Here is a 72,089-nt window from a genome sequence, read left to right as displayed (position 1 = left end):
GGGTTGGGCCCATCTGAAGTATAGTTATAGTATAAGTTGAAGTTGGTTTATTTGTTGTGCATTGACAGTATTATATGCATTAAACTTAATTTCTTGTGAATTTGTTTTTAATAGATTTTAATAAAAGGCTGCTATGGCCATTTGACTCCAAATAAAATGTGCTGTCTGGTCATTTTGGAGGGGGAATTGATCAAGTGTTTAATGTTTTATAGATAATCTGAGCCTCTATACTCTGCAGGTCCCTCAGTCAAGGGGAAAAAACTAATTTAATATCTCCTGTGGATTTTTCTTTCTTATCACCTTGTTAATTGTTGTAACTATTATAAGCAATTTAACTGAACTACACATTAAAATTAAATAATTTTCAGGTTCACGATAATTGAAAATGGCATGAAGTCTCCTGAAAGTAAAAAGTACAAATTAATTAAATGCTTTTGAGATCAACAAGTTTAGTGATTTATTTTTCAAGTGAAATATCTTTATTAAAATATTTTTATTCTATTAGGTATAACACGGTGCACTCTATGTTAAAATATGCAGATGACACCACGCTAGTGGGAAAAATAAAGGACAGTGATGATTCTGTATATCGCCAGGATCTTGAAAATATAGTTGGATAGTGCAAAGAGAATAACTTAAATAAATGAAGCAAAAACAAAGGGAATTATTACTGATTTCAGAAAAGTACGATAGGTTAACTATGATCCAGTGCTGATTAATGGGATGGAGGTTAAGAGGGTAGAGGAATTCTGCTTCCTGGGAACAATATATAGGAAGGACCTGGTATATATCCCATCTGGTGGGCAAGGCTTATCAGAGACTGTACATTTTGAGAAAGCTATGGAGGGCATAGTACTACCAGGTTGCGAAAAAGGTTGTGGAATTGTTTTTTTTTTCCTTGATCTGTGCAGCTCTTGAATGCTAGAGGTCTTGGGGAATGAATGCATTGGGAGTTATAGTATGTATTTATTGCAGTATGCTCCTTTTGGTTAAGTGTTTTTATGCTAGACGTGGAATTTCTTTTTTAATGTGAGTGAGCTACAACTCTGTTTTATTTTATGATTGTTATTGTAAAATGACAATAAATGTTCTGGTTCTGTTAAAAAAAAAAACTATGTGTGCTCACAAGGCAAAATTCTCAAATATATTGATAGGAAAATTGTGTTATGAAATTTAGCCCCTTTATTGCAGCTTTTGTTTTCAATCTAAATTTATTGAAATATATACAACAATAGATAGTATACATATGCCAAAGACAATCAGAAAAACATACTACAATATAAAAATGTATATAGTGTATGGTATATAACATATAGATACATATCAACACCCCACGAGAACCCTTACTTATGTGTGGCATGAACATATAAATGTTATTGGGTATAGTATATGGGTGCAATAACCTGTCTTTAATAAGGAACAGAATGATACACCAGACTGCTCAGGTTGTTGGGCCCCTAATAGGAATACAGTAGCCATATCATATTCTCATAATACCAACAAGATATAAAGCACATCACACGGAAAGGGTGGGAAAAGAAAAAAGAAAAAAACCCACCAGGAATAGGCACTCAGACCTCCCTCATCTCAACTCCAAACCATGTACAGGTCTTACGATAAACTCTCAAGAATATTTTGCATTTCAGCAGACTCCCTGAACAACTTCCTAAGAGAGACAGTTTTGACAACATACGTGTCCAATTCTTGTGACAGAAATGCCTCCATCCTCTTAATATGGTTTATCTCTATAACCCACTCAATCAGAGATGGAGCATGTGCCGTTCGCCAATGGCATGGTATAACCACTCTTGCTGCTGTTAGCCAATGCCTAAGGAGACCTTTTTAAATGCATTTAAAAGAGCCAGTAGGATAGATAGCAAGTAATATGTGGCTTATTGGGGAGAATCAACCCAGTTACCCTGCTATAGAGCTGAAAAATCACACCCCAGAAATCATGAACAGGTGGACATTCCCCCCAAATGTGTAGTAGTGAACCCTTGGCAGAGTGGCAAAGCCAACAAAAATCTGAAACATTCATACATATGTGATGAAGCAGCGTTGGGCATCTTTACCAACCACCGAGAGAGAAGCTTGAAATTCATCTCATGTGCCTTAGTTAATAATGACATGCCGTGAGTGAGGTTAAACGCTTCCTCCCACTCCTCTGTTTTATTTTGGACATTTAAATCTAGTGTCCGGGGGGGTGTGGCCGGATGTGTAGGGTGGAGTGAGCGTGATGAGAGGACGCCGTGTGTAACTCCCTCCAGGGCCCCCATGATGGAAGCGTGGAGCATATAGTATCTAAATGCCACGGCCAAGCACAGCGTGAGGAGGACCGGAGCTGAATAACATAGCTGGACGCTTGACGCTGGACGGGAGGAGGAGTGACAGCGCTACGCTATCGCGCTGCGCCGCCGGGGATCTCCGCTGACCTCCGAGTCTGCAGCCGTCGTATCCGACGTCCGAAGTGAAACGCGAGCCCACGAGTACCCCCGATCAACGCCGAACCTCTCCAATCATGAGATACTGAGAGATATCGTGCACAAGCGTTACCGAAGGCTCCCCCGATCCCCAGTAAGCTGCGACAGGAGGAAGGAGGTAAGCGGCAGGAGTGCGGGGAGGAGGAAGCCGGCAGTTAGAGGGGCACTACAGGCAGAGGACTGATAAGGAAGGCTGCGGTATAGCGATGCCTACGAGCCGGATGGGGTAAGAAAGACCTGTACTCCCCGGTCATCTTTTCATTTTTGTCTCTCTCTTTCAATGTCTGGATGTTTGGATTCCACTGCCTCCTGTGTGTGCCTTAAGGCGAGAGACTGCTAAATTGTTAGCCTGGGCAAAGGAATACTTCCTGGCAAAAAAGAATCTGAATATGCAGTAAGCAGCGCTTAAGAAATATCTGTTTATGAGAACGGGTGGATTGACTATAAAGTTGTTTATACAATTAGCACAGTACTGTATTGACCTATTAACAGTGGGACGGTCTCTGTTTTAAAAAAAAGCTGACAGGCTAAACAGTTCATGAGCCAATGTGAGTAAATAAATGCATGTGGAGTTGCAGAACCAGGAAATAGGAGGTTCTTGTGTTACCAGAAAAGAGCATTGGAATACGGTCATTACTGCATTAAGTGAATATTGTGTGGTGGGCGGCTGGATCAGTATCCCTTTAAAACACGATATAACACGATATATCCAGGATTGTCCCGAAGTAGGGACGAGAAAAAGGAAGTAAGATGCAACATTTGCGTTCTGCAAAAGAAAGGGGGGAAAAAAGCTTGCAACAGTCCGTTACAGCAGCTAAGTTAGAACAATATGCCCACAATCCGGTTCAGTCATCTCAGACCCCTCCAAAAAAAGGACAGTCAAAAGGGCAGCAAGGCGTAATGACTGAAAGGAAAAGTGTGGGGCAGTCAAATATTAATATCAACACACAAGTCGGAGCAGTGGTAAAACCCTCAGTAAATAAAAATGCGGAAGCAGGGGAACAGAATATTGAAGCTACAGTAGGTGACTCCCCCCCGATAGAAAAGGAGCCAACTATAAAGGATGTATTATTGGCCGTAAATGCATGCAACATTTCACTTAAAGAACTCTGTAACCAAATGAAGGGAGTGAAGGAAGATCTAATCGTGGTAAGGCAAGATTTACAGAAAGTGGTGGAAAGGACGACAGAACTTGAGATAAGGACTAGTCGATTAGAAGACGATACAACCTTCCTAATTAAAGAAGTAGAAAGCCTGAAGGAGCAGTTCAGTGGATATAGAACAAGAATGGACGAAATGGAAAATAGGCTCCAGGGGGACAATGTGCGAGTAGTGGGCCTTCCCGAAAAAAGCGAGGGTGTAAACCCTACGGAATTTATGGAGCATCTTTTGGTAGAACTGTTTGGAAGGGAGGTCTTTTCAACAACGTTCTCAATAGAGAGGGCGCATAGGGTACCCTTTAGAGCACCATTGGAGGGGGGCCGTCCCAGGCCATTACTGATGAAATTACTTAATTATAAAGATAAAGTGGTGTTATTACGGAAAGCAAGGGAAATGGGGAATGTACTGTATAAGGGTGTTAGAATTTCCCTATATTCTGACTTTTCCCCAGAACTCCAGAGAAAAAAGGGTAGAGTTCCTCCAGGTGAGACGCAGGTTACAGAAGCTCAGAGTGCCGTATGCTCTTCTTTATCCTGCAAAGCTACGGATTAATGCATTAGGGCATACCCAGGTTTTTAGTTCCCCAATGGAAGTGGAAAAATGGATAGAAGAAAATAAAGAAAAATTTTAGACGTCGGGGTTCTCGGTAGTAAGAGGGTCAGGAGGTTAGAATGAGCTGGGGGGATGAAGTATGTGTGTTTTTTTTTTTTTTTTTTTTTTTTGTGTGTAGTATGGGAGGGGGGCGGGAGGGAGGTAATACACGGCGAGTGTAACAGGTGTGGGTGGCGAATAGGTCGTGAAGAGAGTGGTATAAGGTCACTAATAGCCCCTAGGGTAACACCTAGGAAGGTGGGGGAGGGGTGGGAGGGAGGTAGAACGGGGGGGGGGGGGGAGGGGGGGAAAATAAGGGGGAGGTTGAAGGGGAAAAAATATATGTTTGCACTAATAAATGGGGTGCAGGAAATAACTCAAATTAAGAAAGGACACAAAATATGGGGTGGTAAAACTTGGGGTGGTAAAAAACAAGGAAAATGTATTAGGTATAAGGGGGTAAATGGTAATAAACAGTTATATAGTATAATCTACACTAAGAGACACATAATATACGAGAAGTTAATAAAAGAAGGTAAGGGGGAGTTGGGGGGCACTAGGAGACAAGTGGATCTCAATAGTATCCTCAGCAGATTGGTTATCCTGCTCTCTTTTTTACCTGCTCTATTGTTTGTCTTTATCTGCTTATGGTTATGCAGGATGGAAAAATTAAGATAGGCTCCTGGAACGTGAGGGGCCTGGGGATGCAGGTGAAACAAAAAGCTGTGTTATCTATGTTGGAGGGATATGGAGTAGAGTTGTTCTGCCTGCAGGAGACCCACTTAAATAGAGATACAATATACCGGTTGCAGTGTAGAAAATATCAATTTCAATACCACTCTGTTTATTCGACATATAGTAGAGGGGTGAGTGTCTTGGTAAAAACGGGGGTGAATTTTGTATGTAAACGGGTCAGCCTGGATGAAAAGGGCAGATATATTTTCTTACATTGCTTAATAGAAAATAGAGAATGTATGTTGGCAAATATCTACATCCCTCCACCATTTAAAATGGAAGTGCTCTTTAAATTACAGGAATTCTTAGTGGGGATAGATGGGGTTCCTATAATAATAGTAGGGGACTTCAACACGGTCTTGGATACTAAAATTGATAGATTCCCAGAAAAAATACTGGCAGAACCAGCTGGGCAGGGGAGGATGGGTCAGTACCTGGAAGAAGTAGGACTACTGGATTTATGGAGAACTGGGAACCCGGGAGCCCGGCAGTATAGTTGTCACTCGGTCACGCATGCTACACTATCCAGGATTGATATGATACTGGGGAATGACCTGGCCTTACAAATGGTGGAAAAGATTGAATACCAGCCCAGGGGGATCTCAGATCATTCCCCAGTAACAGCAGTATTAAAAATGAGAGAACGAAAGGTTCAAAGGATGTGGAAAGTGAACCCGCTCTGGTTGGAACTGATAAAAAAAGAGACAGAAGAACGCCCTGAGAGAATTCAGTGGGAACTAAAAGAATTTCTAAAATATAACCGGGGCACAGTAACATCAGGGATCCTATGGGACACTCTGAAAGCTTTTGTGAGGGGTCTCCTGATCCAATCAATAGCAAAAATAAATAGAAAGTCTAGGGAGCAGGAGGTACAAAAAGGGAGAGAAGTGTTAGAGGCTGAAAGAGATTTTATTAGTGACCCCATCCAGGGCAAAGAAAAAATCTGGGTAGATAAACAAGAAGAACTTAGGCTAATAACCCTGAAGAAAGCAGAGATACAACATATGTTCCAACGGCAAGCCTCCTTTGCTGAAGGGGAAAGCGTGGGGAAAATGCTAGCACAACTGGTGAAGAATAACACGGGTCCCTCCTCAATATCGGCGATTAGGATTCCTGAGGGTGAGGTTACAACGGAAACTGGGAGTATATGCCAAGTATTTGAAGGATATTATAAAAAATTATATACTGCACAGAAAGTGGGGATGGAGGAGCAAATGGAAACATTTCTAGTTCAATTAGAGGTACCATGTTTGAAACAAGAAGAAAGAGAAGAACTGGAAGCCCCAATAACTTTGAAAGAACTTCGGGAAGCAGTTGCGAGTATGCCAAATCAGAAGCCGCCAGGGCCGGATGGGCTACCGATTGAAGTTTATAAAAATTTTGGCGAGATACTGCTTCCTGAACTCCTTGAGATGTTAAGAGGAGCATGTGGGGAGGGTAAATTGCCACCATCAATGATGGAGGCGGTTATAATCCTGTTGTATAAAGAAGGAAAGGACGCCCTAGATGTTGCAGCGTATAGACCAATCTCTCTCCTGTGTACCGATACAAAGATACTGGCTAAGGTATTAGCGAATAGGCTTAATCGAGTTATAGCAAGATTAGTCCATATGGACCAAACAGGGTTCATAGCTAACAGGTCAACGAGTATAAATATTAGAAGAGCTTTTTTGAATTTGCAGATCCCAATGGATAATGATACTCCGGGTGCAGTAGTGGCATTGGATGTAAGGAAAGCATTTGATAGCGTAGAATGGGGATATATATGGAAAGTCTTGGAGAAATTTGGCCTGGGTCCTTCCTTCATAGGTTGGATTAGGATGTTATATGATAAACCTAGTGCGAGACTAAAAATTAACAATGAGTTATCCGGGAAAATAGAGCTGGGGAGAGGGACTAGGCAGGGGTGTCCATTATCGCCCCTGCTCTTTGCGTTGGCTATAGAGCCCTTGGCATGTGCAATTAGAGCAAACCGGGAGATAGTCGGTTTTGTAAGAAAAACTGGAGAGGAAAAAATCTCACTTTATGCAGATGATATCCTATTGTTTCTGGGGGATATGAGGTACTCATTACCAAGGGCAGTGGGATTAGTGCAAGGGTTTGGAGGCTTTTCAGGGCTGGAGATTAATTGGGAAAAGTCGGAATGTCTCCCTCTGGACCCAATTGATCAGCAAACGGCCCTGGGAACCCCCCAAATGCCAACAGTGGACAAGTTGAAATATCTGGGAGTAACCTTGACAAGGGATCCTAAGCAATTTATAAGTTATAATTTAGCCCCATTATTGGTTAAGTTTAAACAAAAAATTGCTATATGGAAGCGAATGCCTCTCTCGGTGGCTGGTAGATGTAATCTGATAAAAATGATATGGATGCCCCAACTTTTATATATATTGCATAATGCCCCAACATGGATTAATAGAAGTTGGTTTAATAAAATTGAGATGTTGTTTAGGGAGTTAATATGGAAGGGAGGACAGGCTAGATTGAGATTGCGGATGCTCCAGCTACCGGGAGAGGAAGGAGGATTCGCAGTCCCCTATCCGGAGTGCTACTTCTGGGCGTCCCAATTACAACAGCTAGGGGGGATTGATGAGATGAACGGAGGAACCCCAAATGGGAGATTAGTATTAACAGGCTCCCCACATAGCAAGTTGATTGAGACCCTGGAAGCGGACTCATTCCAGTGTAGATGTCCTACAGTAAAAATGATGTTAAAGCTATGGGATATAGTTAAAAAAAAAATGGGATATAGTAAAATAACAAAGTATACACCTCTTTGGAACAATAAGAAGCTACAGGAAATATGGCGGGTTGGAAAAATGTTAGAATGGGAAAAATGCGGTATTGTAAGGCTTAGCCATTTATATGGCGGCAGGGGTATCAAATCTTTTGATCAACTGCAAAAAGAATTTAAGATATCACAAAACTCATTCTATGCTTATATACAAGTGAGGCATGCCTTAAAGACCCAGTTTGGAAAAGTATCATTAACATGGGAAGAACTGCCCTTGCTATATCCAGTAGCACAAGTAGGACCCACTAAAGGATTAATATCTAAATTCTATGCCCAGCTGAGTGAACAGACTAACAGTGAGAGGAAAGGGAGGGTTGAGAAGGGGAAATGGGAGCATGATCTAGGCAATATAACACGGGCACAGTGGAAAAATATTCTATCAGCATGCCCAAAGGTCTCGGTTTCTCCTCCCCATAGGATTTCCCATCTGATGGTAATTAACAGAGCATATTATACCCCCCAGAAATTATTTAGATTTGGTAAGAGAACAGATGACTGTTGCCCCAGGTGTGGGGGGACAGGGAATTTAATACATATGCTCTGGAAATGTCCTAAATTATTCAGATACTGGGAAGGGGTGGTAGAGACAATAAGTAGGGCCTTTGGGACTGTGATAGAATTAAACCCCATAGTGTGTATTTTAGGATATAGAAATGAGGAAGTAGAGAGAAAGGGAGTAACAACGGTAATTCTAAGATGTCTATTCCAAGCCAGAAGAATGATTGCTAGGAGATGGCAATCAAATCTAGCCCCCACAGTAGAGGATTGGATGAGTGCTGTAAATGAATATCTATGTAAGGAGAGAGCAGTATACGCAAAACGAAATAACTTAAAAGAGTTCAATAGAAATTAGAGAGATTGGATAGAAGAGATGCACACCCCAGTTTAAATCACGATAGGAAAAGCATTATAACATACTCACGATACATGGTAGGATAAAAGCACAAATATATATAGAAGAGAGGGGGAGGGGGGATGGGTAGTGGGAGGGAGATGGGTAGAGGACATTAAAGGTATGGGAAGCATTATAACATATTCACGACACATGGTAGGATAAAAGCACAAATATATATACTGGAGGGGAGGGGGGGGGGTTGTATCGATAGAAAGGGTGGGAGGGAGGGGGGCGGGGTATATCATCAGGAAAAATGTAGGAACTGCAAAAATACTCGAGGAAGGATAAAGGGGATTATGGTATTGACTAGATATTGTTTTAATATTGTTAAGTAGATGTGATGTATGGATGTTTTTTCATCTCCCCCTCTTCCTAGAACTTGAAAACTCAGGCCTGTGAAAGGAAGGAATATGTATTGAAATTGTGGTAATGTTATTTTAAGATGTGGTCTGTATATTGTGAAAATTTAATAAAGATTAATATATAAAAAAAAAAAAAAATCTAGTGTCCATTTATTTGTAAATTAAGGGAGGTTCAGATAAGGTTTCAAAATTTGAATTTTATATACCGCAGAGAGAATTTGATCTGGTATAGTATTTTGTGAAAGAAGAGACTCAAAGGTATCTGGTTCTCTATTAATCACATCTGTTGAGGAGAAGGAAGATAGAAATAATGATAATTGCCTGTATTCCAACCAGTGTGTGATTGATTGTTGCTTAGGAATCAGATTTGACAACGATTGGAGAGTTCCCTGACACAGAATTAGAGATATTCCGCAGACTGGCGCCTTATTCCAAGACAAGAAAACATGTTTGAGCCATCGCCAGAAGGAACTGTGGATTGCCGAACAGGGGAGTCATCATTTCCACTTTGGGGGGGAAGTCCCAACTGGATTTGCATTGTATACCAGACACCCATTAAGTGAGATGTAAGGAAGGATAAAGAGGGAGGTGGACCACAGGCAGATATGTCTAACCAGGAAAGCGCCTGGAGATCGTGAGGAGCAATTGACTGCTCTATATAGACCCTTTATTTAGAATGGGAATGATGGAATCTATTCACTAGTCTAGTTAAAACCACTGCAGCATGGTAATAATATAACTTCTTCTTCAGGGAGCGATAGAATTCTTCTCTGTAGTCTAGTTTTTTTACATCCCAAATAAACCTTGTAAAAGCATATTGTAAAATAACAAAGAGAGCAGGAGGACCGCAATAGGTATTATTACAGCTTTTAACCACTTCAATACCAGGCACTTAAACACCTTCCTGCCCAGACCAATTTTGAGCTTTCAGCGCTGTAGCACTTTGAATGGCAATTGCGCGGTCATGCTACACTATACCCAAATAACATTTTTATCTTTTTTTTCCCCACAAATAGAGCTTTCTTTTGGTGGTATTTGATCACCTCTGCGGTTTTTATTTTTTGCTAAACAAATAAAAAAAATACCGAAAATTTTGAAAAAAAAATGTTTTTTTTGTTTCAGTTTCAAAACTTTGTAAATAAGTAAGTTTTCTTCTTCACTGATGGGCACTGATGGGGCTACACTGATAGGCACTGATAACGCGGCACTGATGGGCACCGATGAGGTGGCACCAATGAAGTGGCACTGATGAGGTGGCATTGATTGACACTGATATGTGGCACTGATATGCGGCACTGATAGGCGGCACTGATGGGCGACACGGATGGGCACTGATAGGTAGCACAAATTGTCACTGATAGCTGGCATGGATGGGCATGGATAGGCAGTATGGATGGGCATGGATAGGCGGCACAGATGGGCACGGATTGGCACTGATAGGTGGCACGGATGGGCACTGATAGGTGGCATTGTATTGTTTTATACTGTACCAATGGATGCCAATCAATGCCAAACAATAATGCATGCCAATCAGTGATGCCCATTGTGGGCACTGATTGGCATCCTTTGTGGGCACTGATTGGCATCCATTGTGGGCACTGACTGGAATCCCTGGTGGTCTAGGGTGGCATACCTTGTGCTGGGCATCCCTGGTGGTCTGGTGGTGTCCCTTGTGGTCCAGTGTGGGCATCCTTGGGGGGGCTGCACTGATAATTGATCCGCACAGACCCCCCCTGTCAGAGGAGCAGCCAAGTGAGGAAAAGCTGATCACAGCTCTTCCTATTTACACTGTGATCAGCCGTGATTGGACATGGCTGATAACATGGTAAAGAGTCTCCGTCGGAGACTCTTTACCAAGATCGTAGTTGCAGGGTGTCAGACTGACACCCCGCAACAACGATCGTCGTGATGCGCGCCCCCACGGGGGCACGCAGCGGCTCAAAATCCTGATTACGTCATATGACGTCCAGTCAGGATTTTGAAACCACTATGCCGCCATGCTTTTGTTATAGGGCGGGCGGCAAGTGGTTAAAAATGTTATATATAATGAAACTATACAATTACATTTATGTTACTGCAGCTAATATCAGCTAATAGGGATGCAGAAAACATAAACTCTATTCAGCAGTCATCTGGTCAGGAGTTTAGAACACTTGTCTTTCAAAACAGGGGTACTGAATTTGCTTTCCCAAAAATCACCATCTCCATGGAGTTTTTCTTTCCTCTACATGTATGTTTTCTCTGGTTTACCTTGACAACCCAAAAACCAGTGAAATTACTAAAGGTCTAGCATATATGTTTTCCTGAACTTGGCAAATCAGTTGAAACTGTATTTACTTCAATTAAAGTATCACGCTAACCAAAATCAATTTTTTGACTTACCATGCACATAAGTGGACATTTGTGAGCTTATTTGGTGTCCCCTGTTCCTTTTTAAAAGAATGAAGAGGGATCAAAGGGGTGGGGCACACACAAGGAGCAAAATACTTATAGCAGAGATGGGCAGGATAGAAGAGCGTCCTTTTTTCGCTCCTGATCAAAAGACTGTTCTCATGACAAAATGATGAATCACTTTGCAAAGTGTATGTCCTCTTAGCATATTAAATATGGTAAAGTTGTGCAAAGGAAATAGAAACAGGCTCTTTGCCTGCACATGATTGGACGATTGAAGCGATAGCAGCTTTAGTCATTTACTTAATTTACTTAGCAAAGAAAACAATAACTTTGCAAAGTGAATCATTTAGTAAATAAACCCTATTACAGGCATACCCCACCTTTAAGTACACAATGAGGTTTATTTACTAAAGCTGGAAAGTGCAAAATCAGAGTCCGTTCACACAGGGGCAACTTGGGATCCGACTTCAGGTCGCCCCTAGCCGCCTCAGGTCGGACAACATTTAAAAACCAATGTAAGTGAATGAGAGCTGTCTTAATGCACGCTACTGAAGTCGCTCCGACTTCAAAAGAAGTTCCTGTACTACTTGAATCTGACTTGTAGGCAACCGGTACCCATTGATTTCAATGGAGGTCGCCTCCAAGTCGGATTTCTGTCTATACGGAGGCGACTTTGACAGAATTATTAGCTCTGAAGGGGGAACTCCACGCCAAATTTCTGAAAAAAAATTGGCGTGGGTTCCCCCTCCGAGAGCATACCAGGCCCTTAGGTCTGGTATGGATTCCAAGGGGAACCCCCTACGCCGAAAAAACGGCGTGGGGGTCCCCCCAGATCCACAGCAGACCCTTATCCGAGCACGCTACCCGGCCGGCCAGGAAAGGGGGTGGGGACGAGCGGGCGGCCCACCCCCTCCTGAGCCGTACCAGGCCGCGTGCCCTCAACATGGGGGGGTGCCTTGGCGGAGGGGGGGCGTGCGGCCCCCCCACCCCAAAGCACCTTGTCCCCATGTCGATGAGGACAAGGGCCTCTTCCCGACAACCCTGGCCGTTGGTTGTCGGGGTCTGCGGGTGGGGGGCTTATCGGAATCCGGGAGCCCCCTTTAATAAGGGGGCCCCCGGATACCGGCCCCCCACCCTATGTGAATGAGTATGGGGTACAATGTACCCCTACCCATTCACCTGTGAAAAAAGTACAAAAAAAAACACAAGACAGGGTTAAAATATTTTATTGCACAGCTCCGGGGGTCTTCCGTCTTCGGGGGTCTTCTCGCCGGACTCCTCCGCTATCTTCTTGTAGCTCTTTTGCTAGCGGAGGAGTCCGGCTTTCTTCCTCCCCGCCGCCGGCCTCTTCTCCCGACTTCGGGGGTCTTGTCCCCCTCTTCGGTTCTTCTGCCGGGCCACCGCGCCTTCTTCTAGCTCTTTTACAGGCGTGGCCCGGTCTCTGGCATTCCGGCCGGAGAGATCGTCGAGGCAACATCTCCTGGGGAAGAAGAAGAAGAATGGAAGGCGGCGGCGACAGCGACAGCGGCGACAGAAGACCGGGCCACCGCCTGTAAAAGAGCTAGAAGAAGGCGCGGTGGCCCGGCATAAGAACCGAAGAGGGGGACAAGACCCCCGAAGTCGGGAGAAGAGGCCGGCGGCGGGGAGGAAGAAAGCCGGACTCCTCCGCTAGCAAAAGAGCTACAAGAAGATAGCGGAGGAGTCCGGCAAGAAGACCCCCGAAGACGGAAGACCCCCGGAGCTGTGCAATAAAATATTTTAACCCTGTCTTGTGTTTTTTTTTGGACTTTTTTTCACAGGTGAATGGGTAGGGGTACATTGTACCCCATACTCATTCACATAGGGTGGGGGGCCGGTATCCGGGGGCCCCCTTATTAAAGGGGGCTCCCGGATTCCGATAAGCCCCCCGCCCGCAGACCCCGACAACCAACGGCCAGGGTTGTCGGGAAGAGGCCCTTGTCCTCATCGACATGGGGACAAGGTGCTTTGGGGTGGGGGGGCCGCACGCCCCCCTCCCTCAAGGCACCCCCCCATGTTGAGGGCACGTGGCCTGGTACGGCTCAGGAGGGGGGTGGCCGCCCGCTCGTCCCCACCCCCTTTCCTGGCCGGCCGGGTAGCGTGCTCGGATAAGGGTCTGGTGTGGATCTGGGGGGACCCCCACGCCGTTTTTTCGGCGTAGGGGGTTCCCCTTGGAATCCATACCAGACCTAAGGGCCTGGTATGCTCTCGGAGGGGGAACACACGCCAAATTTTTTTCAGAAATTTGGCGTGGAGTTCCCCCTTCGGCAAAAGTCACCTGGCCTGGGGCGACTTGTAAGTCGTCCCAAGTCAGGTTGAAGTCATCACAAGTCATGTTGAAGTCGTCCCAAGTCGCGCTGTGATCTAAACTCAAGTCGTGTCCAAGTTGCCTCACTCAAGCGGCCTACAAGTCGTGTTGCCCCTGTGTGAACGGACCCTCAGGTTCACTTCTGCATAGAAACTAATCATCTTCCAGGTTTTATTACCAAAGCTTAATTGAACAAGCTGGGGTTACAAGCTCATTGGTTTCTATGCAGAAGTGAGCCTGATTTTGCACTTTCCAGCTTTAGTAAATGAACCCCATTGTGTACTTAAAAGTGGGGTATGCCTGTATGTGCAATTTGTTAATAAGAAATAGAAACACTTGAGTACTGTCCGTGATACTTTTTTCTATTTGCACTAACATTTCTTGCTTTCTGGATATATCCCCTTCTTCAGAGTTCAAGCAGTACCAATTCACAAAGTTTTAGCAGAATGAACAGTGGGCACAATAAGGAGTCCACAACATGGGATTGTGGCCGCCAACGGAGTAGACAAAAAAAATAAAAAATTATATTTATATGATTTAATAAGGAAAAAAAAAAGTGGCTTGTCACGAGGCAACAAGTGGGAAAAACGTTTTTCCACAGGTACAGGAGGTTATATAAGTGCCTGTGTGACAGACTGCTCAAAGATGCCCTGAGGTGGCTTAGGCGTGAGCTCCTCCCCTGCATTTCTGTCAGCTCGCCAGGACAGGTCAGGACATGAAGTCCCTTGTTAGGAGAGTCCTTGAGAGGGCTGAAGCGGAGGGTGGCAATGACGGTGTCTGGCACTCACTGAAGAAGGCACTGTGTCTGGAGCAGCTGCAGCAGAGTCTCAGCCGGAACAGAATATAACTGAATTGTCAGCTGAATCCTGTTCAACCCCCCCCCCCCCCCCTACCTCAATTCAGCGCTCACCGGCTTGCTCTATACAGAGGAGCTTACCTCTGGAACACACAGCCACAGAAGAAGCAGCAATGAGTGAAAAATTATCTCAACATGCAGCTGAGCAAGAGGATTCCTTTAGTGGAGCTCTGAGGGGGAGTCAGTGTGGCAAGAGGAACAGACAAGCTTTATCTCCTTCTCCTATCCACCGCAGCAGAGGTAGAGGCCGGGCATGCCACTCTACAGCGCCGCTGATCGAATCCCCTGGTAGAGAAGAGCTGTCACCACCTAACTTAAGCTACGCTTCTCCTGCCTCTCCGCATAGGAATGTAGATACACCCAGAGCAGTGTCATCTCCTAGCGCTGCTGGGATTTGTCCCAGGCAGGTAACTCAGGTTGATATCTCAGCATCACAGGCATCCAGGCCATCCAGGCTGGATGCAGTGAGGGCCCCTATGTCTCATTCTTCCCTTACAGGTGCAGATGTCAGCACAAGGAACACATATTCCAGTTGTTTATAATTATCCTGAAACCAACTATGCAGGTGAGTCTGCTCAAACTGAACTGATTAACCAGCTGCTTGTCTCTTTAGCCAGATTAAATGAAAATATATCTGTCAATCGTTCTACTGCTGTATCCCCTTCTCCAGTGAATGTATGGTCAGGTAATTCAGTAACTAACGTTAATCCTGTTTCTACCAGTACAAATATTCCAGTCTTTATGCCTGCTTCTGTTTCTGAGACATGTTTTAAAGCGGTTTTGTACAGAAAATTGCAAGTTCATCTTATTCAAATGGCTTTGGAACATAGATGCAGTTATGACCATTGAAATAAAATAATATGCAGTATTTACCTTTTATCTTTAATGTTTATGCCGACTTCCGGGCTCTCCTCCCATGGGAGTAGGTGTGTTTATCAGCTTCGCAATGGTCCCTGGGAACTTTTTTAGCTATTTACCAGGAATCAGTGGGGGACACAGTCATGCCGAAATCTCGTGAGATTTCGGAAGGAGGATGCCGGTCACGTGATGAGGGCATGTCCAAAATTGCCATTTTGAAAGTGGGCAGGCAGCTCTATCTGCCATTACCACTATAGCACATGAGGCAAGAGGAAGGAAAACAAAGAGGACACTCAATGAGCATGTGCGAGATGGAGCGGTGGATGCTGGGAGCTCAGCATCATCGCATCCAGGAAGTAAATGCCTGTGGGCTTCAAACGCCCACAGTGAAAATGGAAACCGCCGGACTGCTTTTTTAAAAGTTTTCCTTAGCAATGAAATAGTCACGCCGGGGGTTAAAAAGACGCCGATCGTGACTGCAAAGACACCGTAGGAATCGCCCACCAGTGACACAGGTAAAAAAAAAAAAAAAAAAAAACGGCAGCGGAATCCCGCTTTAAAGAGGTTCTTACTTGTGAAATGTCACCTCTGTGTTTTCAGTTGCCTTTAAATTTAAAAGAAAAGATATGGAAAGGTGAATTTTTAGATCTCTTGTCTTTATTACCTATTTCAAAGGAATTCCTTACAAAATCAGATAAGAGGTCTGAAGATGGTACTGATGACAGGCGTCGCCCTCTTTCCAGAACTTTTTTTAATTGGTTGCAGGCCTTCTGCATTTTCTCTGCGATAATGTGTGAGAAACATCCGGAAAAATGCACTGGGCTTTTTCAACACCTGGAGCATGTTCTGGATGCGTATAAAAGTTTTGGCGGTATGGGATGGTTTAATTACGACGAATCCTTTTGCCAATAAAATTGCGATTTACCCAAACCTAAAATGGGGTAACAAAGATGTGGTATTGTGCTTAAACCTTATCATTCCTCAGAAGCCTGTTTTTGCTAGACCTCAGCCTCAGTCAACATTGAGCACAACTAATTCAAATTCAGTATATAAAAAAGGTACATGTTATGCATTTAATGAGGCTCAGTGCAAATGGTTGAATTCATGTCGTTATCGACATGAATGTTCTTTTTGCTTTGGTAATCACCCAGTAGTTAAGTGTTTTAAAAGATCATCTAGCAACATAGGGAACATTCAAAAAGCCTCCACACCAGTGAGGCTGGTCGCAATGCACCCACGGTTAATGTTATACCCCGACAAGGAGAAAGCACAGTTAATAATTTATGGTTTATCTACAGGTTTTAAACTTCCTATCTTTGCAGGTTCCGGTTGCAAGTTATCAAAAAAATTTAAATCAGTTTTTTCTCCATACTGGGGGATAAATAAGTAAGGGATACATTATTGAAATACATTTTGGCTAATAGGATTGCAGGTCCCTTCTTATCCCCTCCATTTATTAATTTTTCGAGTCTCACCTTTAGGTTTAGTCCCAAAAAAGGAACCTAACGCTTACCGTCTGATTCACCATCTTTCATTCCCTGTAGGTAATTCTCTAAATGATGAAATTGACCCAGCATCTGTTTCCGTTAAATATGCAACTTTTGACGATGCTATTCAAATAATTAAAATGTTTGGATGTGGTGCTTTATTAGCCAAAGCTGACATTCAGTCAGCCTTTAGATTACTGCCCGTTGCTCCAGAATCTCATAATTCTTTGGGTTTTTGTTTTGAATGTTATTTTTTCTATGACAAATGCCTCCCAATGGGTTGTTCATTGTCATGTTATTATTTTGAAATCTTTGCTTCATTTCTTCAGTGGGTGTTAATGTTTGCATCTGGTCACACTGGGATAATTCACTATCTAGATGATTTCCTTTTTATTGGTCCTCCAAGATCCACGGTTTGTTCCCTAATTCTTAAATTATTTTTCTGTATAGCTGAATATTTCGGTGTCCCTTTAGCGATTGAAAAAACTTATTTTCCTTCTCCTTATTATTTCAATTTGAATTACCTGCTGTTAAAATCTGCAGGCTACAATCCCAAATTTCATTCTTTCTGGGCTGAAATAAGATTTTACTTAAGGAGCTTCAATCCTTTTTGGGTCTTCTGGCCTTTGCTACATGCATAATGCCTATGGGAAGAATATTCTCCAGAAAGTTATCTTCAGCTATGTCCGGACTTAAATCACCTTTTTCACATATCAGGTTGACTTGCGATCTTAAAGACGATTTATTAGTATGGTCCCAATTTCTTCAAGATTATAATGGCAGATCTTTTTTCCAGGATGATTTCGTGTTTGCAGCCGATTTAGAGTTATTTACAGATGCTGCTGGCTCACACGGGTATGCTGCTATTTTCCGTTGCCATTTGTGTTCAGGTTCATGGCCTCCCTTTTGGGTCTCTAGTAAAATGACAAAGAACGTTGTTTTATTGGAGCTCTTTCCAATTGTGGTTGCCTTCGAAATTTGGGGTAACCAATTTTCTAACAGAGGTATTATTATTAATACGGATAATAGACGTGTATTATTTGCCTTGAACTGCCTTTCTTCAAAGTCCTTGTTGGTCATAAAACTTTTACGTCATTTAGTCCTTTTATGTTTAAAATTAAACATTTGGGTTAAGGCAAAGTATATACCAGAAAAGCTCAATGTCTTCGCTGATGCCTTATCTCGATTCCAGATTGCCAGTTTCAGACAGCTGTTGCCTCATGCAGATCTGGTTGGGTACCGTTGCCCAAGTCATCTTTGGGATCTGATTTGACTCTAGTATTTTCGGCTATAAAAAATTAAATCACTCCTAAAACATGGCCTGACTACTCAGTTGCATGGGAAAAATGGCTGAAACTCAATTCAGAGTTTGGTTCTCCTGGATTACCTCCGTCTGAGAGTTCGATTTTGGCTTTTTAATGCAGTTAGGATTTTCTTTTAATCATATTAATAAGATCCTAACCGGAGTTTCCTTTTTCTTTAAACTTCATAATTTCCCAGCCTGTAACAGTTTCTTTTCAGTCAGGCAAGCATTGAAGGGTTTAAGAAAGGTTAAGTTGGTTCCAGATTTGCGCAGGCCTATTACTTTATTTTATCCAGGCTGTGTTTGGCTACTTCTTTTGTCTGCATTTCAGTTTATGAGGCTCTATTATTTCATGCTGCTTTTGTTGTAATGTTTTTTGCAGCCTTTCATATTTCTGAAATACTGCCAAATAACAAACACAGTTTGGAAGGTTTACTATTATCAGAAGTTTCTATTCTGGAAGATAAGTGGCCGGTGGCTCAATCTATTTGCGTGTGGTGACTCCATCCTTTGTCCTATGTTAATTCTCAAAAAATATATGGATGTCAGACCAGCTTCCGGACATCAATTTTTTGTACACATAGATTCTTCCCCATGACAAAATTTCAATTTTCTGCAGTTCTGAAATGTTGTTTTTCCCATTTAGGTCTTTCCTTTTTTAAATTCTTTTCCCATTAGTTTAGGATTGGAGCCGCCACTGAAGCCGCTAGATTGGGTCTAAGTGATACAGTCATTATGAGATTAGGTAGTGTCAGGATCAGCGGCTAGGGAGACCAGACGTGTAGTGTATATATGTATATATATATATATATTAAAGTGATATTTATTATAGTGAAACACAGCAAACTTAATCCTAACAGATTCCCCCTTAGGGAGCGGCCTCTGGACGCTCCATAGGGCCCAACCACCAGGGTCTGCAAGCTGACTGAGCACTCCACTGTCCAGGTCTGAAGGCCTGGTTAGAACCCCGTCGCTGGGGTCCCAATACTGGCTGGGTTTTCTGCTGGTCAGGGAGCCAAGGAGGTGCAACACCAAAGGCTTATTCTCAAAAGCAGCCTGTGTCCCAATTCTGGGACACCAAAGGACACCTGACCGCCCAATGCCAGAGTCCCTTGTCCGTGCAGGTACCCTGATACCAGAGCATTCCTTCATCACTGGACCTTCTCTCCCTCTGTTGCTAGTTGCCGCTCTGCACGGTACCTGGCCCTCAGGTCTGTCCAGCACATAGGTTACCCCACTCGGGTCCAGAAATGAACCAGGGATTGCAGAGATGACTCCTGGGTCAGGACAAAGCTCAAATGGAACACTATCCTTTCCCATGGGACCTCTACTACCGAGGCTGTAACAGCAGATGTGGCTCTCTAGCTCAAAGTGGAGATCTGGACCTCCTGGCCTTGGCACAACAGGCTCCTCTGGCTGCAAAAAACTCAGGATGAGCAAATGTAGGGATCTTGACCCTCCCAGACAACCCCTTTAGGCCACATAACACTGGATTTTTAGAAGCCTCAGACACATCAGTAAGTTTAACCCAGTTTAACCCAGTCAGAGTCCAGCTTAACAGCAAGTAGGGATTTGGCATAGTCCAGAGGGGCAGCAGCCCCGGAATCAGCATGGTACAGAGGGGTGGCAGCCCCGGAACCAGCATAGGCCAGAGGGGCGGCAGCCCTGGAATCAGCATAGGTCAGAGGGACAACGGGCACCAGATCAACAGGCTGGGCAGCTGGCACATCAGTCTGGGTAGCAGCCCGGGAACCAGCATAGTCAAGCTGGGCAGCCCGGGAACCAGCATAGACCAGCGGGGCAGCGGCAGCCTGGTAACCTGCTGTGGCAAGCTCGGAAACAGACAGCAGCATGGAGAAGGAATGTACACCATTGGCAAGCGGCAGAAGAGGAATGGACCCCATCGGCAGGTGAACATCAGCATGGACCCCATCGGCAGGTGACATCAGCATGGAGGAGGCATGGACCCCATCGGCAGGAGACAACATGGAGGAGGCATGGACCCCATCGGCAGGAGGCAACATGGAGGAGGCATGGACCCCAGCAACAGGTGGCAACATGGAGGAGGCATGGACATCAGCAGTAGGCGGCAACATGGAGGGGGCATAAACATCAGCAGCAGGTGGCAACATGGAGGAGGCATGGACATCAGCAGCAGGCGACAACAATGAGGAGGCATGGACATCAGCAGCAGGTGGCAACATGGAGGAGGACTGGATTGCAACAGCAGCAGTCATCTGCATGGAGGAGGACTGGATTGCATCAGAAGTCATCTGCATGGAGGAGGACTGGATCGCATCAGAAGTCATTTGCATGGAGGAGGACTGGATCGCATCAGCAGTCGTTTGCACAGATGAGGACTGGATCGCATCAGCAGTCGTCTGCATGGAGGAGGACTGGATCGCATCAGCAGTCGTCTGCATGGAGGAGGACTGGATCATATCAGCAGTCTGCATGGAGGAGGACTGGATTGCATCGGGCACTGGATCAGTGAGAACAGGATCAGCAGGAAACATGGATAGCGGCACAGGTATAAGAGCAGGAGATGAGTTTTGTTTCTTATTCTTAAGCTTAGATATTGGAGTCCTGCACACAGTTGCCTTATGCTGACCAGACTGTACTGCTGATGGGAAGGTAGTAACAGTACTAGGAAGAATAGAGGGAAGAGTATTAGAAATGCAGGAAGGGGCCTGAGATGTTGCTATGGGTAACAGCACTGCAGGGGGAGCTTTCGATGGATTGCATACAGGGGAAGTGTGCTTACTGGTGGCAGGGTACTTATGTGGCTCATGTTGCACTGGGTATATGTTCTCTGACCAAGCTTGTAGTAGAGGTTGAACTAAAGTTAGTTTGTCTCTCCCTTGCTCACATTGCTCAATTAAACGGTGCACAGAAGCAATACAATCCAACAACACCTGTTGTGGATAGGCTGAATACTGCTGGAGAAACACACCTACACAATGTTTTAGCAACCATCCCAAAAATCCAGCCTGGTACAAAGTAAATGGAGGAGTGAAAATATCATAGCCCTGAGAGGTAACCTGAAATAGTAGCTCAGAACAGACCTGAATGAAAGGTTATACTTCACAAAGTGAAAATCTACCCTCAACGGCTAAGGCATGTGCAGTCAAAATCCCTTCAAGCAGCTCTTCCTCAGTAAGATCCTGCCAAAGTGAATGACACAAATCCTTATCCTCTACTGCAAGTGGCACATGGCAAATAACCTGCACTCTCAGCATTGTGAAAGGAAAAGCAAAAATCCAAAGCAACTGGCTCCCAGTGTGGCTGATCTGGTCGTTGGTGGGCGTCACGATTATGTCAGGATCAGCGACTAGGGAGACCAGACACGTAGCTACACAAGGGAACTGAGACCAAACAAAGGATATACATTATATATATATATATATGTATACACACACACACACACAAACATATATATATATTAATATATTAAAGTGATATTTATCTATAGTGTAACACAGCAAACCATTAACACAGCAAACACAGCACACAGTAAATGTGAACATAAACAAACCCCAAAAGACAAATAACAAAGGAACCTAACTACTAACTATATACAAAACCCTCTAAAGGACAAGGATAAGGGAATGCAAGGAAGGGGAATCTCAACAGGGTACTCGAATAAAAACAAGGCAGGAACAAGGCAGAGCGGTACAGACTGGATCAAACTAGGCACAGCTGGCAAGGAAGGGACCAGAATTGTGACGCATCGGGGGAAGGGAGGAAAAGCCTTAAGTAGCCCCCAGGCAGCTGAACATTAATTAGCCTGATTACACCAGCCTGCTGGCTCCTGGGTGACACCTGCTGGTGGACACTAGAACTGCAGCAAACAGCCCAGAGCAGGATAGTGCCACCAGCAGGTGAACTTAATCCCGACAGGTAGATGGGAATCTAGTAGATTTAACATTTATTTTGAACCTAATTTATCTCTTTAATTTTTAGGTGAAAAATCTGTCATTTGGATAGTTGGCCATTCTTATATTTACTGGGCTCATAAGAGAGCTTCATAGCATTGCTACGGTTCCAACCTATCATTACCTTCAGATAAGTTTCATATTCTTTGGAAGGGCATTCGTGGTCTGCAGTGGAATAATTTTGTTCTTTCATCTTTCTGATTTGTTTCTTTCTTGGCTTCTCCATCTGTTATAATTCTGCACCTCGGAGGTAACGATGTTAGTAGATTAAAAATTTTAGAATTGATGTTTTTAATGAAACAAGATTTGCATTGATTGAAGTTAGTTTTTCCTAATACTCGTATTATTTTTTCTGAAACGATATCTCTCTTGCCTTGGTTATATTCGCAAGGTGGTAGACAGCTTGAGAAGATTAAGAGGAGAGTTAATCACTCAATTGAAAAGTTCCTGCCAAGGATTGGGGGGATCTCTTTCCGTCATGTTGATCTGGAAGGAGGTTTTCCCGGTCTTTATAGACAAGATGATGTTCATCTTTCAAATGTAGGTTTAGACATCTTTAACCTAGGTCTTCAAAATAGCATGGAACAGGCCGCGGTGCTGGGGTAGCCATTTTTGTTTTCAACAAACCCGGATGGTGGGGACTTTGTTTTTATAAATTGATTCATTTGTAGCTCGAATTCTATGACTGAGCGAATTTAGAAATTGTTTTAACGTTTAAAATGTTGGAAATATAATTTATTTATTCTTTCACTGTTTTATTTTGAATAAAGTTATTTGATTAATTTTAATATCAATAAAGGTGCAGCGGCCATTTGAAACACCAATTGCTGTTTGCTGTGTGTTTTTATTCTAAACGTAAGAAAGTGCGACCTACAATCCCATGAACAGTGGGCACAATAAGGAGCCCACAACATGGGATTGTGGCCGCCAACGGAGTAGACTAAAAAAAATGTTTATATTTATATGATTTAATAAAGAAAAAAAAAGCGGGCTTGTCACGAGGCAACAAGCGGGAAAAACATTTTTCCACAGGTACAGGAGATTATATAAGTGCCTGTGTGACAGACCGCTCACAGATGCCCTGAGGTGGCTTAGGCGTGAGCTCCACCTCCCCTCCCACCCTTGTCGCTGGCACCGTTATGTGGTTATGTCACCCTTGGATCAAAGGGGACTTTGTTTTTATAAATTAATTCATTTGCAGCTCGAGTTCTATGACTGAGTGAATTTAGAATTTGTTTTAAAAGTTAAAATATTGGAAATGTAATTTATTTATTCTTTCACTGTTTTATTTTGAATAAAGTTATTTGATTGATTTTAATACCAATAAAGGTGCCGCGGCCATTTAAAACACCAAATTGCTGTTTGCTGTGTGTTTTTATTCTAAAAGTAAGAAAGTGTGACCTACAATCCCATGTTGAAAAAAAAAAAACACTGAGAGTGCTCAATTGCTTCTGTAGCATGTTCATTAATATGGGTAAAATCACTTTTATGAGAAATAAAAATATTGGATGACTGGCCTGGTGGGATTTAGGGGGCTTATTTGGGATGATATCAATGCAAAATTTCAGAGTTACCTGTCCCCTACTATTTACTAGTCTCTTTAACAACCACTGCAAAATGCTTGATCATTGTGAATTGATATCACTTTTTCATCACTTATCGGTCATGACATCCAAAAGTATTTTATGCTTTTAGAAGGACAACATCCAGAGAAATGTAAAAAATTCTGCTGACTCAGCACACATAATGCTTTTTTTCTCTCATTTGCACACATTGATATTACCATATTATGCTATGAACTGGTACAATTGGAATTGTGTCCTTTAGTTAACCACTTCAGCCTAGAAAGGATTTACCCCCTGAATGACCAGGCCATTTTTTGCTATACGGCACTGAGTCGCTTTAACTGACAATTGCGTGGTCATGCGATGCTGTACAGAAACAAATCTGGTGTCTTTTTTTCCTACAAATAAAGCTTTCTTTTGGTGGTATTTGATTACCTCCTGCATTTTTATATTTTTTACGCTATAAACAAAATAAGAGAGGCAATTTTGAAAAATTACATTTTTTTTTACTTGCTGCTATAAAACATAAAAAAAAAAATCTAAAACAACATTTTTTCACCAATTTAAGCCAATTTGTATTCTGCTACATACTTTGGGGTAAAAAATCCCAATAGGCGTATATTGATTGGTTTGCGCAAAAGTTACTGCGTCTACAAAATAGGGGATAGATTTATGGCATTTTTATTATTTGTTTTTTTCCCTTAGAAATGGCTAGATGACATTACTACAGTAATCAGTGCTAAAAATATGCACTGCTATTGCACAAATGACACTGGCAGGGAAGGGATTAACATCATTGTTCCCTCACTGTGTGTTCTAACTGTATGGGGGAAGGGCTCACTGGGACAACACACAGATTCATCTTCCTGCATTCTGCCAGTAATCTTCCCTGTCAGAACGGAGATTTGTCTTGTTTACACAGGCAGATCCCCGATCTGTCACTGCGGGGAACAATCGCGGGTGGCCGGACCCGCTCATTGGCTCCTCCTCTGACAGATCCCTGTGTACGAGCCCAATGTACACCTAAGGCGATTTGTGCAGCCAAGCCAACCTGCTGCAGTATAACTGTGGCAGCTGGTTGGCAAGTGGTTAATATGTCATGTTTTATTGTGTTTGGATCTATTGAATATACCAGTGCAGTCTTTGCATATTTGCTCATATTTCACTTGCTTAAAGTGGACCTTGTACAAAAATGAATCTAACCCCTGTTTAATAACCAACCCTTCCCTCAAATGCCTTATAATTTAAACTGCTACATAAAAAGAAAAAAAAGAGCAGTATGAAGTAAAAGGCATCAATTAAAAGCAAACACATTCAGCTGATCCGGTGCTTATGGACAAGTAACACTTTAACAAAATTAATGAATGAGCTGCTGCTATAATAAACAATTACTGAAAACATGAAACCCAAGACGTTCATAGAATTCATAATTCATGTAATTCATAGGTTGAAGCAGCGCTTAAAGGTGATATAAATAAACACCGGATAGTGATAAAGTGCCCTATGAAGGGCGAGTCCAGCAAAGACTTTAGTAATCCTAAAGAGTGTTCATATGGGATCTTGTCAGAAAGGATGACAGGCCTTCATCGCAACATGTGACACCGCTCCCCTGAGGTTAAACACTCACCAGAAGGATCTGATAAAACAGCTTTAGTACACAAATGGATATTTGGCGAGCAGCAACTCCACTTCCTTAAATCCTTATCGATAATCACAAAGTGGTAGTACATAGCTCCTAACAGATCTGGTCAGTCAGATAGGATTTCCACTTAATGGCTCATTGCTGGCTTATTGGCTCATGATATGAGGGGAACAAAAGTAAAAGACACTTTCCACTTGAAGTCCCAGATGACATCACCCAGTCTTTTTGAGGGATTGTAGCACTAGTTTAATTCTTATTAAAATGATGATTACATCTCATATTTTGAATATATTCACGTAGTGCCATAGCTGTCATAAATAAAAAGAATAGGAGCTTGCACTTGAGACTTCTGAATATACTTGGCCTGACAATGATCACATCTATCAAAATATTTCATTGTATGATCTGTATAGGACAACAAATCTGTCAGTAAAGCAAAATTAAGGAAGAATCTGCTAGACAGACAGTTTTCATTTCTGATAGTTTTAAAAGTGACACAAATAAATGGAAGACTCGTGTTTACTGGGATATAGATAATAATATTGATATCCTGGATGTAAGATTCTTCTTGTTGCACAGTAAATGTTTGCACGTCTTATTAAATAGGGTAATGCTATGTTCACTTCAATCACCTAAGGTGTTACCCTAAAAAAAAAAAAAAGAAAAAAGAAAAAGATCCTGTTCCTTTAAAGCATGAATAACAGCACAGTGTTTGTGCTGTGTCATTTGGCCCATTCTATCACCTAAAATACCTGGGTGATCCTGCCTTGTTCTGCCCTCGCCCCTGTAAACTGATCACGGTTTATAATGGCTGCTGAGCCCTGACACCGTCATCATTTTACCTGCCTCCATCACCTGCAGCTCTCCTCTCTGCTGTCCCCCATCCTCTCCCCCCTCTCCTCCCTGCCTTCTCAGCTCTGTGTGTGAGTCGCCCCTCCCCTCCCCTTATAGCACCGTTCTGAGCATAAAATGTACTGCTCATGATCGCTGCCAGCCCCTCTGCTAGGATAACATGTAGAATACAGTGTATGCCATTTTTTAAAAATCTTCTTCTAAATACCTTATTATTCCTCACAAATCAACAGTCACATGACCCCCACTCGCTGTCTTCCTCCGATGTATGCTCCACAGAGGGAGGTCCCAGCCCCTACCTCTGTAGTACATACATCAGAGGAAGACAGCTACAGACGGCACCGTGACCACTGAACAGTGAGGAGCAATAAGGTTTTTAAGAAAAACAGCATACACTCTATACTACATGTTATCCTAGCAGAGGGGCTGGCAGTGATTGTGAGCACTGCCTTTACAACCCCTTTAATCATGTGCCAGCATAAATCCTATTAAGTTTACTTACCCTTGCATATAATAAGGTATTCAGAATGAACATAGCTTCACCTTCTATAATAATATAGGTAATCCTTCGCTACTTCTGTTCTTTTTTGGTGGACTACTGATATGATCTATGTACGTTATTTGAATAGAAATAAGATGAAATGCATATCATATAGAAATACATATCATATACTAGAAAAATCATTCTCAGTCACATTAAGTTAGACAGCTGTATCTCCAAATACCTAAAGTAGGAAAATATTTTTTTTAAATATAACCTTCTTATAACCTTCAGCAAGTAAAACAATGTAAATTGTAATGTGACATATCCGGTGTTTCAGAGTAGAGATTATAGTGCTATATCTCTGACTACCAAGAAAGCCACTAGCTCCGAAAACAAGATCAAAGACATATCTCATAATACATCTAGGCAATGGGCAAGGAACAAAGAGTATTAGAACACCACCCACATCCTGTATCTTCAGAAAGATTCAAATTACTATTTGTACATCAAAAGAGAACACTCACCATGTTTATTAATAGTCTCAAGGCGTTTCATATATAATGCATTGTTTGTGTATTTTGTTGTCATATATTAAAAAAGATTAATATCTGGAGAGAAACGACATTTAACTAAATAAATAAGAATCAAACATGACAGCTGGCAAATCTTAATATCTTATTAATTGTTACCAAGAGGAAAACATGAAAGGAAATAGCCAAAGACTGTAACTATATCTGCAGGGAACACACTCCCCTTTGTGAACTTACAAACTCCTATACACCCTGCCTGGAGAAGAGAAGAGGCAGAATTAATGTATAGCTCAGAATATAAATACAAGGGTTTCTTAACAAATCAAGATTATATTATGGGGTTTATGATGAGATGTATGAATAAGGAAACATACTGTAAAGGATTAATGATAATTTAATATCTTGGGCTGGCTCCCAAGAGAATAGCCATGGATTTCTTGCGTTTGAAGTGTTTTTTTCCTTCTGTTATCACTGAAAATAATGACTGTCTATACATAAATACAGATATTGATCATATCATTTTATATTTTGTCTCATCATGGTAAATGGTGTGAAAAGGATTACATCTGTTAAGAAATCCCTGATGCATAGCAATAATGATGCAAAGCCAAGCATTACCATAAATTGTAACTGTAACTCAGTATGAAATAGTAAAATGTAGTTTTATAAAATGTGTGCTATAATTAAAAAAAACAAGCAGAAGTTAAAAAAAAAAAACATAATTCAAGACAAAAGTGGGATAACTATTATATTAAAATGCAAATATATATATATTAATACAACAATTTCTGCTTTGATTTACTAATAGACTTATTTCTTTCCATGAAAAGTTGCACTTTTCTTGGGAATTTGCCCCAGTATTTGGCGAATAAAGTTTGACTGACTTCCGCTATCCAATCAAGTGCAAGCAAAAATATATATTTTTTCTTGCACATGATTGGGCATTCTTTGAAAAGAGAAACTTTACCACATTCACTAAGCTCTGGGCCAAATTCTCTTGCAAAGTGAACAGCCTATTTGTCTTTAATAAATCTCTCCTTTATTTTTTCATTATTCCCAGACATGGTCAGTATAGGACTTTGTTTCTAAAGATTTTCTATAGTAAAATGGAGATATACTTTACAATGGTGGTATGAAGGGGGAGCCAAGCACTATATTTAGATAGATTAGGCCCTGTATATGGGTTACTTCCTAATAGAGGTGTTTAACTTTTAAGGGCTGTGGCAAGGGATTGATTCCATCAGTGTTGGTAATGCTTATAATAGTGTGATTAAAGCAAGGTACTAAAAGATAGACATGGCAGGATACAAACAAAACAAAGCACTTTCACGCACAATATATCTACAGTATGTGATTCTAGTAGAAACAAAACTTGCCAGGTATAGCTAGAAGGTATATATATTCTTAACAACAATGAGGTTTTCCAAAAGCGTAGTTATCTTTGAACAATAGCCTTCTGGATTCTATATTAAACACTCAAGTATCACTAAGGCAGGCCATACATGGATCTATTTTATATATTTTTTTGCAATCAACCAAGGGGCTAATAGAGAAGAAAATGAATTTCTCCATTCAAAGGTAGATGGAGGAATCCTTACCACTCTGATTTTGTATTCTGACAGCAGGGACTTCTCCTCTGTCAGAATAGATGCATCAGTGCAGGGGCTGATCAAATAAAAGTTTTACTACAAACTCAATAGAGAGAAGTCAATCATTGGACCAAGTTCTCTTGAATGGGAATGGCCATAGGTAGATCAAAATTATCCCAGTCCCTTCTTAACCAGCTGGATTTTGATCCATCTATTGCCAGATTAATAGGTCAGACTTTTTCAAAGCAAAGGTGTGTTTTATAATAACAATAATGTAAAAGAAACCCTCATACCAATTCCCCTCTATTTCATCACAAACTGGAAAACATTTAGTCCTTGAGGACAGGCCTGGGAAAAATGTATATCACCAACATTTTGGAACCTAGAAATAGAAGCACGGTGGCCAAGTGGTTGGCACTTCTGCCTAGCAGCACTAGGGTCATTGGTTTGAATTCCAACCATGGCTCTACTTGCCTGGAATTTGCTTGTTCTCCCTGTGTCTGCATGGGTTTCCTCCAAGTACTCTGGTCTTCTCTCACACTCTAAAGACATGCTGGTAGGTAAATATATAATGTAATGCACTAAATAATCATTAATAAATAAATAAATTAAATACACAACCTTGGGCATGACGTCCACAGTCACAGAACTACATTGCGGCTGCAGACGTCATGCCCAGGAGGGTATATTTAACCTCCATGGTGGTATGATTATTTCCGATTTTAGGTACTGAAAGCTGTACAATTATTTTGCATGAAAATTTGGCATTTTATATTGTAGGCCTGCAATTCTTAGGAATAACTCAGGTTTAGTAGACATCCCGTGTATGATAAAGTTTGAAAAATGAAATCATAAATTATAATATAACAAATAACTCTAAATAATTATACCAAATAATAATATAACAATAATAAAAAAATATTCAATAATGTAATCAAATCAAAAACACTGAAATTTGCTCAGTTGCAGAGTTGTCACTGTCATTACTTTTCAGTATTTGATGACGGATCTCCCCACAAATCACTATCGCTCAATTCTGCGAGTGATTCTAATTTATTATCGCTGTTTTCTAGCTGGTCTAAAACCATTTTTGATGTAAAGGGACAGTTTTGGTTGCTAGGGACAATCTCCAGTTTCCAGGCATAAAGAACAGTTTTTATAATATAAAACTGCATGCAGGACACTGGAGAAACCACTAGGGCAAAGGGAATGTGAAATTACATACAGCAATGTAATCTGTAAGATTACATTATACTGTATGTATACTGTGTGTTTCACTTTTTGAATTTGGCGCCGTTCTTTGTCCCCATGCGTCGCAACGCTTGCAGGGAATGGAGCTCGGTGATGTAATAGATCGAGCGGAGGACAGCTCGCTTGTACAGCGGGGGGATATCGCTGGATCCAGGGAACAAGGTAAGTAACCTCTTCCTGGATTCAGTGATGCGGCCCCGATTCTGGCTCGAGGTTACCGCTAATGGTACTAAATTTTCTCCCAGACTCGGGAATACCGCCAGGGGGGTTAATGATGCTATCCTCCAGAGAACAACAGGCCAGTAGAAGGAGCTGGGAGCTCCGAGCGCGTAGCCTTTCATTCCACAGAGACAGTCCTGACCCCTTCCTCCCACCCCCTACTGGTGACATCATTTCCTCTTCTATTTCAACCTGGACAGCATGGAGCTGACTACTTACTGGTTTTCCTGAATGTACAGCTATTCAGCACAACATCACACCAGAACCTCTCCCAGCTCTCTGGATCATGTGAAGAGCCTGTGGGACACAGTAGAACTGCCAGGACTACCATACTTATGGTGAGCATTACTCCCACTTATATCTTGTAAGTGTTTTTAATATTGTGCAATAAATAATATTGTTTTAATACTACACTTAGAGATGCCTCCCCCCCTTGTTTGTTTTATATGTTTTGCAGAGTTGCTGGACACACTCTGAGGATGGCTGCCTCTTTTTAAATCACCCCCTTACCATGGTTCAACTTTGTTTTTACCTAAAGACTGAATAATCAAATATACATTTTTACAAAACCAATTTACCTCCACTCTCACAGTTCAATAAGGTTTAGAAAGCTTGAGACCATTCTGAATATGGCCTTCCCTATCCCTCGTTAAAGTCTCCTTTTCAGTTTTTTTTTTTTTCATGCATGGGCCCTAATTCTTTGGATACTATGCTTTACATTATACCCCTGCGTTTTTCAGGTTTGCACTGTTCTTTGCCACTTATAAGAGGTGTCTTCTTTTATACACTGTACTTTTTATGTTTACTACTTGTGACTTCATGTGGCTTGTCATGTTTCGTCTCTTGCATTTTGCTCTCATGCACCATAAGCCTGGAAGTGAAATATGGCTACCTCGCTATGCTTACACTGGATACCCATCCGCAGTACATTGTGAGTGGGTGGTCAGGAAGTGGTTAAAGTGAAGCTGGACTGTAGAGGGTATGTCCAAATAAAAAAAAAAAAATCAGAACACAAACTAGTTACCAGCATTGTCAGTAGTCTCCCTGAAAATTAGAACACACGCTCTACTATACACACATACACACATTAGGGTTGATTTTTTAAAACTGGAGAGTGCAAAATCTGGTGTAGCTTTACATAGAAACCAATCAGCTTCCAGGTTGTTTTGTCAAAGCTTAATTGAGCAAGCTGAAGTTAGAAGCTGATTCGCTACCATACACAGCTGCACCTGATTTTGCATTCTCCAGTGTTAATAACCCTGTTGCACCAACCCCCATACATGTTTTTTTTTTTTTTCTAGCATACATTACTAACAACATTTTCTAATGTGTATTTTGAATGCAGAGGAAAATGTATTTAAGGCAAATAGGCTTATTACTTTTAAAGGGGATTTGCTCTTAGCTTAGTAAATGACATGAAGTTTTACTGACTTCCATGATCCATCATGTGCAACAAAAATACTGTGTTTTCTTTTTTAAAGTTTCCTAGCACATGATTGGGTTTTCTTTGTAAATGTAATTTTCACCACATTCACTAAGCTAAGGCAACATTCTCTTGCATAGTTAAAAGTCTATTTGACTTTAATAAATTAATCCTTATGTGTTTGACAGCAGGTTGAAAGCTAATTAGTCTAATTTATGTGTGTCAGTCAATTGAAATGGTACATTGCATTGATTTACCATAAAAGGGAAAATACACAAAGAGTTATAAGTTCCATTCTAATACTTATGTAAAAGAACAAAGCCGAAAGTGTGTACTTTTATAAGGTTACCTAACTTCATGGTGGCTTTTAGCACTTCAGAAGCTTTATACTAGATGAGTAAATGATTTCAATTACATGTCTCTCCTACAGAACATAGTAGAGAATGCTTGACAAAGAACTTGCTCTCTCTTATTTATTCGCACAGTCTTGTAGAACAGAATAAGACTGAAATACAACAGCTTCAATAGCAGTATTACGAGAAGCGACAAACACTTTGTGAACAGCAACAGAAGAGAAAGATCTATTAAATGTGACCTTTTAGGAACAGTTATGATGACAATAGGGCAATCTGTCACAGAAGACAATATGTTTTGTTAAGCTAAATCATTCTGAAGGCACAAAATAATGTTCCCTGCTTCACTAAAAAAAAAAGTTAATGCCAACAAGAGAAGTGTATGGATGTAACTTAGCTACCTTCCATTATTCATCTCTAGACTTGACTTTCTTTCTGTTTGGTATATTAATGCTATTGGTTTGGTTTAACAATCAACAATAGAAAAACTGCTGCTTTTGAATGGTATGATTGTATGTACTGTATGTTAGTCCATAAGCCTTTTTTGTGCACTACCTCCAACAGAATAGTAGAACTCAGATAACTGAAGAATTTTCATTAAAGATGTGAGATTTGGGTTTTAACACTCTGGAGATGATTTACTAAAACTGGAGAGTGCAAAATCTGCTGCAGCTGTGCATGGTAGCCAATCAGCTTTTAATTTCAGTTTGATCAATTAAGCTTCATCAAAAAAAAAAAAAAAACCTGGATGATCAGCTGTGAAAAGATCACAGCCAATCATGTGGGTAAACAGATGGCCAATGGCTGTTTACCATCGTCGGTGACGAGCAGTGTTCCCGGGAACACGCCGCTTCCGACGTGCGTGCGCAGCGCGCTCATGCGCTGTGCACAGTGGGGATGGAACCATTGGGGGTGACTTCATCAGGGCAGATCACGTGGTAAACAGCCATATCCAATGGCTGTTCACCCCCCTCGGTGACGAGCGGTGTCTCCGTGACATGCCGCCACCGAAGGAACAGGCACACAAAAGAGGGGGCAGGGGAAAAATGGGACTTTAAATGAGGCACTGAATGAGTAAATTCATCTACCTCCATCCCTATGTGTTTGTGTTTGACAATTCCTTATCGATGTACAAAAGTAAAAAATATATAACAATAGTAACAACAATGTCAGTTAGTTATCTTGTATTTCATATATGTATGCACATAAACACATATTCAAAAGTGATATAAATTGTAATAAGGTACACAATTAGAAATGACATAAATAATCTTCAGTGAATTGAAGGATAAAATATTATCAATAGAATCAGGGAGAATTTTAAACAAAAGCTTGCAAGTGGTAGCATAACATCGCTCTACGCGTTTCTTGGAGTTCATCCACTCATCAGGAGCAATTCCAAGGTTCAAATTATCTATAAAGAGATAAATTAATGCAAAGGGATCAGAAAACAGCTCAATGGGCAAAGGAACAGAGAGGGGAAAAGAGCCACAGCTAACTCAAATACTCTTACCTACAAAGAAGCTTGTACTTGAAAGAAACAACGTTGACAGATGGGGGCACTGTGGAAACAAGCCTCCACCGGATCTGAGGCAGAAAATCTCCATGACCACAAAGTACGACAGTTAATAGGGAATAACACTAACTAAACTAAAAAACTGTAATCTCCAGAGTGAACCTGTGTAAACCGTTCCAAAGGATTTCTGTGAAGGGATAAATATATGAATGTATAGACATGTCTGCACAGAGGCAAGTAAGTTAAATTACAGTCCAAGGTGTGGTAAGACCAGTGTATAGGGCCAGTAAGTGAAGGGAGCTGAGTAACAAAACCAGATAAGTTAGGTACACAGAGTGTAAAGGAGAAATCATTGTGAAGGGTGAAAGACCAGACATTGAACCAAACAAAATGTAGTTACCTAAACTGGAGTGAGTGGGTATCAACCAAGATGCATATAACTTGGGAAGGGAAAGCTCAACCAACGTGTATAAACTGTGGCCAAATATAGCCACAATAACCACCTACATCACGCTGCCAAATCCGGGAGGAGGCGGCGTCATCATCCAAATAGCTGATAGCGTCCGGCAGCTGGCGCTCAAACCTCCCCCATGATGATTGCAGATGGATATTCAGCGGGACGACACATAACACCAACAAGTAACGTCATGCGCATGGGTGTGACGTCAATGCCATTGAGGGGCCAGCCCACCATGCCACATTCAAGAGGGTGGGGGGAGGAGGAAGGGCCCCTAAGCCCATCACAGCTCCGGTATTGGGAATAACCACACGCAGCCATAGAAGTCAAGAGTATAAACAATAAAAAGGCCCAGAGTGCTGACCTGATCACAATGCAGTCATAGGTAATGGTTAAATACTATCGCAGTAGTATGCTTCCATCCCTAATAACATTGCACACAAAATAGGGGGAAGGGGAAAAAATGGGACTTTAAATGAGACACTGAATGAGTAAATTCATCTACCTCCATCCCTAGTCATGTCTTGGGGGGGAAATAAAGTGGGACTTTGAATGAAGCATAGCGGCAAAATAGGTATGCAAGGATGTGTTTGACAATTCCTTATCGATGTACAAAGGTAAAAAATAAAAAAATATATAACAATATATAGCAATAGACCGAAGGAACAGGGATGAGCGCGCACGATCACGCGCATTCCCTGTTTGAATAGGAGGATGTCATATGACGGCCTCCCGCCACAAGAGCCACGCCACCTGGCCGTCATTTGACAGCCAGCGGTTGGCAACCAGTTAATAAATAAATCCTCAGGGAACCAACCCTGAGGAAGGCATGTTAATGGTGACACAATGCTTCGTTAGAAGCCAAGTGACATCACTTCTAATTGCAGCTGAGACCGGACGTCCTGCTATTTGCTTCCTTGGAGACATTTGTTATGCTGGTTGATGTGTTTTATTATGTGAGTTACTACTTTTTAAATATATGGTGTTTTAAAAAGTATTTCACTATGATGATCTTTAGGCCTCATGCACACTGGATGTGTTTTGGCGTTTTTACGGCTACTATTTTATTCTACAGTCAATAAACTCTACAGCATGTTATCCTATGTGTCTATGCACACATAGGCTGTTATCAACTGTTTTTGGCTGGGGTATTTTTTGGCTGTAAAAGTGGGTTTTGAGAGGCAGCTTTCAGCTGTAAAAACACTCTAACGTCCAGAAATGCAGAAAAACACGTCTCACCAGCGCTTTTTAATGTTTTTCATTTATTGAAAAAAAAATGTTTGTTTATTTTTTAAAACACAGAAAAATGCTAAAAAACACTATTGCAAAAACATGGAAAAACTTGCTGCAAAGCTACTGATGTTTTTATAACATTATTATAACGTCCAGTGTGTATGAGGCCTTACTGTTGCATATTACATCCACTGGAGAGGAGGAATTTCTGTCTAAAGCAATACCTTGTGGAGGAAAAGTGAGGATACCCTTTATATCAATCACCATTTGACCTGTATGGAAAATATAGGTCTGTACTTTAGGTGAGCTGCTATTTGCATGCTGGTGGTGAAATTAGCTACACTATTTAGGAGGATTATTGTTTAGTTTTTATTCCATGTTATCTATTTACTGGCACTTGCTGAATGTCACTTTGTTGTTTGCACATTTATATTAGCACTAGTTGGTAATTCTGAATAAGATTTTGAAGCACTGTAAACTGGTCTCACTATCCAGTAAGACCGAACCCTTTTGGTTGAGATATTTAGATATTTTTTCTTTGTTTGTGAGTACACATTTTTTAAGATCCTTTTGATATTTACAGCAGTGGTACGTGGTATACAACCCAGTACGGTACAATAACATTATTTTACTTATACATTGTTTTGCATCTAGAACTAGCAGCACTGCAGTCTTGATGGTCATTACCTGGATAAAAGTTAATGTATGTTCATGTTTTTTGAACATGTCTGTACTATGATTTGTTTTTAATAAGTTTAATTATTAATTTTTGTTATGTGTTTGAGGTAGTGCAACACTTTTTATCACTATTTTTAATTGATTACATGTTAGTGTTGGCAGCTTCCTGCTAGTGCTTTTGGTCCAATTTCTTTATTTATCTCTTACTGTGATATTATGCTATGCACACCTGAAGTATTTGTGATTTGTTACTGCCTCCTAACCTGCAACCAATCAGTTTCACCTCCATGTTTGTGGTGTATAGGGATGAGCCGAACACCCCCCGGTTCGGTTCGCACCAGAACTTTCGAACGGACCCCAAATTCGAACGAACTTTAGAACCCCATTGAAGTCTATGGGACTCGAACGTTCGAAATGAAAAGTGCTAATTTTAACGGCTAATATGCAAGATACTGTCCTAAAAAGGGTTTGGGGACCTGGCTCCTGCCCCAGGGGACATGGGTCAATGCCTAAAATGTTTTTAAAAATGGCCGTTTTGACGATTAAAGTGAAAAAAAAAGTGAAATATTCCTTTAAATATGGTGCCTGGGGGATGTCTGTAGTATGCCTGTGAAGTGCCACGTGTTTCCCGTGTTTAGAACAGTCCCTGCACAAAATGACATTAAACGGAAATAACACCATTTAAAACTGCTTGCGGTTTTAATGTTATATCTGGTTCCTGCAATATGGTTGAAAATCATTGAGAAAAATGACATGGGTAGCCCTCTCTGCCCATTACCAGCCCCTTTAGGTCTTGTACGCATATTAAGGGGAACCCTGTACCCATATTAAAAAAAGGAAATGCGTGTGGCCCCCAGGCCCTATATACTCAGAACAGCAGTATACAGGCGGTGCAAACAAGACAGGAACTGTGTAGGTTTGTTGTGTTAAGTTGAATCTGTTTGTAATTTTCAACTGGTACATTTTTAAAGTGTAGCTCCAGTCAAAAAAACTATTTTTAAGCTTTTTGGAAAACATAGGGAAGGGTTATCACCCCTGTATAATTTGTTTTGTCGTCCATCTTTTTTCATCTCACTTGCTGTTGTCTCCTTCCGTTTGCAAGTAGGAGATGTTTGTAAATTGGATGTTTGAAAGTAGGGGCCTGCCCTATATGCTCTGCAGAAATGGCGAAACAAGGTGTTGGTTTTGCCACAACATTGTAAGCCCTCAAAGTGACTCTTGGTGGGCGCTGGAGCGCCCTGCTGTGAACGATTATATCAAGAATTGTAATTACATGCCATTGTTGAACAGTGGTAGAAAAATTGACCTTTGGTGGTTGTGGTGCTGGTGCCACAACACTATAAGTCCTCACCGTTACTCTGGGTGGGCACAGGAAGGGGCCCTCCTGTGAAATATTATATCAAGAATTGTAATTACATGTCCCTGTTAAACAGGGGCAGAAAAATTTGGCCTTAGGCACTGCTGCTGGTGCCACCACACTGCAACCTCTCCCATATACTCTAGTTTTATTGCAGGAATTAGCCCTGCTGCAAAGCATTGCATCAAAAATTGTAATTAAACGCCCCTGTTAAACAGGGGCAGAAAAATTGGGCCTTAGGCACTGGTGCTGGTGCCACCACACTGCAACCTCTGCCATATACTCTAGTTTTATTGCAGGAATTAGCCCTGCTGCAAAGCATTGCATCAAAAATTGTAATTAAACGCCCCTGTTAAACAGGGGCAGAAAAATTGGGCCTTAGGCACTGGTGCTGGTTCCACCACACTGCAACCTCTCCCATATACTCTTGTTTGATTGCAGGAATTAGCCCTGCTGCAAAGCATTGCATCAAAAATTGTAATTAAATGCCCCTGTTAAACAGGGGCAGAAAAATTGGGCTGATGGCATCAACCAGAACCAGAAATGTTCTTCCAACATATCAGCGGAGGAGGAAGAGGATAGATAATCAACATAACAGGACAGTCACTATGCATCAGCATAGGCAGTCTTGAAGGGATGTGATATTTCAAAAAAAATTATTCTGTTACATCAGCTTCAGGTGCTTGGTAGCTGTGGGTGATCCAAGACTGATTCATCTTGATGAAGGTCAGTCGATCAACTGATTCGGGGGACAGGCACACCCTGTGATCGGTAACAAAGCCACCAGCAGCACTGAAGGTGCGTTCCGAAAGAACACTGGATGCAGGACAGGCCAGTAGCTCAATTGCATACTGTGCAAGCTCTGGCCACTGATCCATCCTCAAGACCCAGTAAGCCAGAGGATTTTCGGTGGGAAAGGTGTCCAAGTCTGAGCTTGCCCCTAGGTATTCCTGCACCATGTAAATCAGACGTTGGCGATGGGTGCTGGAACCAATCATACCTTGGGGCTGCGGACTAAAAAATTGTCTGAAAGCATCAGTCAGACGGCCACCTTCTCCACCGCTCCTTCTGACCGATGCCTCAGCAACACGTTGTCCAGGACCAGGAGTTTGTAACCTCCCAGTCTCTGGGAACGCGTTGCACAGACCTTTCTGCAAGGCCTCCCAGAGATGTCTCATCCTCTGCTCCCTCTGCGATGGCAAGATAAGGTCGGCAACCTTACCCTTGTACTGTGGATCAAGGAGAGTGGCCAGCCAGTAATGGTCCCTCTCCTTGATCCGAAGAATACGAGGATCCTTCCGCAGGCTTTGCAGGATCAGGGAGGCCATGCAGGGTAGGTTAGCTGAGGCATTCGGTCCGGAGTCCTCTGGGTCACTAAGGACAACATGATCCGCAGCTACCTCCTCCCAGCCACGTACAAGTCCACGTGTTTCTTGGGACTGTAAATCATCCCTACAAGACTGCTGCTGCTGCTGCTGATGCTGAGTGCCAGCCTCCACCTCCATGCTGACACAATCATCCTCCTCCTCCTCTTCCTCCTCCTCATCCTCTTCCTGTGTGATGGGTGGCACAGCAGGAACACTGTCTGGATAAAGGGGGCCTTGAGAGGCAAGAAAGTCCTCCTCTTCCTGCCTCTGTTCTGCCTCAAGTGCCCTGTCCATTATTCCACGCAGCGTATGCTCCAAGAGGTGGACAAGAGGTACAGTGTCACTGATGCATGCACTGTCACTGCTCACCATCCTTGTGGCCTCCTCAAACGGTGACAGGACAGTGCATGCATCCCTGATCATGCCCCACTGGCGTGGTGAGAAAAAACCGAGCTCCCCTGACCCTGTCCTGGTGCCGTAGTCGCACAGGTACTCATTGATGGCCCTCTGCTGCGTGTGCAGCCGCTGCAGCATGGCCAATGTTGAGTTCCATCTGGTGGGCATGTCACATATAAGGCGGTTCTTGGGCAGGTTCAACTCCTTTTGGAGCTCAGCCAGCCGAGCACAGGCATTAAATGATCGGCGGAAATGCACACAGACTTTCCTGGCCTGCTTCAGGACATCCTGTAAGCCGGGGTACCTGCCCAAGAACCGCTGCACCACCAGGTTAAGGACATGAGCTACACAGGGCACATGGGTCAGTTGTCCCTATCGGAGGGCGGAGAGGAGATTGGTGCCATTGTCGCAAACCACCATTCCTGGCTTAAGCTGGCGTGGCGTCAACCACCTCTCGGCCTGCCCCTGCAGAGCTGACAAAACATCCGCCCCAGTGTGGCTCCTGTCCCCCAAACAAACCAGCGCAAGCACGGCATGGCATCGTTTTGCCTGCGTACTTGCATAGCCCCTGGAACGCCTACGGAGCACCGCTGGTTCTGAGGACAGAGCACTGGAAGAGGCCATGGAGGAACAAGAAGAGGAGGGGTGGAGGAGAGAGGTGTGTCACAACTAGGGATGAGCCGAACACCCCCCAGTTCGGTTCGCACCAGAACTTTCGAACGGACCCCAAATTCGTACGAACGTTAGAACCCCATTGAAGTCTATGGGACTCGAACGTTCGAAATGAAAAGTGCTAATTTTAACGGCTAATATGCAAGATACTGTCCTAAAAAGGGTTTGGGGACCTGGCTCCTGCCCCAGGGGACATGGGTCAATGCCTAAAATGTTTTTAAAAATGGCCGTTTTGGCGGGAGCACTGATTTTAATGACGATTAAAGTGAAAAAAAAAGTTAAATATTCCTTTAAATATGGTGCCTGGGGGGTGTCTGTAGTATGCCTGTGAAGTGCCACGTGTTTCCCGTGTTTAGAACAGTCCCTGCACAAAATGACATTAAACGGAAATAACACCATTTAAAACTGCTTGCGGTTTTAATGTTATATCTGGTTCCTGCAATATGGTTGAAAATCATTGAGAAAAATGGCATGGGTAGCCCTCCCTGCCCATTACCAGCCTATTTGGGTCTTGTACGCATATTAAGGGGAACCCTGTACCCATATAAAAAAAAGGAAATGTGTGTGGCCCCCAGGCCCTATATACTCAGAACAGCAGTATACAGGCGGTGCAAACAAGACAGGGACTGTGCAGGTTTGTTGTGTTAAGTTGAATCTGTTTGTAATTTTCAACTGGTACATTTTTAAAGTGTAGCTCCAGTCAAAAAAACTATTTTTAAGCTTTTTGGAAAACATAGGGAAGGGTTATCACCCCTGTATAATTTGTTTTGTCGTCCATCTTTTTTCATTTCACTTGCTGTTATCTCCTTCCGTTTGCAAGTAGGAGATGTTTGTAAATTGGATGTTTGAAAGTAGGGGCCTGCCCTATATGCTCTGCAGAAATGGCGGAACAAGGTGTTGGTTTTGCCACAACATTGTAAGCCCTCAAAGTGACTCTTGGTGGGCGCTGGAGCGCCCTGCTGTGAACGATTATATCAAGAATTGTAATTACATGCCATTGTTGAACAGTGGTAGAAAAATTGACCTTTGGTGGTTGTGGTGCTGGTGCCACAACACTATAAGTCCTCACCGTTACTCTGGGTGGGCACAGGAAGGGGCCCTCCTGTGAAATATTATATCAAGAATTGTAATTACATGTCCCTGTTAAACAGGGGCAGAAAAATTTGGCCTTAGGCACTGCTGCTGGTGCAACCACACTGCAACCTCTTCCATATACTCTAGTTTTATTGCAGGAATTAGCCCTGCTGCAAAGCATTGCATCAAAAATTGTACTTAAACGCCCCTGTTAAACAGGGGCAGAAAAATTGGGCCTTAGGCACTGGTGCTGGTGCCACCACACTGCAACCTCTGCCATATACTCTAGTTTTATTGCAGGAATTAGCCCTGCTGCAAAGCATTGCATCAAAAATTGTAATTAAACGCCCCTGTTAAACAGGGGCAGAAAAATGTGGCCTTAGGCACTGCTGCTGGTGCCACCACACTGCAACCTCTTCCATATACTCTAGTTTTATTGCAGGAATTAGCCCTGCTGCAAAGCATTGCATCAAAAATTGTACTTAAACGCCCCTGTTAAACAGGGGCAGAAAAATTGGGCCTTAGGCACTGGTGCTGGTGCCACCACACTGCAACCTCTGCCATATACTCTAGTTTTAATGCAGGAATTAGCCCTGCTGCAAAGCATTGCATCAAAAATTGTAATTAAACGCCCCTGTTAAACAGGGGCAGAAAAATTGGGCCTTAGGCACTGGTGCTGGTGCCACCACACTGCAACCTCTCCCATATACTCTTGTTTGATTGCAGGAATTAGCCCTGCTGCAAAGCATTGCATCAAAAATTGTACTTAAACGCCCCTGTTAAACAGGGGCAGAAAAATTGGGCTGATGGCATCAACCAGAACAAGAAATGTTCTTCCAACATATCAGCGGAGGAGGAAGAGGATAGACAATCAACATAACAGGACAGTCACTCAGCATCAGCATAGGCAGTCTTGAAGGGATGTGATATTTCAAAAAAAATTATTCTGTTACATCAGCTTCAGGTGCTTGGTAGCTGTGAGTGATCCAAGACTGATTCATCTTGATGAAGGTCAGTCGATCAACTGATTCGGTGGACAGGCGCACCCTGTGATCGGTAACAAAGCCATCAGCAGCACTGAAGGTGCGTTCTGAAAGAACGCTGGATGCAGGACAGGCCAGTAGCTCAATTGCATACTGTGCAAGCTCTGGCCACTGATCCATCCTCAAGACCCAGTAAGCCAGAGGATTTTCGGTGGGAAAGGTGTCCAAGTCTGACCTTGCCCCTAGGTATTCCTGCACCATGTAAATCAGACGTTGGCGATGGGTGCTGGAACCGATCATACCTTGGGGCTGCGGACTAAAAAATTGTCTGAAAGCATCAGTCAGACGGCCACCTTCTCCACCGCTCCTTCTGACCGATGCCTCAGCAACACGTTGTCCAGGACCAGGAGTTTGTAACCTCCCAGTCTCTGGGAACGCGTTGCACAGACCTTTCTGCAAGGCCTCCCGGAGATGTCTCATCCTCTGCTCCCTCTGCGATGGCAAAATAAGGTCGGCAACCTTACCCTTGTACTGTGGATCAAGGAGAGTGGCCAGCCAGTAATGGTCCCTCTCCTTGATCCGAAGAATACGAGGATCCTTCCGCAGGCTTTGCAGGATCAGGGAGGCCATGCAGCGTAGGTTAGCTGAGGCATTCGGTCCGGAGTCCTCTGGGTCACTAAGGACAACATGATCCGCAGCTACCTCCTCCCAGCCACGTACAAGTCCACGTGTTTCTTGGGACTGTAAATCATCCCTACAAGACTGCTGCTGCTGCTGCTGATGCTGATGCTGAGTGCCAGCCTCCACCTCCATGCTGACACAATCATCCTCCTCCTCCTCTTCCTCCTCCTCCTCATCCTCTTCCTGTGTGATGGGTGGCACAGCAGGAACACTGTCTGGATAAAGGGGGCCTTGAGAGGCAAGGAAGTCCTCCTCTTCCTGCCTCTGTTCTGCCTCAAGTGCCCTGTCCATTATTCCACGCAGCGTATGCTCCAAGAGGTGGACAAGAGGTACAGTGTCACTGATGCATGCACTGTCACTGCTCACCATTCTTGTGGCCTCCTCAAACGGTGACAGGACAGTGCATGCATCCCTGATCATGCCCCACTGGCGTGGGGAGAAAAAACCGAGCTCCCCTGACCCTGTCCTGGTGCCGTAGTCGCACAGGTACTCATTGATGGCCCTCTGCTGCATGTGCAGCCGCTGCAGCATGGCCAGTGTTGAGTTCCATCTGGTGGGCATGTCACATATAAGGCGGTTCTTGGGCAGGTTCAACTCCTTTTGGAGCTCAGCCAGCCGAGCACAGGCATTAAATGATCGGCGGAAATGCACACAGACTTTCCTGGCCTTCTTCAGGACATCCTGTAAGCCGGGGTACCTGCCCAAGAACCGCTGCACCACCAGGTTAAGGACATGAGCTACACAGGGCACATGGGTCAGTTGTCCCTATCGGAGGGCGGAGAGGAGGTTGGTGCCATTGTCGCAAACCACCATTCCTGGCTTAAGCTGGCGTGGCGTCAACCACCTCTCGGCCTGCCCCTGCAGAGCTGACAAAACATCCGCCCCAGTGTGGCTCCTGTCCCCCAAACAAACCAGCGCAAGCACGGCATGGCATCGTTTTGCCTGCGTACTTGCATAGCCCCTGGAACGCCTACGGAGCACCGCTGGTTCTGAGGACAGAGCACTGGAAGAGGCCATGGAGGAACAAGAAGAGGAGGGGTGGAGGAGAGAGGTGTGTCACAACTAGGGATGAGCCGAACACCCCCCGGTTCGGTTCGCACCAGAACTTTCGAACGGACCCCAAATTCGTACGAACGTTAGAACCCCATTGAAGTCTATGGGACTCGAACGTTCTAAATGAAAAGTGCTAATTTTAACGGCTAATATGCAAGATACTGTCCTAAAAAGGGTTTGGGGACCTGGCTCCTGCCCCAGGGGACATGGGTCAATGCCTAAAATGTTTTTAAAAATGGCCGTTTTGGCGGGAGCACTGATTTTAATGACGATTAAAGTGAAAAAAAAAAGTTAAATATTCCTTTAAATATGGTGCCTGGGGGGTGTCTGTAGTATGCCTGTGAAGTGCCACGTGTTTCCCGTGTTTAGAACAGTCCCTGCACAAAATGACATTAAACGGAAATAACACCATTTAAAACTGCTTGCGGTTTTAATGTTATATCTGGTTCCTGCAATATGGTTGAAAATCATTGAGAAAAATGGCATGGGTAGCCCTCCCTGCCCATTACCAGCCTATTTGGGTCTTGTACGCATATTAAGGGGAACCCTGTACCCATATAAAAAAAAGGAAATGTGTGTGGCCCCCAGGCCCTATATACTCAGAACAGCAGTATACAGGCGGTGCAAACAAGACAGGGACTGTGCAGGTTTGTTGTGTTAAGTTGAATCTGTTTGTAATTTTCAACTGGTACATTTTTAAAGTGTAGCTCCAGTCAAAAAAACTATTTTTAAGCTTTTTGGAAAACATAGGGAAGGGTTATCACCCCTGTATAATTTGTTTTGTCGTCCATCTTTTTTCATCTCACTTGCTGTTATCTCCTTCCGTTTGCAAGTAGGAGATGTTTGTAAATTGGATGTTTGAAAGTAGGGGCCTGCCCTATATGCTCTGCAGAAATGGCGGAACAAGGTGTTGGTTTTGCCACAACATTGTAAGCCCTCAAAGTGATTCTTGGTGGGCGCTGGAGCGCCCTGCTGTGAACGATTATATCAAGAATTGTAATTACATGCCATTGTTGAACAGTGGTAGAAAAATTGACCTTTGGTGGTTGTGGTGCTGGTGCCACAACACTATAAGTCCTCACCGTTACTCTGGGTGGGCACAGGAAGGGGCCCTCCTGTGAAATATTATATCAAGAATTGTAATTACATGTCCCTGTTAAACAGGGGCAGAAAAATTTGGCCTTAGGCACTGCTGCTGGTGCAACCACACTGCAACCTCTTCCATATACTCTAGTTTTATTGCAGGAATTAGCCCTGCTGCAAAGCATTGCATCAAAAATTGTACTTAAACGCCCCTGTTAAACAGGGGCAGAAAAATTGGGCCTTAGGCACTGGTGCTGGTGCCACCACACTGCAACCTCTGCCATATACTCTAGTTTTATTGCAGGAATTAGCCCTGCTGCAAAGCATTGCATCAAAAATTGTACTTAAACGCCCCTGTTAAACAGGGGCAGAAAAATTGGGCCTTAGGCACTGGTGCTGGTGCCACCACACTGCAACCTCTGCCATATACTCTAGTTTTATTGCAGGAATTAGCCCTGCTGCAAAGCATTGCATCAAAAATTGTACTTAAACGCCCCTGTTAAACAGGGGCAGAAAAATGTGGCCTTAGGCACTGCTGCTGGTGCCACCACACTGCAACCTCTTCCATATACTCTAGTTTTATTGCAGGAATTAGCCCTGCTGCAAAGCATTGCATCAAAAATTGTACTTAAACGCCCCTGTTAAACAGGGGCAGAAAAATTGGGCCTTAGGCACTGGTGCTGGTGCCACCACACTGCAACCTCTGCCATATACTCTAGTTTTAATGCAGGAATTAGCCCTGCTGCAAAGCATTGCATCAAAAATTGTAATTAAACGCCCCTGTTAAACAGGGGCAGAAAAATTGGGCCTTAGGCACTGGTGCTGGTGCCACCACACTGCAACCTCTCCCATATACTCTTGTTTGATTGCAGGAATTAGCCCTGCTGCAAAGCATTGCATCAAAAATTGTACTTAAACGCCCCTGTTAAACAGGGGCAGAAAAATTGGGCTGATGGCATCAACCAGAACCAGAAATGTTCTTCCAACATATCAGCGGAGGAGGAAGAGGATAGACAATCAACATAACAGGACAGTCACTCAGCATCAGCATAGGCAGTCTTGAAGGGATGTGATATTTCAAAAAAAATTATTCTGTTACATCAGCTTCAGGTGCTTGGTAGCTGTGGGTGATCCAAGACTGATTCATCTTGATGAAGGTCAGTCGATCAACTGATTCGGTGGACAGGCGCACCCTGTGATCGGTAACAAAGCCATCAGCAGCACTGAAGGTGCGTTCTGAAAGAACGCTGGATGCAGGACAGGCCAGTAGCTCAATTGCATACTGTGCAAGCTCTGGCCACTGATCCATCCTCAAGACCCAGTAAGCCAGAGGATTTTCGGTGGGAAAGGTGTCCAAGTCTGACCTTGCCCCTAGGTATTCCTGCACCATGTAAATCAGACGTTGGCGATGGGTGCTGGAACCGATCATACCTTGGGGCTGCGGACTAAAAAATTGTCTGAAAGCATCAGTCAGACGGCCACCTTCTTCACCGCTCCTTCTGACCGATGCCTCAGCAACACGTTGTCCAGGACCAGGAGTTTGTAACCTCCCAGTCTCTGGGAACGCGTTGCACAGACCTTTCTGCAAGGCCTCCCGGAGATGTCTCATCCTCTGCTCCCTCTGCGATGGCAAAATAAGGTCGGCAACCTTACCCTTGTACTGTGGATCAAGGAGAGTGGCCAGCCAGTAATGGTCCCTCTCCTTGATCCGAAGAATACGAGGATCCTTCCGCAGGCTTTGCAGGATCAGGGAGGCCATGCAGCGTAGGTTAGCTGAGGCATTCGGTCCGGAGTCCTCTGGGTCACTAAGGACAACATGATCCGCAGCTACCTCCTCCCAGCCACGTACAAGTCCACGTGTTTCTTGGGACTGTAAATCATCCCTACAAGACTGCTGCTGCTGCTGCTGATGCTGATGCTGAGTGCCAGCCTCCACCTCCATGCTGACACAATCATCCTCCTCCTCCTCTTCCTCCTCCTCCTCATCCTCTTCCTGTGTGATGGGTGGCACAGCAGGAACACTGTCTGGATAAAGGGGGCCTTGAGAGGCAAGGAAGTCCTCCTCTTCCTGCCTCTGTTCTGCCTCAAGTGCCCTGTCCATTATTCCACGCAGCGTATGCTCCAAGAGGTGGACAAGAGGTACAGTGTCACTGATGCATGCACTGTCACTGCTCACCATTCTTGTGGCCTCCTCAAACGGTGACAGGACAGTGCATGCATCCCTGATCATGCCCCACTGGCGTGGGGAGAAAAAACCGAGCTCCCCTGACCCTGTCCTGGTGCCGTAGTCGCACAGGTACTCATTGATGGCCCTCTGCTGCATGTGCAGCCGCTGCAGCATGGCCAGTGTTGAGTTCCATCTGGTGGGCATGTCACATATAAGGCGGTTCTTGGGCAGGTTCAACTCCTTTTGGAGCTCAGCCAGCCGAGCACAGGCATTAAATGATCGGCGGAAATGCACACAGACTTTCCTGGCCTTCTTCAGGACATCCTGTAAGCCGGGGTACCTGCCCAAGAACCGCTGCACCACCAGGTTAAGGACGTGAGCTACACAGGGCACATGGGTCAGTTGTCCCTGTCGGAGGGCGGAGAGGAGGTTGGTGCCATTGTCGCAAACCACCATTCCTGGCTTAAGCTGGCGTGGCGTCAACCACCTCTCAGCCTGCCCCTGCAGAGCTGATAAAACATCCGCCCCAGTGTGGCTCCTGTCCCCCAAACAAACCAGCGCAAGCACGGCATGGCATCGTTTTGCCTGCGTACTTGCGTAGCCCCTGGAACGCCTACGGAGCACCGCTGGTTCTGAGGACAGAGCACTGGAAGAGGCCATGGAGGAAGAAGAAGAGGAGGGGGTGGAGGAGAGAGGTGTGTCACAACCAATAGTAGCATTTTGGAGGCGTGGTGGCGGAACAACCTCCAACACTACTGCACCTTGTCCTGCATCCTTCCCAGCTGCCAGAAGAGTGACCCCATGGGCCGTGAAAGACAGGTAACGTCCCTGTCTATGCCTGCTGGACCATGAGTCAGCGGTAATATGCACCTTACCGTTGACCGCTCTGTCCAGCGAGGCAAGGACATTGCCTTCCACATGCTGGTAGAGAGCCAGAATCGCCTTCCGTGAGAAAAAGTGGCGTTTGGGGACCTGCCACTGAGGAACCGCACATTGTACAAACTCACGGAAGGGGGCCGAGTCTACCAACTGAAAAGGCAGCAGTTGAAGTGCTAGCAATTTAGCCAAGCTAGCATTCAACCGCTGGGCATGTGGATGGCTGGGAGTGAACTTCTTTCGCCGGTCCAGCAGCTGGGGCAGGGACATTTGCCTGCTATAATCGGACGTGGGTGTACCGCTAGCAGAGTTCCCGGAAGCACTTGGCTGTGACACACCTAATTCTACACCTTCATTCCTCTCAGAGCAGGTTTCAGAGAGGACTGAAGGTCTAGTGGGGTTGGAGATGCCAGCTGATGAGGAGCAAGGAGAGGCCCGCTTTGTTCTTTGGTGTGGGTCTTTAAGGTACGCTTGCCAACGAGCTGCATGGCAGGTCAACATGTCTGGTCAAGCATGTGGTGCCCAAGCGGCTGATGTTTTGGCCACGTGAGATACGCTTGAGACATATGTTGCAAATAGCAGCGGTGCGATCTGATGCACTCGTCTCAAAAAAGGCCCACACCAAAGAACTTTTAGGATAACGCGCAGAGGCAGCGCTCTGCACAGGCGGAGCTCTGCGGTGTGATTCAGTCGGTGTGCTGCCCCTAAGCTGGCCCCCGGAGGGCATCCTGCCTCGTTGGACATGTGCCTCCTCCTCCTCCTCCTCCTCCTCCTCCTCTCTCCTTCCAGGCACCCACGTGGAGTCAGTGCCCTCATCATCCCCTCCCTCTTCATCGCTGTAGCAAACCTGGCAGTATGCTGCAGCTTGTGGAACTTGACTGCCAGATTGCTGTCCTTCTTGAGCATCCCCTCTCTCTGCGCTCACGCTACTGCCTTCCTCTAGCTGAGTGTCATCATCAGAGCCCACAAAACACTGGGCATCCTCCTGGAGCATGTACCCAACACTGTGCTCAAAGAGTTCAGGAGACTCCTCAGGAGGACGTGGTGGGTCTAGGGAAGGAGTCACTGATGATGACATTGAGAGGAGGGAAGACGATGCTTTGGCAGCTGCTTTGCTAGTACCCTGAGACTAGGTGAGAGAGGATGAGGAGGATGAAGAGGGCTTGGTCATCCACTCTACCAAGTCGTTGGCATGTTGCGGCTCAACATGTCTAGCTGCCGAAAAGAAGGACAAGCGTGTCCCATGGCCACGTGCTGATGACAATGCACCGCGTCCACGAACAGCACTGTTGTCTCTAGACACAGAGCCTGCTTGCCCTCTTTTATCGGCTCACACCTGTCTGCCTCTCCTTGCTGGCCTTCCAGACATGGTAATGGCCTGAAGGGAGTTGGGTAAAAAAGCAGTTGGGTAGTGTATATTGTGCTAGAGGCACACAACACCCACTAACTCCTGCAGATGCCTTTATTATAGAACACCAGAGATAAAGGGGTATATACAGATGTATACTGTGCTGTGCTGGAGGCACACACAACTTCCAATAACTCCTGCAGATGGCAAGTGGGCTCAAATAGAGAACAGCTATGTAGGTGGATATAGCGGTATGTACTGGGTACAGAGCATGCAGACAGCACGCACTATCTCCTAACACTACTGACTGCAAGCTCTATTATAAAAGATAGATCACTATATAGGTGAGGTGAATATAGCGGTGTATACTGCGGTCAGGGCACGCAGACAACAACCACTACACAACAGCAAGATCGAAAATCGTCCGAAAACGTTCGGTGTGTACTGTGTTGAAGGTACACAGAACACCCACTAACTCCTGCAGATGCCTTTATTATAGAACACCAGAGATAAAGGGGTATATATAGATGTATACTGTGCTGTGCTGGAGGCACACACAACTTCCAATAACTCCTGCAGATGGCAAGTGGGCTCAAATAGACAACAGCTATGTAGGTGGATATAGCGGTATGTACTGGGTACAGAGCACGCAGACTGCACGCACTATCTCCTAACACTAATGACTGCAAGCTCTATTTTAAAAGATAGATCACTAGCTATATAGGTGAGGTGAATATAGCGGTGTATACTGCGGTCAGGGCATGCAGACAATAACCACTACACAACAGCAAGATCGAAAATCGGCCGAAAACAATCAGTGTGTACTGTGTTGAAGGTACACAGAACACCCACTGCTTCAGACGCCAACACACTACACAAGGCCGCCGCGCTGGCGGCCTTATATAGTGTGGGGCGTGCACTACACAGCCTGAGCTATGATTGGCCACAGGCATCCTGCCTGTGGCCAATCATGGCTCTCCTCGCTGCTGGCACTGCGATTGGCCAAGCATGCGGGGTCACAGTGCATGCTTGGCCAATCATGAGCCAGCAATGCACTGCGTCATCGCAGTGCATTGTGGGCCGTGAGCGCCACACGACTTTGAACATGAAGCTCATCCCTAGTGGTGTATCTGCACTGGCTGCATATTATGATGATATCAATTTGTCTGGCCTGCAGGATAGAGGCTATGCAATACAGATTACAATCCCTTGGTATTTAACAACCCCTAACTCTTATTAATCACTTGAACACTGGAAGATGTTACCCCCTTCATGACCAGGGCATTATTGCTATTCAGAACTGTGCTATATTAACTGGCAATTGCTCAGTCATACACTGTATGCAAATTGTTATCTTTTTTTTTTTCAAGCAAATAGTGCTTTCCTTCAGTAGTATTTAATCACCACTGGGTTATTTTATTTTTTGCTATATAAGCCCAAAAAATATATAAATAAATTTGAAAAAAAACTCAAATAGACCAAAATGTATTCTGCTACATTTCTTTAGTAAAAATATCTGAAATATCTTAGGCCGCGTACACACGCGGGGACTGTTCGCCCAACTTTGTCCGCTGAACAGTGTTTCGGCGGACAGTCCGCCCGTGTGTGGGCTTTCAGCGGACAGTTTCAGCGAACAGTCCGCTGAACAAGGTTTTTCGGAAATTCCGAAAAACTGTCCGCTGAAACTTTGTTTCAGCGAACAGTCCCCTCGTGTGTAGGCTTGTTCGTCAAACTAAGTTCCGCGCATGCTCAGAAAGGATTTACACGCCGAAAGTTATAATGCAGTGTATAGGACGTCGTATTTTTCGTCCCGTCGTACGTGCCGTTCACGTCATCGCGCACGGTTTCAGCAAACTGTTCGTTCGTCGTGTGTGGCCATGTCCGTCCATGCTAATTTTGAGCGGACTGTTTGCCGAAACTGTTTGACGGACAAAGTTGGGCGAACAGTCCCCGCGTGTGTACGCGGCCTTAGAGTTATAGAGTTTACAAACTATGGTATCTATATTTGAAAACGAATCATTCTTGATCTACTTCTTGATCATTTAATGAGGCCCTAAAATGCACAGGCAGTACAAGGTGCTTAGTAAGGCTGCTTTCATGATGAGGCATCGGCGGCGGCGGTGGTAAAGCTCCGCTATTTTTATCAGTGCTTTACCATTATTTTTGCAGAGGTTTTCGGACTCTAGTGAGTCACTTTTAACCCCCACTAGTAGACGAAAGAGGGTTAAAACGACATTGGCACTTTGCCGGTGGCTCGGCGCCGCTGCCAATTAATTTCAATGGGCAGGAGTGGTGGAGGTGCGGTGAAAGGGGTCTAAAAGGCACAAGGTCATCAAGTTATTTCTCACACACAGCATAGGCATACTTAAATTTACACCCCAAAACATATTGTGTTATGTCTCCTAAATATGGGCATATCACACGTAGGAGACTTTTCCCAGCCTAAATGAGCCTTTTTTTTTTTTTTACCAGGGAGCCCAGGCACCCTGGGGTGTCTTATGGTTCTTCAGGGGTACCTTGGAAAAATGCCTAAGAATTGTCTAAAAATTGTATACAAGTCCTAGGGTGAATCAAGCCTGCCTTTTTAGTCACAGGAAGCCACATGCTCTCATTGTGCACCACTATAACCTTCTAGTTGCTGGCGTCCTAACAACCAATGATGTCATCAGTTGATAAGGAGGATGTCGGGCACCTGCACAGAATCCTTGTTTGCCCCTCCCTTGCCCTTTCTATCATCACTGGGGGTCACATTAGCTGAGTGAGGGACAAAAAGTGTGCAAAGGTGTATTTGCTATTTGGAAGAATAAAACACCTCTAACTTTGGGTGTCTTATGCAAGTTGATGTTGTTGCCATATGTTAAACTATTTGTTTTATTTATTTTTTAACATTTTAGAATGGGATGCCTTGAGATTGTTCATAATTTTAAAGGGTGTCTTGACCAAAAAAAGGTTGAGAAACAATGGCCTAGATGCATAGAGGGACCCAAAATCCAAGGAGGACCTTTTAGCTTTTAAGGAGGATAAAATGTGCATTTAATGCACTAGGACAGTAGAAGTGGCATAGTGAATCTTTTAAAAATGTCTTTTTTTGCCAAAAGTTTTTAAAAAATTCAGGAAAGAAAATGAAATTGTATTTATTTTACAAAGCTGTCAAATAGTAAGATATTGCTAACACCCATCACAGGCATACTTAGAATTACAACCCAAAACACATTCTGCTACTCCTCCTGAGTATGGAGATACCATGTGTAAGACTTTTTCACAGTCTATCCACATAGAGGCACCCACAATCCAAGGATCACCTTCAATCATTTTAGGGACATAAATTATGCCTCTAGTTGTCGGACTACCTATCACATTTTTTTAAGGCCCTGAAGCATCAGGACAGTGGAAACACCCACAAAATAACAACATTTTGTAAAGCAAACGCCCCAGGGTATTTTTAGAAGGCATGGTGAGTCTTTTGAAGACTTCGTTTTTTGCTACAGGTTTTTGGAAGATGTAGAAAGAAAAATATATATATATTTTTTTACACAAAGTTGTCAATTTAATAAGATATTTCTTACACATAGCATGGACATAGTTAGAGTCACACCCCCAAACACATTCTGGTACTCCTGAGTATAGCAATACCACATGTGTGAGACATTTTCACATTTTGGACAGATTATATACTGGACATTGTATCAATCAACCGATTGTATCAAACTAAAGTACTGTAATGGTCGCCTTTGTACAAGTAATCATGAATTATAGTTTAGTGTAGCATCACCTATAGCAGTCACAGTTTCTATAAGCCAAGCAAGCCTAGCCTACTGGTACATGGCTGCCCCCAGGAATGTCTCTGTTCACTGATCTGGAAGTAGAAGGGAAGAAAAAAATAGTCGCTGTGGTTCCAGAAGTGCAGTTATCTGCAATGGTCTGGCTGGGACTGGTGACTTATAGGAACATAGTCAGTCAGAAGTACACATGTGTCAGTTCAGGCCACAAGTAGAGACATGATCAGCAAACAGGTAAAGGATTGGTTTAGACAACAGGCAGAAATGTGGTCAATAAACCACATTTTCCAAATAATAAATAAGTCGGTCTACCGGCAGGGTCCAATGGACCCTGTAGGTAGTTTGTGTTGTGTTTTTTTAATGGAATTTATTATTATTATTTGATAAGAACTTATGTCTTTTTTACTGCTAATTAGACAGTTATAAATATGAAAACATGAATAATTTGTATTTACACATTTTCTATAAATTCAAATTATAGCATCGTACACCGGCAGGGTCCATCGGACCCATGTTGCTCTTCAATGGTTTCTCCGTTATGAATCATCAAGTCACTTGATTACTTTACTGCACTCTGTGAGCCATTTTCAGTCTGCAAGTTAGGACATGTTTCTACATGTTAGGACTTCCTTTCTTAGCTTTTGAAGATTTGTTATGCTTTCTTGACTTGGTGGTGTTGTTTCATTATAGTTCACAAACGCCTCAGCAATGAAGAAATACTTTGTTGAACTCAGATTCTGAAGATCAACATGTATCAGATTACGAGCCATCAGATGATGAAAACAAAATAAATGACATCCTTGTAGAAGACAACTTGGATTCTGATGACCATCACAGCACCTATCACAAAAAACTGATTTGCCATCTTCATCTGCGAATAAAACTGTTTTCTATGCAGGTGTACACTGGAAAATGTCAAGACCAAGGAAGGGAAGTGAAACAGGGGGAGCAAGTGGTAATGGATTTAGCTCAAAGAATATTACATTCTAGAAGAAACATCACTTGGGATAACTATTTCACAAGCCTGCAGTTAGCTAAAAAATTACTGATGAAGAAAATTATAGTTGTTGGAACAATTCACAAAAACAAAAAAAACTGCCCCAAGAATTTGTGACCACAAAAAACAAAATGTCTACTCTACTCTGTTTGGTTTCCAGAAAGATGTGATGGTTGCATAATACTGTCCCAGGAAAAACAAAGTTGTTATCCTCTTGAGCTCTATGCATTCCCAACCTACTGTTCAAAACTGAGATAATTCAGTCATACAAGACAAAAGGAGTCGTTGATATGTTGGATTAGACGGTTCACACTTACAGTACTAGGCGAATGACCGGAATGGTTATATTTTATAACATGTTGAATGCTAGTGCTATCAACACCTACTTTATCGGGATGTCACTAAAACCAGACTGAAATGCAAATAAATCGCACAAAAGGAAGGTTTTTCTTACACATCTTGGGAAAGCACTGATTGGAGTATCTGAGGGGGTCTGACGTTCCTCAAACTTCTACCTCAGAAGAACCATCAAGAAAGAAAGCATGCTGCAGTATCTGCCTAGCAGTAAAGACAAAAAAAGAAAATGTATGTCAAGAAAATCCGAAAGTGATGTTTGAACTGTGGACAGTGAAACCTTTTTCATCATATTAGTATAACTTTTCTAACTATGCCCTACACCTAGATATCAAAATTTCATGTTTCTATCATTTGAAAATTTCTTTATCATTTTGATCGTTATCTGTGAATTTATGTGCAAAATAATATAAAATTAAATACTCTTCACAGTTAGTGCTCAAAATATGAAGAATACACTTTATCACCAAATTGTTGTGATTAAAATTTACTAAATGGTATTTCTATATACCTGGCAAAGACCAGCTAGGTATAATTACGGCAATTACCACACTTACGGAACCCCCTCAGCACTGCAGCACTGAGGAAACAGCTTCGTTCTGAACACAAGAAGAAATTAGTCAAAGTTGATGTTCAAAGCTTATCTGGTTTAATTTTGGGCGGGTCTACAACTTATATACGCTAATATTAGCCAATCATTGCATAGAACAATAGTGTGGTTAATACAGAGGTGTACATTACATATCATTACATTTCATTAATTATGCCATCTGCTTTCATGAGTCATAGTCATGAGTCCTGCTTTCCTATGTCCCTATGTCATGTCTGGGGTGGCCCAGACATATTGAGACACAATTTCTTTATTTAGACAGTACAGAAAAAAACTGCTTATGCAAGCTATATTTTCTTATATGTATGCTTTATAGGAAACTGCTACTAACTAGCAGATTAACCGAAGTTAATCTTATATTAACTTATAAAGATGGAGTCACTCTGGTTCAGCCATATCACTACACAAATGAGTGTGCATTGCTTAGTATTTCCTAGTTACTCAATATTTTACTAGGTGGTGGTGTTTTGGTGTATAGAAAAAAATGTGCTATAAGGATACCTCTAATAGCTGCAACTCAAAGTGATATGCAACCCTACTAAACAAATAAAAACAAATGAAGCTGCGCTAAAAACATGATATATAACTATGTGAAAATAGTGATGATGAAACCACGTGTATGTATAAGAAATATAATAAAGAACAAATAAAACTGGACTAGACGTGATATATGGTGCTAATGAAACCACGTGAATGTATAAATATATGAATTTATATAATATACCCAAAAATGTCTAAGAATCAAGTGGTAAAAAACGATATAACATACATAAATGAATCACAAATATAGTGCAAACGTGATAAACATTAAAATATACAGTCTGATATAAAAAAAGAGTCAATTTCATAAAAGACGGAACCACCAGAGAAGAAAACACCCAGTGCCAAATCCTCATACGCTCCACCATATTGTGCATCCACCACCTATTAGTTTTTAGGCTTACCAGATGTCCAATCATATGAAGCTTATCTCCTCACCGCACTATGGTGTAATGGGATATGTCTCCCTGAACTTAGGATCCTAAATCCTCCGTCCTCCTCAAGGAGATGATCCGTACTGAACAGGTTCCCCTCTGCATGGCTGCTCATAACACTCAACTAACAGGAATGGTTATGTATATATGGCGGTCAGCACTCCAAAGCCATAAAAAGAAAAAAATCCAAGGGGACCAACATCGGTAAAATCCGAGAGATTTATTTGTAGAAAAACAAAATTTTATGACATAGAACATATAAAAAGCTTTTAAAAACCTAAAAATAGTAGCCGGCCAGCTCAAAATAGTCAGTTCGCCCATGCAAAATGGAACGAGACCACACGTGGTGACGTAAGCATGTTGTACGCCCTACTCATTTCGTCATACAAAGGACGTCATCTAGCCGGGAACGGGCGGCGTCCTGAGGCACCGCAATAAATACAACAACAATATCAAGCCTCGCTCTGAGCTCTGAATAAAAAAGAGAGGTCGTTCATGATCCGCAAAGCTCCTAGAATACCCATTATATACTATCTACCCAAGATTCATAAAAGTCTTACTTGCCCCTGGGGCGTCCCATTGTGAGTGGGATTGACTCTATCAATTCCCGGGTGGGCAAGTACATAGACTTCTTTCTGCAACCCTTAGTTCATAAAATGCCATCTTATATTAAGGATATGCAGCATGTTACCAACATTTTGTCAAACATCAAGCCACGTGAAGGTACGTGGCTGGTCACTGTCAACGTCACATCAGTTTACACGGCAATACCTCACCATTTGGGCCTAAAGGCAGTGCTATTATACTTAAAAAGAGATTTCAACCTTCCCGAAGACCAGCTTATGTTTATTGTGGAGCTCTTAGAATATGCAGCCATCCAAAAATGTTTCTGGTTTGATGGACAGTATTATAGACAGTATAGGGGCGTCGCCATGGGGGCTAAATATGCCCCCAGTTTGGTGAATCTATTCATGGCCAAGTGGGAGGAGGATGTCATCTATGCCCACATGAGACCACAGTTGGTCATATGGGCCAGGTATATAGATGACATCCTCCTCCTGTGGGACGGGAATGAGAGGGACCTTAGATCATTTATGATTACATTAAATTATAACAATAGGGGGATCCAGTTCAATTATGAGGCTAGCCAAGAGGGGATCAATTTTTTGGATCTCTCTATTTCTGTGGGTGAAAGTGGGTTTGTTACATCCACCTTTTTTAAATCCACTGACAGAAATTCTTACATTCCCAGGGACAGTTGTTATCATGTCTCCTGGTTGAGGTCAGTGCCTAAAAGTCAATATTTACGTCTGAAAAGGAATCGCACTTATGATAACACCTTTATGGCTCAGGCACATATTTTGACCCAGAAATTTGTAGATAAAGGTTACTTGCGAGAGTCACTCACGGAGACTCTAGATTTGGTCAGAAAGGTAGGTCAGAACTCCTGAAAGATAAGCCACATAATGTTGAGGCTAATAATGCATTTAGGAACCCCTTTATAACTAATTATTCAAAACAACATGCCAATATAAAAAATATTGTTAAACGACATTGCCATAACTTGAAAAATTATAGAATTCTTAATACGTTGCTGCCGGAGGCAGGTCGGGTGGTGTTTAGGGGTCCACCTTAAGTGCAATCCAAACTGGTGCCAAATGTACTGAATCCTCCTGAAAATATATCAATTTTTTTTTTCAGAATTAACAGGGTATTATCAGTGTAGGAGGTGCCAAGTTTGTTCATGACATGGTTGTAGAAATAGAAGGACTACTAGTTTTGTTTCCAGTTGTACCTCCAGGAGTTTCAACATAGAGCCCTTCATTATGTGCTCTACGGTAGGTGTGGTCTATTTGCTCCAATGCCCATGTGGCTTACAATATGTGGGCAGGACCAAACGACCCCTGCAAGTGCGATTAAATGAGCATATCAATAATATTCGCAGGGGCTTTACTATTTACTTTACTATTTTCTTGGGTATTAATAAATATAAGCCTCTTTGGAGGGGAAGCTGCCTGGTGCGAAATATCTCCAGGCTAGGAATGTCCTGGGTACATAAAATAAAATGCTACATTCCATATGGGCTTAACATCGACGTGGATGTGAATTCCTTTATAGATAATTCCTAGCACTGTAATGAATGGTTGTTGTTTTTGATAATTGGAGGGTATTATTTGAGGTCATGCTGTGTATTCTGGCATTCATTTATTGTTAACTTGATGTGAGCCCCGGGTTGCTAGGCCTTTTTCTTATCTTTAATTCATAGGTAGACTATTGTCAAATTCTGTCTATGTATGATTTTTTTATATGACTTCACATCAGTTTAGGATGATTTGTCTCTTATATTATATGATTTTATTTAGTTTACGCTGTGTGCAGCATGTATGCATATAGAGACCCTGGTTGGAAATTAATTTTTGTACCATAGACAGTAGGATTTGGCGAGCGCAATTTTTGAGAAGAGATCGGCGCCCCTCGATTACAATTTTGGTTCTGTATTTAGTTTGTTCCTCCAGTTTTAGTATGTCAGTATTTCCTATTTGAAAAATATTTTTTTCCCATATATTATATTCTTTATTTAATTTATATGTATATTTTCTTCATTTTGGGAGTATGAATTTTTTGCCCTTACTTACTGTTAGGGATCTGATCCGTTACTTAACCTACTCGCCCACAAGCAAGATGGCCCCCAAGTGTTGCAGCCCGGTACTCAGAGCGAAGCTTGGTATTGTTGTTGTATTTATTGCTGTTGTGAATTCATGAAGAAATACATTTAATATTCACTGGCAGAGATGAGAGATTTCAGTAGGCCTAAAAAAAGTGGATGAACTATAATGTTGATATTATTGAACTGTGACCCTCTTGGAGAACTTTAAAGCAAAATACATGATCTCACATGTTTTTCCAAATGTTCAGGGGATTAGTTATCTTTTAAAGTTTTACAAACCCTGTGTTGAAACAAGAGACTGGAACAATGATAACTCTTGTCACCAAACAAAAAGATGTTTACTTATTTTGTTGGTTAGATTGAGAAGACCAAACTTGCATAAGTATTTATCACATGGAAATAATCCTTAACTAGAAAACCCCATTGTGTGTAAGTGAAGACTGTTTGGACAATATACAACCATAAAGGCAAAATTCAATAGCTGACACCTTGTCCAACAAAACCTATTGTGTGAATTGTAGAGACTTGAAGGGCACAGCTAAGCCATCTAAACATTTATTGGACTGCTCAAAGTTCATCTCAAAACATGGTGTGAGAGGGATATGCAAGTCAGACATATATCAAAAGTACTTCAAGTAATTCAAACTATATGTGATATTTGTAGGTCACAAAATAGATATTATAGTTATAGTATCTAATGATCTAAAGAACAAAATAGATATTATAGTATCTAATGATCTAAATAACTTTGTCATAAAGAAATTATATATGAAAGTGTGATTATAAATAGAAGTGTTTTAGCAAAGAATTAGCATTATGAAAGACATATAATCGTGATTATAACTGTATAAGAATTTAACCTATGTTTAGATAAACAAATATTGATTGGATACCCGAATTATACATGTATCCATATAGATAATAATTGTATGTGATATTGTTTGATATATATCTAATCTGTGTCCTTTCTAAATGGACTAAAGATTTAATAGATATACATTGATATACATGTATAACCATTTTATACAATGGGGATTATTCAAAATTATGTTAAGCATATTTTATATTCTATCATTTACTATGATTCCTGAACACTAGAGATATATTCGTTAGAACATATATAAAAACTAATGCATATTATAAAAATAAAAATATTAACTAAAAGAGATAAAACACCAAACACATGTGAGACACCTGGTGGTTGAAGGTGCTATTACCTTAAAATCATTAGACTCCTGGGAAAGCTAACCATTACATGTTGCCTGCCAATGAGAAGGGAACACATACACCTTCTAAACACATTTTATGATCTTTTTGTTTAAGAGGATATTTAAGAAACTCAAAAGATGGTCAAAGGAGGAGAGCTCAGGGGGAAGCTTAGGGACCCCCCCTGAGAAGGGACACTGGAAGACTCCCAGACAAACTGATACTCATGCACCATGCATGAATACACATTTTTACATTCATGAAGATCCCTGCTCCTTGGAACTCGGAGGTCACACAAAGTAATTCCTCTGTAAGAGAATCCATGTTGAATGCCCTGGCAGCCATCTTAAAAATCCTGGTAATCAACAATCCACACTAATAGCCATATTGGAAATGGGTAAATATTTTGTTTATTATATCTTCTATGTTCTCTTAAATATTGATGTTTTTGAATATTCTATTATGGAAAATCATTCTCCCGAATCAATAACCGCCTTTTAGATTTTTTTCTAAATTAAATTTTTCATTATAAATTTCTTTTTGCATAGATGCCAATTTTATTGACAAACTAATGTCTAATTTATTTTACATTGTTACCCACTTACTTACCTGCAGTATAGTAACGGTTGGACGTGTGAAATACAGTCATTCTGTTTAATTGTCAATTATCAAAAGTTTATTGATTCGACCGAGAAGTGATAATGGTGATAATTAAGTCCAAAGTACGACACTCCCATTTTGTGGGTGTTTCCATTAATTGTCAAGGTGCTCATGTGATGCAATCGATATTTTAATTTCATGTAAATATTTGTCTTTTGTCAACCAATAAATGTAACTTTTTTTTATGATCACTTGTCTCTGTGAATATGTTTCACATGTATAGACTGTGTCATATAGATTGATTTTGTATCTTAAAAATATCTTCGTTAAAAATTACTTAATAAATACTGTGCGGGAAACTGTCCTTAAAAAGCACAACATTGCGGTGCGTCAGGATGCCGCCCCTGCCCTGAGATGACGTCCTTTGTATGACGAAGCGCATAGGGTGTACGATGTGCTGATGTCGCCGTGTTTGGTCTCGCTCCTTATTGCACGGGCGAACTGACTATTTTGATCTGGCCGGCTACTATTTTTAGGTTTTTAAAAGCTTTTTATATGTTCTATGTCATAAAATTTTGTTTTTCTACAAATAAATCTGTCAGATTTTACCGATGTTGGCCCCCTTGGATTTTTTTCTTTTTATGGCTTTGGAGTGCTGACCGCCATGTATAAATAACCATTCCTGTCGGTTGAGTGTTACGAGCAGCTGTGCAGAGGGGGACCTGTTCAGTACGGATCATTTCCTTGAGGATGATGGAGGATTTTGGATCCCAAGTTCGGGGAGACATATCCCATTACACCATAGTGTGGTGAGGAGATAAGCTTCATGTGATTGGCCATCTGGTAAGCCTTAAAAACGAATAGGTGGTGGATGCACAATATGGTGGAGCATATGAGGATTTGACACCGGGTGTTTTCTTCTCTGGTGGTTCCGTCTTTCATGGAATGGACTCTTTTTTTATATCAGACTGTATATTTTAATGTTTATCACGTTTGCACTATATTTGTGATTCATTTATGTATGTAATATTTTACCACTTCATTCTTAGACATTTTGGGGTATATTGTATAAATTCATATATTTATACATTCACGTGGCTTCATTAGCACCATATATCACATCTAGTCCAGTTTTATTTGTTCTTTATTATATTTCTTATACATACACGTGGTTTCATCCTCACTATTTTCACATAGTTATATATCATGTTTTTAGCGCAGCTTCATTTGTTTTTATTGGTGGTGTTTTGGTGTTTTCACTGTGTTGGGGAAACTGTTTGGGGACACAAGTTGTGTGATCAGTGTGTGAAAAGTTGTAAAAAAACAGCTCATACACACCGATCCCAGCTCACAGATCCACTCTCTTCTCCTCACTGACTCTGTGTTAGGAGAAGCAGAGCTGATTGCTTGACAACGGCTCTCTGCTTACATTACATGATGGCTGTGATTGCACACAGCAGTGATGCCAATCAGTGCTGTCTTTCAGTGCCCATCAGTGATGCCAATCAGTGCTACCTTTCAGTGCCCATCAGTGATGCCTATCAGTGCTGGCTTTCAGTGCACATCAGTGCCTGCTCATCAATGCTGCCCATCAGTGCAAATCAATACCACCCATCAGTGTCGCCTATCCATGCTGCCTATTAGTGCCCATAAGTGCTGCCTTTCAGTGCCTATCAGTGCTGCATATCAGTGCCACCTATCAGTGCCCATCAGTGCTGCATATTCGTGCCACCTCATCAGTACCCTTCAGTGCCATCTCATCAGTGCTCATCAGTACTGCCTCATCAGTGCCCATCAGTGCAGCCTATCAGTGTCCATCAGTGCAGCCTCATCAGCGCACATCAGTGAAAGAGAAAAATTACCTATTTCCAAAATTTTCTAACAAACTAAAAATATTTTTTTTTCTAAATGTTCAGTTTTTTTTCATTTTTTCAGCAAAACAAAAAAAAATACTAATATAATATCAGCAAAGGAAATCTCTATCTGTCTCAAAATAATGCTAACAATTTCATTTGGGTACAGAGTTGCATCCTCACACAATTGTCATTCAAGGTGCCATAGCGCTGAAAGCTGAAAATTGGCCTGAGCATGAAGGTGGGGAAAGTGCCCAGTATTGAAGAAGTTAAAGACAAAATAATTATTTTGCTAAATAATTCTCAACAACTTTATTATGAGTTGGATTTATTACTTGGAATATGTACCTTAGTCAAGTAAAATATTGCTATAAAAAAGTATTTGCTTGGTCACTAAACTGACATCTGTAGAGATCTCAAAATGTTGTAACCTTATAAAAAAGTATTTGTGTCATGGAGATGAGATCTAGTACAAAAGTTGAATGGTGACATAATTTTGTCATAATATTGCCCTAGCAACGAGCAGATTGACCCAGTTCTCACTACTATTCCTCTCCCAGGGGGATTGATAAAGCTCTTATATAATTTAGTTAGCAGATAAGTATAAGGTGTAATTGTGTAATCCACCTGTAAAAATATTTTAGCATCCTTTTCTGTTATACCACCTTCACATGTTCACCTAATCACTTTTATAATTTTCTTTTAAACGGATAGTACATGGTTTTCAGAAAATGCCCTGTATACATTAGAATTATAAAGTTGTGAAAGCATGTCATCATATTTTTTTACATTCATCACCACTAATGCACACCCTTTGTATGCAGGTTTAATTATTGTATTTCTTCCTTGGGATAAAGATTTTAATGCAATACTCTCCTCAGCAGATACAATATTAGGGATATGATTCCAAAAATGTGGCAATGACCAGATACACTGTAACTGGTGTGGCAGTGTTTAAGGGGAATATTACTGGTGTGGCGGTGATCAGGGACAATGTAACTGGTGTTGCGGTTATTAGGGACAATATGACTGGTGTTGTGATGATACGGGACAATATGACTGACGTGGCCATGATCAGGGACACTGTAACTGGTGTGGCAGTGATCAGGGACAATATGACTAGTGTAACAGTGATTAGTGACAAAATGACTGATGTGGCAGTTATTAGGGACACTGGTACCAGTGTGGTGGTAATCAGAGACACTGTAACTGGTGTGGTGATGATCAGGGACACTAGCTGGTGTGGCGATCATCAGGGACAATATGCAGGGCCGTTTGAAGGAATTTGGGAGCCTCAAGCACAATGGACAACCCCCCCTCCCCGCATGCACACACGCAAAGCCTACAGGAATCACAGCATAAGTTCACCAACACTTTATATAAATAAAAAGGTTTACAATGCAAATATGCAAATACTGCTGTTGCATATAATGTGCACACAATTTGAACATTTTCAACAATTGAACATTTGCAAAAAAAAACACTGTACCATAAAATTAAATATACATTAAAAAAGTGCACAATAACTAAATCCAACATACTTAAAACACACACTCACATTAACATTTTTCAGTTCTCACAAACATGTGCAAATTATCTAAAACTACTGTTTTAGATGATGACTGCCTCCCCCCTTACTACTCCCCACCCCGTGTTCTTTTTAAACCCCTTCCCTACCGCGTACCGCGTGGAAGGAGATTCAGTTTTCTGTTCCTGGCCCGCTGGCCGGCCAGACTGAAAGGAAGTGAGCACTCAGTGTGTGCACTTCCTGTCAGTCTGGCTGGGAACAGGAAACTGAATCTCCTGTACCACGTGGACTGCAGGAGGAAGGAAGAGGAGCTCGGCCACGCTACAGGCTGCAGCTTATAGGAAGTGGTGGCCAGGGCCCAGATGGGGCCCCAGGCCAACTCTGGGCCCCAAACATTTGCTTGTTTTGCCTGTCCTGTCGCGACGGGCCTGACAATATGACTGGTGTTTTCGTGATCGAGGACAATATGACTGGTGTGGTCATGATCAAGGACAATATGACTGCTGTAGCAGCGATCAGAGACAGTGAGTGGCATGGCGGTGATTATGGATGCTGACTGGTGCAGCTGGGATTAGGGACACTGACTAGCAGTACTGGACTGGTGACATTGTACTGCTAAGAACTCCCAATCTTCTCATCTTATTTTAGGTATAGAAACAGTAGTCACCATTTCAATTGTGCAAATTAATGCCCTAGGGTTGTTACACATGATTTTCCTTAACCATTTAAGGACTGGAAGGATTTGTTTAATGACCAGGCCATTTTTTGCGATACGGCACTGTGTTGCTTCTACTAACAATTTTGCGATTGTGCGACGCTGTAGCCAAACAAACTTGACGTCCATTTTTTCCCACACATAGAGATTTCTTTTGGTGGTATTTGATCACTTGTGTGTTTTTTGTTTTTTTCTGCTATAAACAATAAAAGAGTGACAATTTTGAAACACTTTTTTGGACACTTTTTGGGGACCACTAACATTTATATAGTGATCAGTGCTATAAAAATACACTGATTGCTGTGCCCTGGTAGGGAAGGGGTTAACATTAGGAGGCGATCAAGGGGTTAACTGTGCTCCCTCATGTGTGTTTATAACTGTGGGGGGATGAGACTAACTGGAGGAGGAGACAGATCGATGTTCCAAATTACTAGAAACAGCAGATCTGTCTCTTCTATCAGAATGGGGATTTGTGTGTTTACAATACATATACAGATCCCGTTCTGTCTCTCATGACCACGATCACAGGTGACTGGCGGACTTTGTCTCCCCGCCATGCAATGGCTCATGCGTGCTTGCTGTGGTTTTTAAGGGAGCTGACATACAGGTATATTCGCGGGAACTAGCTAACCTGCCACCGTATAATGACGGTCGGTCAGTGATGGACTGGCCAAGCATGTGTCCAGACCTAAACCCTATTGTGCATCTGTGGGGCATCCTCAAACAGAAGGTGGAGGAGCACACGGTCTGGAGGAGTAGAGGAGGACTCCAATGTCAACCTGAGAAGCTCTGGTGAACTCCATGCCCAAGAGCGTTAAGGCAGTACTGGAAAATAATGGTGTTCACACAAATATTGACACTTTGGGCCCAATTTGGACATTGTCTACATGGACATGGTGTACTCATTTTTGTTGCCAGCGGTTTAGACATTAATGGCTGTGTGTTGAGTTATTTTAAGGGGGCAGCAAATACACACAGTTATACTAGCTGTACACTCACTACTTTACATTGTAGCAAGGTGTATTTTTTTCAGTGTTGTCACATGAAAATATATAATAAAATATTTACAGACATGTGAGGAGTGTACTTACTTTTGTGAGATACTGTATGAAACAAGCCAGTCCTTTTTTAAAGCAATCTACTGAGCTGGCCAGTACCAGCTCTTGAGGTAGTTTTTTCCACATTTCCACAGCTCTTTTCGTATTTGGAGATTAAACCATTTTTTTCCTTCAGACTTAAAGAGTGCCCCCTTGACATCTGTGATGACTTTAAAGTGAATAACCCAACACCAAGTTCACTTTATGAACCATTTATGTATTTTTTACATGTTGATTATATTCCCCTTAATCTCCAGCTGAGCTCCTCCATGCCTCTTTATCAGTTTGGTTGCTCTTCCCTGTACTTTCTCCACCTCCCAGATATCCTTTTTGTGAAATGGTGCCCGAACGTGAACTGCATATTCCAGATAAGGTCTTACTAATGATTTGTACAGTGGCAACATGATATCTCTCTCTCTCTGGAGTCTATACCTCTCTTAATACAAGAAAGGACTTTGCTCGCTTTGTAAACTGCAGCTTGGCATTGCATGCTATTATTATGTTTATATGACCTACCAAATTGGAGACATCTTGTAAGGACGTTATTCCACTGCATAGCTTGGTGTCATCTGCAAACACAGATATTGTACTTGTAATCCAAAATCCCATTGTCATTTATAAATATATTATAAAGTAAGGGTCACAACAATGAACCTTGGGGTACACCACTGATATCCTTAGACCATTCACAGTATGAATCAATAACCACTACTCTCTGAATACAGCCTTTAATCCAGTTTTCTATCCATTTACAAACTGATTTTCCAGACCTGAAGACTTAAACATACACATTAGCCATGTGTGGGGAACGGTGTCAAATGCTTTTGCAAAGTCCAAGTATACCACGCTCACAGCCCCCCCTCTGTCCAAGTTTTTACTTACCTCCTCATAAAAAGAAATCAGATCTGTCTGACAACTTCTGTCTTTCATGAATCCATGCTGTCTGTTGCTTAAAATACTTTTTTCTATGTGATATTTTATTAACTACTTGACCACTGGGCATTTAAACCCTCTTCCTAACCAGACCAATGTTCAGCTTTCGGTGCTCTCAGATTTTGAATGACAATTACTCAGTTGTGCAACACTGTACCTATATGAAATTTTTGTCCTTTTTTTCACTCAAATAGAGCTTTATTTTAGTGGTATTTAATCATCACTGGGTTTTTTATTTTGTGCGCTATAAAAGAAAAAAGACCGAAAATTCTGTAAAAAATGAATTTTTCTTTGTTTCTGTTATAACATTTAGCAAATTAGTAGTTTTTCTTCATACATTTTGGCCAAAATGTATTCTACTACATATATCTTTGGTAAAAATAAGTACAAATCAGTGTATATTATTTGGTCTTTGTGAAAGTTATAGAGTCCACAAGCTATGGTACCAATATCTGAAAATTGATCACACCTGCAGTACTGATGGCCTATTTCATTTCTTGAGTCACTAACATGCAAGAAAAGTACAAATACCCCCCAAATTACCCTTTTTTGGAAAGAAGACATTCCAAGGTATTTAGTAAGAGGCATGGTAAGTTTTTTGAAGTTGTCATTTTTTCCCACAATTCTTTGCAAAATAAAAAATTTTTTCATTTTTTTTTCCACAAAATTGTTATATTAGCAGGTTATTTCTCACACACAGCATATGCAAACCACAAATTACACCCCAAAACACATTCCACTATTACTCCTGAGTAGGGATGAGCCGAACACCCCCCCCGGTTTGGTTAGCACCAGAACTTTTGAACGGACCCCAAATTCGAACGAACTTTAGAACCCCATTGAAGTCTATGGGACTCGAACATTCGAAATTAAAAGTGCTAATTTTAAAGGCTAATATGCAAGATACTGTCCTAAAAAGGGTTTGGGGACCTGGCTCCTGCCCCAGGGGACATGGGTCAATGCCTAAAATGTTTTTAAAAATGTCCGTTTTGGCGGGAGCACTGATTTTAATGACGATTAAAGTGAAAAAAAAAAAAGTGAAATATTCCTTTAAATATGGTGCTTGGGGGGTGTCTGTAGTATGCCTGTGAAGTGCCACGTGTTTCCCGTGTTTAGAACAGTCCCTGCACAAAATGACATTAAACGGAAATAACACCATTTAAAACTGCTTGCGGTTTTAATGTTATATCTGGTTCCTGCAATATGGTTGAAAATCATTGAGAAAAATGGCATGGGTAGCCCTCCCTGCCCATTACCAGCCTATTTGGGTCTTGTACGCATATTAAGGGGAACCCTGTACCCATATTAAAAAAAGGAAATGCGTGTGGCCCCCAGGCCCTATATACTCAGAACAGCAGTATACAGGCGGTGCAAACAAGACAGGGACTGTGTAGGTTTGTTGTGTTAAGTTGAATCTGTTTGTAATTTTCAACTGGTACATTTTTAAAGTGTAGCTCCAGTCAAAAAAACTATTTTTAAGCTTTTTGGAAAACATAGGGAAGGGTTATCACCCCTGTATAATTTGTTTTGTCGTCCATCTTTTTTCATCTCACTTGCTGTTGTCTCCTTCCGTTTGCAAGTAGGAGATGTTTGTAAGTTGGATGTTTGAAAGTAGGGGCCTGCCCTATATGCTCTGCAGAAATGGCAGAACAAGGTGTTGGTTTTGCCACAACATTGTAAGCCCTCAAAGTGACTCTTGGTGGGCGCTGGAGCGCCCTGCTGTGAACGATTATATCAATAATTGTAATTACATGCCATTGTTGAACAGTGGTAGAAAAATTGACCTTTGGTGGTTGTGGTGCTGGTGCCACAACACTGTAAGTCCTCACAGTTACTCTGGGTGGGCACAGGAACGGGCCCTCCTGTGAAATATTATATCAAGAATTGTAATTACTAGTCCCTGTTAAACAGGGGCAGAAAAATTGGGCCTTAGGCACTGGTGCTTGTGCCACCACACTGCAACCTCTCCCATATACTCTAGTTTTATTGCAGGAATTAGCCCTGCTGCAAAGCATTGCATCAAAAATTGTAATTAACCACTTAATAACCGCCCTATAGCCGAATGACGGCTACAGGGCGGTTTCTTAACTCTGGGAGGCCGTCATATGACGTCCTCCCAGAATTCCGCTCTCGCGCGCCCCCTGGGGCGCGCACTCGAGAGCATCCGTGACCGCCGGGTCCACAGGACCCGGCGCATCACGGATCACGGTAAACGGCCGCTCATAGCAGCCGTTTACCACGTGATCGCTCCGTCAAATGACGGAGTGATCACTTGTAAACAAACCGGCGTCATGTTATGACGCCGGTTCCTCCCTCCCCCTCTCTGTACCGATCGGAACAGCGGAGGGGGAAGAGATTGGTGTCAGCAGCGATGTGGGCTGCATCTGCAGTGCCCACATCGCTGCTCACCGAAAATTAACCCCTCAATTCCCTGCAAATACTCTGCAATACCCTGCCATTACTCTGCAATACCCTGCCATTACTCTGCATTACTCTGCAATACCCTGCAATACTCTGCAATACCCTGCAATACTCTGCAATACTCTGCAATACCCTACAATACTCTGCATTACTCTGCAATACCCTGCAATACTCTGCATTACTCTGCATTACTCTGCATTACTCTGCAATACCCTGCAATACTCTGCAATACTCTGCTATACTCTGCATTACTCTGCAATACTCTGCAATACTCTGCAATACTCTGCATTACTCTGCAATACTCTGCAATACTCTGCATTACACTGCAATACTCCGCAATACTCTGCAATACCCTGCATTACTCTGCAATACCCTGCAATACTCTGCAACACTCTGAAATACCCTGCAACGCTCTGCAACACCCGCCAATACCCTGCAACACTCTGCAATGCTCTGCAACACTCTGCAATGCTCTGCAACACCCGCCAATACCGTGCAACACTCTGCAATGCTCTGCAACACCCTCCAATATCCTGCAATTCTCTGCAACGCAATACTCTGCAACGCCATACTCTGAGATACCCAGCCATACTCTGATATACCCAGCCATACCCAGCCATAGTCGGTGATACCCTGCAATACCCAGCCATAGACACCCCTCCCGCCGCCCTCCGGTGCTTCTACCGACTCGCCAATACGATCAAATCCAGAATCTTTTTTTTTTTTTCAGGCTTCCCAGCTTAGAGGTGAGATGCAGGGTCTTATTGACCCCATATCTCACTGTAAAGAGGACCTGTCATGCCATATTCCTATTACAAGGGATGTTTACATTCCTTGTAATAGGAATAAAAGTGATCAAAAAAATTATTTTTGGGGAAGAAAATGTCAAACTAAAATAAATAAAGTAAAATGAACAATAACATTTTTTTTTTTTTAAAGCTCCCCTGTCCCCATGTGCTCGCATGCAGAAGCGAACGCATACGTAAGTCCCGCCCACATATGAAAACGGTGTTCAAACCACACATGTGAGGTATCGCTGCGAACGTTAGAGCGAGAGCAATAATTATAGCCCTAGACCTCCTCTGTAACTCAAAACATATAACCAGTAAAAAAAAAATTAAATCGTCGCCTATGGGGATTTTTAAGTAGCGACGTTTGACGCCATTCCACGAGCCTGTGCAATTTTGAAGAGTGACATGTTAGGTATCGATTTACTCAGTGTAACTTCATCTTTCACATTATGCAAAAATTGGGCTAACTTTACTGTGTTTTTTTTTTTTAAGCACAAAACTGCTTTTTTTTCCAAAAAAAAGCATTCGAAAAATTGCTGCGCAAATACCGTGCGAGATAAAAAGTTGCAACAACCACCATTGTATTCTCCAGGGTGTTTGCTAAAAAAACATATATAATGTTTTGGGATTCGATGTAATTTTCTAGCAAATAAATTATGATTTTTACATGTAGGAGAGAAATGTCAGAATTGTCCTGGGTGCTCCAGAACACCTGATGGCACTCCATGCATGTTGGGCCTCTGTATGTGGCTACACTGTGTAAAAGTCTCACACATGTGGTATCACCGTACTTGGGAGTAATAGCACAATGTGTTTTGGGGTGTAATTTGTGGTATGCATATGCTGTGTGAGAAATAAACTGATAATATGACAATTTTGTGAAAAAAAAAAAAAAAAGTAAAAAAAATCTTGATTTTGCAAAGAATTGTGGGAAAAAATGACAACTTCAAAAAACTCATTATGCCTCTTACTAAATACCCTGGAATGTCTTCTTTCCAAAAAGGGGTCATTTGGGGGGTATTTGTACTTTTCTGGCATGTTAGGGTCTCAAGAATTGAAATAGGCCGTCAGTACTTCAGATGTGATCAATTTTCAGATATTGGCACCATAGCTTGTGGACTCTATAACTTTCACAAAGACCAAATAATATCCACCAATTTGTACTTATTTTTACCAAAGATATATAGTGGTATAAATTTTGGCCAAAATTTATGAAGAAAAAATTACTAATCTGCTAAATTTTATAACAGAAATGAAGAAAAATTCATTTTTTTACAGAATTTTCTGTATTTTTTCTTTTATAGCACAAAAAATAAAAAACCCAGCGGTGATTAAATACCACCAAAAGAAAGCTCCATTTGTGTGAAAAAAAGGACAAAAATTTCATATAGGTCCAGTGTTGCATGACTGAGTAATTGTCATTCAAAATGTGAGAGCACCGAAAGCTGAAAATTGGTCTGGTTATTAAGGGTGTTTAAGTGCCCAGTGGTCAAGTGGTTAAACGCCCCTGTTAAACAGGGGCAGAAAAATTGGGCCTTAGGCACTGGTGCTGGTGCCACCACAATGCAACCTCTCCCATATACTCTAGTTTTATTGCAGGAATTAGCCCTGCTGCAAAGCATTGCATCAAAAATTGTACTTAAATGCCCCTGTTAAACAGGGGCAGAAAAATTGGGCCTTAGGCATCATCCAGAACCAGAAATGTTCTTCCAACATATCAGTGGAGGAGGAAGAGGATAGACAATCAACATAACAGGACAGTCACTCAGAATCAGCATAGGCAGTCTTGAAGGGATGTGATATTTCCAAAAAAATTATTCGGTTACATCAGCTTCAGGTGCTTGGTAGCTGTGGGTGATCCAAGACTGATTCATCTTGATGAAGGTCAGTCGATCAACTGATTCGGTGGACAGGCGCACCCTGTGATCGGTAACAAAGCCACCAGCAGCACTGAAGGTGCGTTCTGAAAGAACGCTGGATGCAGGACAGGCCAGTAGCTCAATTGCATACTGTGCAAGCTCTGGCCAGTGATCCATCCTCAAGACCCAGTAAGCCAGAGGAGTTTCGGTGGGAAAGGTGTCCAAGTCTGACCTTGCCCCTAGGTATTCCTGCACCATGTAAATCAGACGCTGGAGATGGTTGCTGGAACCGATCATACCTTGGGACTGCGGACTAAAAAATTGTCTGAAAGCATCAGTCAGATGGCCACCTTCTCCACCGCTCCTTCTGACCGATGCCTCAGCAACACGTTGTCCAGGACCAGGAGTTTGTAACCTCCCAGTCTCTGGGAACGCGTTGCACAGACCTTTCTGCAAGGCCTCCCGGAGATGTCTCATCCTCTGCTCCCTCTGCGATGGCAAGATAAGGTCGGCAACCTTACCCTTGTACTGTGGATCAAGGAGAGTGGCCAGCCAGTAATGGTCCCTCTCCTTGATCCGAAGAATACGAGGATCCTTCCGCAGGCTTTGCAGGATCAGGGAGGGACCATGCAGCGTAGGTTAGCTGAGGCATTCGGTCCGGAGTCCTCTGGGTCACTA

This window comes from Lithobates pipiens, unplaced genomic scaffold (genome assembly GCF_037356315.1).
Source record: "Lithobates pipiens isolate NorthernLeopardFrog02 unplaced genomic scaffold, aLitPip1_a1.2 Scaffold_8, whole genome shotgun sequence".
NCBI classification, from domain to species: Eukaryota; Metazoa; Chordata; class Amphibia; order Anura; family Ranidae; genus Lithobates; species Lithobates pipiens.
Note: the sequence above shows the minus strand (reverse complement) of the source record.